Source organism: Myzus persicae, unplaced genomic scaffold (assembly GCF_001856785.1).
Source record: "Myzus persicae strain clone G006 unplaced genomic scaffold, MPER_G0061.0, whole genome shotgun sequence".
In the NCBI taxonomy this organism is placed as follows: Eukaryota; Metazoa; Arthropoda; class Insecta; order Hemiptera; family Aphididae; genus Myzus; species Myzus persicae.
The window spans coordinates 699,078-756,375 of NW_019102723.1; the positions used below are offsets into that span (position 1 = coordinate 699,078).

Consider the following 57,298-nt stretch of genomic DNA (forward strand, 5'->3'; position numbering starts at 1 on the left):
AGCACTTGTTCTCCGGTCACCGCGACTTGTCCGGAGAAAAATGCCGCCCGGTAGCCGAGGATCGAACCGCGACGATTTTGTTTATTATATTGTCATTAAAGCATTTTATAAAACATACATTTTTTGAGATTTGAAAGGTTCGGAACCTTTTAGTGTTAATGTGTTATGTACCAACATATAATATATATTTTATATTATTATTATTTTCTATACACAATTTGCAGCTTCCATAATATGTAGACTAATTTAATTCTATGTATACCACTATAACCAGTTCACACCATTTTCAGTACATGGATTTGACTTATAAGTGAATAACAATGGATGATATACGAGTAAAATAGTATTAGAATAATTATTTATAATAAAATATACCTAACTAGTAACTACCTAAGTGATGTTTTTGTAAAAAATGAGTTCAAAATACATAATACGGTACTTTATTATAGGAAAATACATTACTTATAGAACCTACTTAATATAAATTAATTATAAAATATCCTCAGAAATATAAGCTAATATACCGTATCCTCTGAAAATCGTTTTTCATAATATTATATTATTATGCAATGATTTACCTTTTAATTCACATTTAACACATCAATTAAGTGACTTACTCAATAACAACGTAAGTGTACTTGAAACCTACTGTACAACAGTCAGCGGAGCGACTTCTCCAGTTTTTTATATTCTATAATAGTATGTTTTTTGTACCTTCATAAATAAATTACAGGCTTTCCAGTGTTACTTCACACTAATGAACGTGGAGCAAATTATTTAAATTTACACTACTTTAACGAATACTATTGTTTTAATTCTATTGTACACGTTTAAACATCATAGAACTCAATTCCGTTGCCATACAAAATATATGTGATCATGGAGGAGGTGATTATCCAAAATTTCCTACTGAAAATACCAAGTTTAAACCGTCGAAAATGACTATTTTAATTATTCAATTTGTATGGTTTTATCCATAGTGCGATTTTATAAGAAGAAATTGAGAAAGAGAAAGTATCTGATAGTTAGAAATTATTGTACTATAAACTATTTACTATTATAATGTATGGTTTAATTTTTTGTGGCGTTACTATCCATATTTTATAGTTAAACAACTATAAATATACCTAAATTCTAGGTACCCATGTGGTATAATATTTAATATTTTAATGTTATTTTATTTGCATTCAATTGAATGAACGCCAGTCGGCTTTTTACAAAGGTAACGTATTAAAATATAACATAGGTATACAAGTAAAAAATATTGAGTGAAATAATGTTGGTATGCATTGAACAATGAACATAAAAACATTTTTTAAAAAACAGGTGATCCAATAATAACATAATATCACCCAACAAAAAAATAATAATATGTACATTGTTATGAAAGTATTAGAGTATTAAAACACGTCATATTGTAATCGCACATAATGTGTGGAAGTGGTGCATTCATGAAAAAGCCAGTATTAGTAACTACTAACAAGTGGGTAAAAATCCTAATACCTAGTATTTCTAGAAACTCGGATGCTAACTCATTCAATTATTCTTGTAGCATCAACTTGACCCGCGATCAACCATCAAATAAACCTTTTTTCACCTATCGTCAAGCAAATCAAATTTAAGAACCTGACTAGAGAGCTATGAAGACATTTTAGACAATGACAGGCGAAATTAGGAAAAAAAAGTTTTAACATCCGATCGATCCGCCGTACATCGATATCTGTATATATTAAGAGGGGACCAGACACTCAAGAATCACATCAACACCAAGGCTTGTTTACTGAAACCTCTATAACTCCGGAAAAATTACCAAATTAAAATTGAATTACCACTTGGGCGATTTTGCATAGAATACAAGTAATTTCCATAAAGACACTGGTGACACTACAATGTACACTAAGTAAATAGAATCAATAGTATAATGATCATCTCCTCCTTGTATTATAACAAGTTAGTTTTGAGATTGTTTCTTTATAGTCTAATAGACTAAAGGTGGTTTGTACTCAGCACTGACGAAAGAAAAGTGGAATTACAAAAGGTGTGTACTGTGTACTGTGACTCGTGACACTCATTGATGAATAGTGAATATAATGACTACGTCATACCGCATATAAGACATTTTGAATATTTTTATGAATTTTCGTCATTTCTCATTATAGCTGGTATATATTTGTGTAACAATTTAGAAAACAAATGAAACGTATGTAAATTGAGAAGTTAAGGAATTCAAAAAATTTCAGTTATTCAGGTATACTCAATTAAATAAAGTAATAATCGATCAATCGGATTTCAATTTGTAATATCTTAATATTATTTAATTATTGATAAAAAAATTATTTTTAAAGTATAATATACATATTTGTATGTTATAAACGTATTATATTTCATTCGTGCCGATTCGACTATAATAATTAATAATATATGCTCAAATGAAATATTTGTGGTCATCTAGAAATGTAATTATGTACCTAATAAATTATGTCTCTTGGGCAGTGATGAAACTGAAAAAAATAATATCTTTGTAAAAAAAATACTGTAGTCAGAGACTGTGACTTCTTCTAACGGGGAAAGTGGGGGAGTAAATCATTTCGGATTTCCAATAAACCACAAAACGTTAAAATAAAAACAACAACGTGTATTGATGGTGACTGAGGAGGAATATAAGAATATGATTTCACTCTCGTATCGCGTTGCCGGTGATTTTGTTTTCGAGACTTTTTCAGATTCTGAGTTATACCTACATAATATTATTATTTATGTATGTAGGTGCAGTCAACTCCGCCGGTATATACACGCTGATTGCGGCTCACGACGACCGACACGTATCCTCGCGGAGATAACTCTTGTCTATGGCCGTGATTTATATACATACGTCATACACATACAATATTCAAACATATATATATATATATAGAACACCCGATACCGCGGATTGTCAATACGTAGGTACCTGTATGTATGTTATGTGCAAGTACGTTTTTAAAAATAAAAATAAATCCAAAGGCAGAGGTGACTCTCTGAACAAACAGAGTCGGGCGAAATGTCACGGTGGAAAAAAAACAACGAATGTAAATAATAATAATATAAAAATAAAATAAAAAAAGTGCATGCTGAAGCCAATAAAATGGGCACGCGGTCCTCCCCCCCCCCCCCCAACGCCGAATTCCAGGCGACCGCGGCGCATATGTCTCTATTTCGGTACACAATAACATCATTAGTCATTCGCCGGGGAAATAGAATCGGATCCCGTTGAACGACTGGAATTCAAATGCCTCGCTGGACGTATATTATACAGAGTGATGCAAAACATAATATTTGCCGTTGGGAAACCAAGACGAACTACTGCAATGATAATGGTAATAATATTGCTCGGCGCTCGCCATGTGTACATAATTTGTGTAGGTATTATTATGGGAAATCACATCGTTTCAGCCGAAGAGTGATGGAGGTGGAGACGGTACTGTTCGCGCGTTTGTAATGATTCTTATTAAAATAATGTATGCCACATCTACGATTCTCGCGGGTAAATAAATAACGATACGAAAAAATATGAGTTTCTCTCCTATTTCCTTAAACACATGTCGACGCTGTAGGTGTTGGATGATTCCTGTAGTTGTCGAATAATACATATTTTCGTACGTACGCCTACACAACAAAAAACGAATAAAAATGTTTGTTACACATTGTAAAAAGTAAAATGTATTTTCTTTAACAAACACGATACATTATTATTATGATATTGTATTCGACTATGGAATGCTTACAACTTACAGAGTTATAAGTTATAGGTAAAACGTGTAAATAAAAATTCCAGTGTAAGCTATTCGTTGATATACTGAAGTGCATAACACTCGGAATTTTCTTTTTACCTGTTTTCCTATTTTCTAACCCTGTTCTTAATAGTTTTCTTCGAAATCTTATTTTGTCTATCATTAAAATAACTGTATTAGATAGGGTCACATATTATGTTTCAATAATTCTTAAATCTTTTAAATAGTCATCTGGAGAGGATTTTTCTGAAAATTGAAAATTAAATTAGTAATTTCTTTAAAGTATTTATAGATTTGTAAAATTCAAACTATAATTTTTAAATAAGTATTCAAATCAGATTTCAAAACTTCACCAACAACTTTATCCAAAACAATAGAAAGAAAAAAGTTATTGAAAAGTAGATAAACCGGCTCATCGGTTAGACCCACATAACAAATTTTGTAAGTTATATGGTTGTACATAAATACTTTAGAACGCATACAAATGTGAATTAATTATGAAAAAAAGGAGAGACCAATAATGTTAAGAACAAACATTACATAATTATCATATTGAATAGGCAATTAAAAAATACAAATTTGACTAAATTACAAATGTAACTTTTTAAATCAGTTTTTCATTGTTAATACTTTCATTTTTTTTTTTAATGCCCACTTATTTTATTATTTCTTAATTATTATATTCGCCAAAATTTACAAAATGTCATAATACATAAAATATTTTCATCTATAGACCGTAATAATAATAATAATTTACAATCATTACTTATTATTTATATACTGAAATTATTAAAGCGAGTGTAATACTTCAATAATTTAGAGAATTATAAAAAATACGGAAGCTTTTTGTCACTATATTATACTTAGTATTCAAATAGTCGTTGTCAAAAATAAAATAAAATCCATAGAAAATATTGATAATATTTCAAATGTGGTCTATTTTAAGTGAATTTCGTTGATTTTTGTAATATTATATATACAATATACATGTACCTACTTTTACTTTCATATTATTCTTATATTGTAAGTATATTATAAATAAAATATTGTATATTAGTTTTTTTTATTTAAGATTTTTGCTAAGAAATGAACTACATGTGTTACAGTTAAGGATGCATGTTTTTTTTTGTATGTCCATTAAAATATTTGTATTGGTAACAATGATACATCAAAAGTTTCAAGTTATCAGATTAAAATTACAAGTATACAAGTTTGGTTATTCAGAAGAAGAATTTTCAATATTAAAAAAAAAATGTAAAACAACTGAATCCCAATTTAAATGCTAAGCACAAGTGATTGGTTCTATCATAAGATCGACAAAAAATTTGCTAAAAGTTATTACAACTTTTAACAATTTAACAGTGTTTTAAAACTTCATTATCCATATTTTTACCATAATTTATATTGAAAGTGCGTGTCAAAATATTTTGACTCTTTTAAGGTTTTAGCTCTATACATTTTCTTATATAGGTATTTATGTTTACTATAAAATGTTAATAATTTCTAAAACCAAGTTGTCATAAGAGTTCTAGTGGATTGATGTATGCATTGTTTTTAAATAATGTTTGCCTTTATTTTGTCTTCAAATTGTATCTAATTAGGAAGTCTGGGCATAAACAAGTTAAAAAGTTAAAGTTAAGTTAAAAGTTAGGTTCATTTTAACTTTTTAACTTAACATATTAAAATTAAATTTTCACTATCTTAATTTTTAACTTAATTGATTTTTATTAATATAAACTTAATAAATGACGAGTTACTTTTAATCAAATCCAATTTTGTTCATTTATAAATAATTAAATAATAAATATAATACAATTATTCATGAAGATATATATTGCATAAACATCTATTTTTCACTATTTTAAACCATAGAACTAGCTGCTTATATATTAAAAATAAAAATAACTTGAATTAAGAGTTAATAAGTTAATTATAAGTTTTCAAATAAATTTTAACTTATCTGAGCTTAAAAAAAAATTAGGATAACTATAACTTCAAACTTTTTAAAATGTTTTGTATCAACTTAACTTAACTCAGTTAAAATTATCATAAACTTTCCCAGGCTTACTAATTAGATTATCGATATTTTTTAAAACAATCAAGAGAAACAAAAAAAAATGAAATTTTATATTAGACATTTTGAACGTTAAATAACAATTTTAGTTTGAAACCAAAAAATATTATTTGTACTTTGTAGAGAATTAAAACTTTTTAGTTTTTACCATTGTGTAAAAATATTATTTTTTATACACAATGCCATTTAAAAAATATTTAAACCACAAACATATAATCATACCGTCTTACAGTATTGACTTATAAATTAATAACAGTAATAAATCGTATATGAAATAATATTATACTAATAATTGTGATATAATACATGCATTTTGGTATTTTAAAAGTTAGTCCAACCTACCTTATTAGTTATTACATTAGTAAAATAAATTACTAATACTAATATAAATATAAAATAAATTATATACCTATTTATTAATTTAGTCTCATTGACTGCAGAATCCTTTTTCATCATATGTTTGTATCATAAATGTATTATTTATTCAATTCATATGTCTACACACTCATTATTATAATTTACAGCGACCTACTCAATGACGAAATACCCTCGTCATCCAATATATACCATACAGCTGAGTATCCTCAATATTTTTTAATTGTATTTTATACATTAATTCACAATCTTAATATATTGTTGATGACCTGGAATTAATATAGTTAATAGTTATATTCTGTCTACTTCTAATATTTAAAGATCAAAAGTTTAGTTTCGACAATATATTATATTCATATAAAAGTTAAACGTTTGATTATTATATCGTAAACTTACAACTAACAATTTCTCAAAATCGATTATTTATCATTGCTTTCAGACATATTATGTGGTATAGGTACTGATATAATAAAGTGCCTATAACAAAACAAAACTTTCGTAAACCATTATGTACATGATGTGACACATAAGTTTGGTATTCGAATTATTATTATTATTATTATTATTATTGTTTATTATTATTATTATTATTAGAAATTTAAAAGTTAATACAGGTAATTTATTTATTATGTTCAATTTATTTAATCTTTTTGGAAAACATTTTTATAAATTTGTATTATATTGCATTTAAAATATATAAAATTGATTATTAAAATTTACTAAACAAATGTATTTTGTATGAATGTAAAAATTAAAGACAAACATTTCAAATTCAAATCAAACAAGATTGACATCATTATAATTAGCAATTCAAGCTCTGTCAACTGTCATTATAGCTACTAATTATTCAAATATATGATCTAAATGAAAGTAACGAAGTAAAAGAAGGTATTTTCATTTCTCAAACACCTGTTGTATAATATGAATTAAATTTAAAACCCGACTTAAACAGTGTGAAAAAATTGTTATCTGCGTTCGACATTGATGGATTTAAACAATAAACAGTATTATAAATTTCATTCAGTTATAATTTTGTATTTCATATATTGTAATTTCAAGGGATATTTATTGACAAAACTTTATTATTTTATTTAAATATGCGTCTAAATATATTTATACATGAAGTTATGGGACGAGTAAATAAAATATAAATATCAACTACCAACAACATAACTTTATCTTTAAATTTTTTCAATATTAACTATTTAAGATAGTCAGGGTTATGAATCTTGAATATATCTATTTAAAGTGTTATAATAATGAAATACTCATTAAAATATTTAAATATACCTATTACTTAAATCAGCATTTCTCAACCTGTGGTACTTTCAACTGCGAAACGCTAGTAAGTGGTACGAGAAGAGAATCGCCCTTTATAAAAAGAAAATAATTGTCAATGGATCATAGATTATGGTATTATTATCATTATTATATTATTTATCAAAGATCATATCATTATTCATAATAAATACTATTTGGTTTATTTAATATTAATAATAATATGAAGAGTAACAGTTACTGTACTCTGTATTTCATTTTCTTTTTGTGCATTAAATGCCTATAATGTCATAACTTTGTAGTTATGTAATAAAATTCCATACATGAAAAGATAACATATACATTTTTGATTAGTAAAAAAAAAAAAGGTTATTTGGTTGAGAGGTAAATATGAACATTTTTAAACTATGTAGGTGGTACTCGGATATGAACAAGTTGAGAACATTAATGTGTATGTAAAATAACTTAATTTATAAATACTTTAAAATTTGAACTATATATTCTAGTTAAAATTTATAAATGTCTTAGTTTATAATAACATATCACTATGATATAGGTAATCGATATTTTGAAAAATATATTTTATAAAGCTTCCATTAGCAATAATTAATTGAATACTCTATATCGTAGTATTATATACTTCCAGAGTTACAAATTCAACATCATAATTCATGGTTGAATAATTAGTTATAAAATATGTAATAATCAGTCCAGTACATGATTATTGAAAATCATTTGATCAACATTTAGATATTGGTGTACATACTTGAAATGCTTCTTGAGTAATGACTAATGAGTACCTATAATAATATTATGATGGTTAGGATATAACAATACAATTATAAAAATAGTCTGGAACTGTAACACAACCATAACCAAAAGTCCAAAACTAAATACAAGAAATTACTAATATATACAAAATACAACTAAATACGTAACAAGTAACAACACTAGAACGGTATAGAACCTTAAAACATATTGTTTTAAAGTTTAAAGCAAAATCTGTACAGGAGTTTGTGTGCCTAAGTATGACTCAGACATGTACTTCGATAATATACATCCGGCTAGTCTACTCAACTCGAATTGAGTTGACACAGAAAGCATGTCGTCTGTTTACTAAGATTTAAGTCATTTTTAAAATATTTAATTTATATTAATATTGTCGACTATAAATGAAAAATCAAAATTAGTTAGGTAAAATAGTACAATTAATATAAAATATTATTATGAAAAAATCGACAGTAATCCCTAGGTATGTGCTTAAAATGCCTGGCAAAAAATCAAACGAAAATGTCTCGATCTATCATACTTGCAGGTTTACTTCCTTATTATACTGTATACCCATATTCATTGTAGTTCAATGTTCCGTAAAAATGTTTAAGGAAAAAAAAATTGATGAAAATTAAGCCCGAACGAAATGAATCGACTAATCAATAACAAAAGGAGTACATTGTGTATGCGTAACCACATCTATGTACTTTTAAATTATTTTCATTCTACGTGCATACAACCGTAATGTAATAAAAAAAAAAAATGAGAAAAGTACTATTGGCCACCGTCGCACGAAATCGAATAATGCAAAAACATAAAAAATATTACTTTATGCGGTACTCGGTAGAAGAGTTTATTTGGGTTAACGTTTTTATCAGACAAATAGTATATACGTTCTTGTATTATGGAAAACTACAATTGCTATTTATTAAGGGGCCAAATTCTGCAATGTACATACACAAGTACGAATGAAATTGCACTGCAATGTGCATTTATGCATGTACTCATATGATATATAACCATCGCTGTGTATTGGTGCTATTGTTCATACAGAATGTCCGACTACGACAGGCCTGATTACTGTACTCACTACTCATGAACATAAAATTGTTATCTAAAACTCTAAGAAAACATCTTGAACAAATATTTCACATACGAGTAGGAGGTACATAACACGTGTATTTTTAAAAAATTGCTTTACGAGGACATATCAATTGGATAGATCATAGATACTATAAATTATATTTTTTCTATAAATGATAATAAAATTACATTTTTAACATACCTATATGGCTGTATGGCTGTATGTTTTTGGACTGAATACATAATGTTTCAAACCAATTTTTTTCTGACCGTTACAACTGCCATGACTACCACATAACAACAAAGATTAAATGTATGTTATAACATTATCATTTAGCGTTATAGGTAGGTAGTAAATAGTCACCTGGGTTGCCCATTGCAGCCTATGCACAATATAATTTCTATATTATTTAATTCATTATTATTATATTATTACACTTGTCTAAAACTACCCTCCTTAAAGCGGCACTATTCTTAAGGAAATTGCAATTTTTAGATAATTTAAAAGGTTATTTTACTTTTATTATGATATAAAAACAAAACTTAAAAAAATAGTGTCAAGTTAGAGTACCAAAACTTAAACTCCAAAAATATTGTCTCCAACCTTGGATATATAGCTGCTACGACGCTTGGGCGTCATACTTTGCCATATCACCCGTATTGGGTGACACGCGCTAAACCTATGATTGCATAATTATCCTCGTACGATCTGAGCCAATGACTTTCCTAAATTAATTGGATTAGCGATGTTACGTTTAATGAGATACGATGGCATACGCTTGTGTGTTTTACCTTCGTTCCTTCCATATAAAGCAGACGCTTGAGATTTCAGATACCGCAGAGCAATTATTTAGTTTAAATAAACCTTCTCAACTCAAAGTACTGACGTATATACTGGAATATCCAGCAATGCTCCATAAAAAACGCAAGAACGTCAGACCTTTACAATACAATTCAACACTTTTATTATTGGTACAAAACAAACATGAAATAAAAACTTAGGCCATATTACAGTCATCACTCAGTAGCATACCTATGACCGTCGCACTAAAGCTTTTGTCGAGTTTCACGATTACAGCAACACTGTCTGTTTTTGAGTGTGAAACGGTGACACGGTGATAAATAGTAAAAATATATTGTTGCCTCAGCTCATTTTACTTATTAATGGACCGACGTGTAGTATGGTATAATTATCAGTTATTCTTTAATCGCTAAAATATATTTCTGCATCTATAATACATAACATTATAGTATGTACATTAAAATAAAACTGACAACTGTCAACAGTATAAAACACTTTAATTACATTAAATTTCCAAATTTCTATCAAATTCCACGTTTCTACCTATACGGAAATTGTCTTATAATTTCGATAATGAGCTAGTGAGTCAGTAACAAAAATGTAAGGTTTGAAAGACTCCTAAGTTGAAACGACTTGGGGGGGGGGTAAATGTTTTACCCCCCGCCCCCCTAAAAAATAAAATAAAAAGTATTTATTATAAGCACCTTTCAGTGCAATATATAATAGTTATGATGATTTCAAAAAAAAAAAAAAGAAGTACATAGGAAAATGTAGTTAACTAGTCTTAAAGAAAAGGTCGTCATGGGGGGGATACGACACCTAAATCCCCCCCCCCCCCGTAATTACGCCACTGGTCCTGAGATATTTCGGTTTGATCAATGTTTCAAATTAAACTAAGGAAGACAGGAAGCAAAGATATAAAGTTGAGGAATCCCGAATGAATTGGTTAATGTAAAAATACACAAGCATACTGCTTGAACATGCCTGTGAGCTCAGATTTTTTTTGTTTTTAATATTAAGTTGAACTTACCAATATCGTTTAGGTGCTTCTAAATTATGACTCAGTAAACTGAAATCATGATTTATTCTTGAAATATTCTTGATAGATTTATTTGTTTACTACCGATTCTTATAATACATATTAGTATATTATTCATAAAATATTATATTTTATATCATATATTATATTTTTTAACAATACATATCTAAATGATATACATTTATTTGACATTATATACATTTATAATTGTTTTATATTAATTTATCTTTAAAAACATCTAGGTACACATCGAAAAGCTCTATGAATTAACTTACTATGATTAGATTATTAAAAATAAAAAAACAAATGTTTCAGAGATTGTGATTCTATAACACAATATCACTTTATACGGATATAAATTATCACAACTCATGTTTAATAAAATGTATAATTAAAAAAAACATAAGTACCTACACTGTAAGACGGATGTGTCTTATAAGTTATACATTATAGTATATAAGTAAGATATTATTTAAAATCTCATCATAAAATTAGATTGCAGTTTTGTATTTCTAAATTTATAATATATTTTAAATAAAATTAAGTTATAGGTAGTATAATTTACTATTAAATAAGAGTACTTCATGCCAATACATTTTTAGTTGTACATGTTTTATTGTGGAAGTGTCAATGTTGTTATTTTTTCTTGTAATTCAAATGTTTTTACTGTTTTATTGCCAAAAAAATGTTTTATTATTATTATTATTATTATTATTATCATATGTATGTTTACTAGCAGTTGTTCATACTAAAATATTATGTTATTTTGATTCTAGAAATAGTTGCTAATAATGTGTGAAGTTAGGTTAAATAATGAATGATCTAACCTTAATTAATTGTATTGTATAATTAATTATAGATTAATAATTTTTAAAAAAAATGTTCAACATTTATAATAGTATTTTGATATTACAAGTGATATCTGACATCTAACAAATGAAAATATATCACTCTTAAGGATTTAAGTTAACGTAATCAACTAATACTATATACCTTCATTAGAATCTCATACACTCTAATAGCCATAATATTTAACAGTTAAACTATACGAAATATACTATATGCATTCTAATATAAATACGTCGGTGTCTTCATTAACATATTTCATGAGAGTATGTCGATTTTCTCAGAAAAAAACACTTGCATTCTCGTCGTATGAGGAACATACTGGGTACCCTACATTTCACTTCATAGAGTATTACCTGCACGACAATGGTGACATAAAAAAAATATTTGCATAATGCATGATTTAAAATTTTTTTACAATTGCTAAGAGGTGTAGCTACTGTTAATGCATTTGTTTTGAAGTTAGATGGTTTTGATAACACTGATTAGGAACTAGAAAACATTGTAGCATGTTTTAGTTTTTTAGTTATAACTTAATTTTTACATAATTATAATTCATAATTAATAATAATGATCATTCCATTGAAATATATTATAATAGTAAATTACAGTAATATGTATCTTGAAAACAATTATGATAAAAATAAAATATTATACCTACATGATGGTGTTTACTGCTTAAGAAAAACTTAGAAGAGAAAAACAAATTTAATGCTTTCAGTACCATTTTTGAACTGGTTGATCTGTAAGCCAGATGTTATTTTTCCTGAGGGCATTCAATGAACAGATGAAAAATGCACCTGGCTCGTAGAACGCATTGGTACCCAAAATTGCATAAAACAGCTGCGCAGCAGTTTTAATATATAAGCACAGTTTATACTATACGCACAACATTTTATTTCAGCTACCAGAGGTTTTTATTAAAGACGGAGGTTAACAAAATCAAGAAGTAAATGGGATTTTCTACTAAGAGATTATACATCCGGGATTATTTCAGGATGTTGTTGTTACTCCAATTTGATCTTTTCTATAGCATAATCGAAAATACTAATTTTATTTAAAAAATCAACAATAATAAAATGGCCGCTGCCCAAAATGATGTTTGCAAGGATTTAATTAAGTCAGACACATCGATAAAAATATAAAAACAAATAAATACATTGAAAACGAAAATTTTGATAAAACAAACAACAGGTATATAGAATTTTAAAATATATTATATAATAAAACAACTTTCAAATGTGAACTAAGTTCTGCACAGTCTTCTTACACTTTATAATATTTTAATAAAAAATCAGGCATTAAAATATTCAACCAATAACCTACAAAAATCATATAGACGTTATTTTAACTACAAAGCGTTTGATTAAAGTATTGTATTGATGGTATATTATTTATAAGCTTAATTTTGTAATTAACTGTTATATCAGCTTTATTTTAACGGAAATACTGTATTATAGTTGATCTGAAAACAAATTACTTAATCGCATTTCAAGTACATTAAGTAATACGTCCATCTAATCAATCAAGCTCTTAAATAAATATGTATAAGATTAGTGCCGTACAATTTTAAAGCAAATACGTCATTATTATAGTTTTATATAGCTCATATTGGTTGAAAACATGTCAAGAACTATAGAAAAAATCAAATCAAAATGTAAACAATTGAACTCAGTTTAAAATACATAAAATCGGCGCAATATGAGTGTGTAAAAAAATAATAAATCAAATGACATAATCCTAGACCATACAACTAAAATTGTTTGAATGTACATAATACGGAATGTACCGATATTCGGTTATACCAAATCTGGTAATCAGTCTGTCAATCTATTAATCTACGTTATCAAAATTATTTATTAACATGGAATAAAACCCCATGATCCTTTGAAAAAATCTCTCAACTTTACCTGTAATCTGTATGCATATTGTTATGACAACGGATTTCACTCAGTAAAACATCGGTTTGCTACACTATTAAGTGAAATTTATGTTTTTGAAACAAACATAATTATAATATGATTAAGCGAGGACGAATTTTATGGATGCAATGGAAGGGGGTGCCTCCGAATGAACACTTTTCATGTTTAATGGTTATATTGTTTAAATATTGAGAGAAGCTTATTTCTAAAACAAATGCTGATAGTTTAATTCATATGCCTTTTTATAAAATTAAAATTCTCTTTATCAAAATATTTTATGTCCTTACTTTAATATTAATTTCCTTTTTCTAAATCATTTAAAATTTTAAAAAATATGAATAATGTCTCTGCATTATGATATTATGTACGTATTTATAGTCACATGTATTCAAGAGAAGTCGATTTATCGATTGTAGCCTGTAAGTAAGTATTACGATTGCGTCACATTGTTTTAACTATAACATTCTTTAACATTCTGAGAGTATTTTAAGAGCTAAGCAAGAGCCTCTGATTATAATTGGGTGATAGTTGTTTTTGCATTCCACGAACATTTCAGAAATAAGCCCTGCTTGTTGCCTATATTAAAAATTAGGAAACAAAGTCGCTTTTAAACAGAATATATCTCAATGGATTTAGATATTTTAATCTTTATTTCCTTTATAAGAATACATGTATAATTTTGTTTTATTTTATTATAAATTATATAACTTACTGTCTTACTATAGAACAAAACTCGGAAGATCAATGAGATACAATAATGATAAGCTGAAACAACTAAATTCCATGCCTTATACTCGTATCCTCCTAAAAAAAATATATTACATGTTAAAGTAAATAATATACTGATTGTTCAAAAAATTTGGAAACCCTTTAATTTCTGTTATACGTTTTGTACCAGCACATTTCAATAACATATACCACTGCATGCACATTTATTTGATATAATATTTAATAACTTTATAAATTATATCAACAAACTTTTTGAACAACCTGTGTATATTATATTTACATATTAACCTAGCAATAAATACCTATGAACATTTATCAATAATTGATGTAAGTAAACTTTTTATTAGTTATTGTCTATACAGACAAACAGACAATATATACAATATACATATATTTAATATGTGAATTACAAAGTTATTTATTATTTTTCAATGAACATATTATGTTTAATATATATTATAATATTATAATATTCATCCAAGTACAGGCGTAATATTTAAAATTAAATTTGTATATAATGTTAATTAAACCCATATGTCTCAAAACCTAATAATCATTTGTGTGTAACAGTATTATGTATAAATATTTAGAACTTGAGAAATCAAAAAGAACAGGGTTTTATTATGTGTAATATACTCGTATAAAAGTTATACCTATTACTTATCAGTTATCTGCAGTTATCCGTAATTTTTGTGTAGTAACTATTAAGTAATAAGTATAGTTTATCAGTTTATACTTACATAGTTACATGAACTTTGTGGAAAAATAAGTTTGTTAAATAATTCGAAAGCGTTAGTTTCATTTTAGACTTTACCAACTGAATTGTCACTGCAACTGATGGAAGAACTCTTGTTATAAAGTTTTTCGAAAATACAAACTTATCAGTTTGTCATTTATTACAATCAAATTAATGAAAACTGTATGACATGGTTTAACTATATAATTTTGCAAAACACCTTTAAATACCAACTATAATAAGTAATAATTTGTTAATTTTAAATTAAACCCAATTTTATGTTATTTTTAATTTTGAAAATAAACATATATTTACTTTATTCTACACACATTGAATATTAATATATATATATATACAACAAACAAATGTTTCAATAACTTTCATCGCCATTTAAAACCACAACATACTAATAAAAAAAAATAAATATGGGTTATTTAGTTTAGAAGTATGATGTTCAATAAAATATACGTACACGTAATAAAAATAATAAAACCCATTGTGTTGTGGTTTTATTTATTACGTTTTTAGCAATAATTTTTCGGTAAAATAAAGCTAAAAGGGAAACAATGTTGGTAATAAAACAGAAGAGATCAATAAATTATAATGTATTTTTTTATATAATTTTACAAATAATTAGAACTATAAGGCTTTTAAAAATTTAATTAAAATCTGAATATAGTTTTTATTGTCTTAAAATTTATATTTTCTTTAAATTATTTATGAGTATTATTATTCTTATCGTGTACAAATTCACTGATTAAATTTGATTCAATATTTTCTTTTTCTTTTTTATTAGCCTAGTTTTCTATTTTAATTAATGATTTTATGATTATGTAATCATTCGTACTAAATCATAAATATTTTGATAGTGTTGTGCATTATATAGAAAAAAATATCTAACTTATCTTATTTAGATAAAAATAATTTAAAGTAAATATTTTGATCTATCTGTTTTAATAAAATTTTCACCCGAGATAAATTATCTAGATCATTTGTTGTGACAATATTTTCAATTTTTTTCTTCTTCATCTTATTTTTTATAGTTGTCTACCTTAAAGACCATATTGACAAATATTTGGTATGCCATCTTTCCCTATCCATTGTAAAGACTCTCCAATCTAAATTCAGTTTATCCTTCTTCGCGTTTTTTGTAGCCTGGTCTTTTCATATTACTCTGGACATCCTATATTTCTATCGGTTTTTTACCTTCCGAAATACCACATTTTTGTTTCAATTTTATTTTTGTAAAACATTTTTTTTTTTTGTGGGGGTTTGTAATTGTTTACACTGTTGTTACTGTAGTTATTTTAAAATAAATGATTGTTCATTATCTGATGGATAATCTTATTAACATTTTTAACATTTAAACTTACATTTATTTATATATTATAATGTTTATAGTAAAAATTCAATTTTATTCTTATTCAAGTTGTAAATTAGGTATCTGTTTTTATCTAGATAAATTTGGTCATATTTTATCTATTATCTAGATAAATATCATTATTAAGAGTTACATAGATAACTTTCAATGAATCATCTATTAATTTATGTAGGATATTTTTTAGTTATCTTTTACAACACGTCATTTTGAATGGGTTACATGAACCTTAGTACTATCACAAAGCTAGACTCGATATTTTGTAGACTTCAAATTGGATAATTCTTAGTTCTGATAATGGGTTTTATAATATGATATACTATTAATTATTTTTCAGTGCACTAGGTTTTCGGTAAGCGTACACGCTATTCAATTCAATTTTAACTTTATTGTAAATTAAAATACGAATTTCCTAATCAAAAATCGTTCTTTTGTTGTATTAAACATAAACCTCTCGAATTTGTCGAATACGGTTGGCCAAATGCATGCAAATCAAGTGTTAAATATTGGAGTGGAAACATTTTTAAAATTTGAAATGGGTAGGTAAATGTACGCGAATTGGTCGAATTTGTTGAGTTTAGGTTGAGTATATATGCACACATTCAGTATGGCTTTTAGGTTTATATTTTTATTTGATATACATTCATAGCAATTACGTATAACTACGTTTAGCTTGTACTATGTATTTTAAGGTTTACGAGAAACTAATTTATCTATATACTATGATGGAGATTATGATTTGGTATTATATATGAATATATTATTTATTATTATAGGTTCTGTTGTCCAATGATGCAGATGGGATGAAAAGCTGCAATAAATTGCGTGTAATTAGACTAGAATTTTGTCGTTCCCTACTAAATATAAGTATATAACTAACATCGACTATCCTTTTAATAAAATAGTTTTGAACCTACATTCAATAAAACACGTGCAAGATTATGGTGGTTGCGCATGTTATGTGTGGTGTTGGGGTAACGTTGTATCAAGCGTAATTATATTGGGACCCTGATAGTCTCTAGGCAATTTTCATTTAAACGAAACGTCCTTTGTTCGCGCTGTTTGAAAGGAACGAATTTAAAACTATTTTTTATTTTAAGTAAACGTCTGTGCTCTGGAATAATTATATAGATACAATTAAATCGAATACCTTTTTTTTTCCAGGGTAGGTATATATTATTTTTGTGAACTTACAATGAAAGGGGTTCTTCAGCAGTGATCGTGTGATGTACGAAAACAAAACAGTAATAAAGTGATTATTTTTTAGTTTTGTGTGTTTTGATTTATTAGTTTACGGGCAGTATAAATTACACAGTAATTATAATAGGTATACTGTTGAACTAAATAAGCAATAATGTTAATTTTTGTTGTATGTGTTCTTGGTCATTATAACAAGAAAATTGCAAATATTTATAAAAGTTAAGACAATATTAGAAACTTAATATTGCAGTTGATAAAATAAAATTATGAACATTGTACCAATCAGTTTATTTTCAAATATTTTCGGATCCATGATAAAATATATATTATGTATTTAAATATAATTAATAGTAAATAATTCTTATTATTTTATAATTGTATCAAGTAAAGGTACGTAGATGTATTCTATGATTTGGTGCAAAAGGACTAATATTTCAATATTTGGTAAAATTAAGATTGTTTGATAAACATTATTTTTATAAATAGTTTTTAATATTTGTCAGTTGGCATATGGGTTAACACATCTGAATCAATGTGACTAACTTAAGTATTAAGATTAACTACTTAGATTTAAATAAAGTTATTGTTGTCATGTAAAAATTATATATAAAATCAAAAAAAATATTTAACAAAATATCCAACAAAATGCCACAGATTTATAAATGAAAACATTAGTTAAATATTTGAAGATTTAATAAATAACAAGGATATTATTGAAGATATTTTGCAAAATCATTTTGATACAAAAGTATTTTAAGAAGCTTTAATGGTATCCAATTATTATAAGCATTTAGGTTAAGTTTGGTAACCTTTGTGTTATTGTGAATGATGGGTATTGAAAGGTACATTATACATACAATCATAATTCATAACAAATAACAAATTTAAAAATTCAGAAGAATATTTCAAGGGTACTTTTATAGAAGTAGTAAAGTATAAATATACAAGTATATTATAGTAAAGTACGAAATGTTTAGATAAAATTTAATTTTTAATAATAATTCTACTCACCTCATCTAATTATGAATAGTTCACCTAAATACATATTATACAGGTAGTTTTGTAAAAAATAAATAAGTATTTACTATATGAAATATATATGCATAGTTCATTAAAATTTAAAGGACATAAATATTATTATTTCTTGTTTAAAATTTGAAAACTAAAATACAGCTTACAGTTATATTTGATGACGTAATATAATTATATTAATATCTGTGGTAGAAAATAATGACTCATATAAATAGCCAACGAAAAAATGTACTTTTTAATGTTTTAAGAAATCAATAAATTTAGGTGTTGTTGTGTTTAAAAAAAGTTTACAATTTAAAATTTAAAATTGAATATTTGACAAAAACGTGTTATTTAGGACCATATCTGGATACATTTTTTACAGGCAAACGATATAAGTAGGTACTACCAAATTATTATGATTATTTGAACATTATGATTTGTCATCAAACATACCTTTTCACAATAATAATAATTTGGCAACACAAAATAAATCAAGATAGAGTAAAATAAATATATATAGTGAGCATTGACAATTTGTAATGATATAGAAATACTAAAAGTGAAAAATCTTATCACCGCAAATCGCAATAATACTTTTACTCCAGTGGCTAGTATAGTTTTTTACCTTTATCTATGTCTGCTAATTTATTTTCCATTGCGTACTGCATAATATATATAATATATAGTCGCTAACATTACTTAAACGTCAATTAAAATCACACTATATACATGTTATATCGAAGTTTTCTTTAGCTATTAAAAAATGCTGTTAATGTCTTAAGTAAATTTATATAGTTTTGATACAGATTAAAGTTATAATAATGAATAGATTTCTACGATACGATTGTAAATAAACGACTTAAGTTGACTCCGATATTACAAAACGTGATAAATGTCTTAGGTTCTTATAATGGTGTTTGCGTGTTGCATGAAATCTCGATGTCATAATAAAATGTACAAATGTTAGAGTTTTCAAGAAGTCCTGTCGAACACACATAAGTGCAGTGTAAAATGTAAGATATTGCCACATGGGTCATCGTATAAACGCGTCAAAGTAAACATACCATACTGTCTAAACTTTAATGTGATATGATCTCTTAATATTCTTTAAATCAAATATTTGGGAAACACAATTCACATAAAATTTAAAATAATAAAAACAAAGTTTTATACATTTAATCATATAAACTCTGAAATGTTTAATATAAAATTTATTTTTTAAAAAATTTAATTGTCTTTCTTAGATCTATAGATCACCGGTTGTTTTTATTGCAGAGAAATGTTAGGAGTGGAATACGACATCATATAAGTATATATATACTAGATATAATAAGTATACTACAGAACACGCGACTTCATAATTCAAAACTATTTACGTATATATCACAATATTATACTACTAATATAGTAATATCACACGATTAAAAAAGAAAAAAAAGCAGCCTAATACATTACCCATATGAACTACAAGAGATAGAACAGGATACAGCGCTCAACACATGCACTAAAAATATTTTCTTTACTCAGTGACATACATTTTTCATTATATATTTTTATACATTTTAATAAAATTCATAAAAATTGTCATTTGATTAAACGTCATATTAACAACCCATAAAATATTTATTATAATAACTACAATATACGAATAAACCGTAAAGTAACAAATTATTATTATTTTATATTCAATATACATTTTGCGCATAATATTATACTAATTGAAAGTTTGTTTTAGTTATGTTGTTTTGTTAGAATGATATAAACATTGAGTATATTAAACATTTTAAAGTTCATATAATATGCGTAGTATATCGTACGTGTAATACTGTAATGAATATAATTTATTACCTACCTATAATAGTAGGCATATGGAAGTAGATCTAAGATTAGTATTTTTGTGTATCTGACACTACTTTTTGGGGCAGTAAAAATGTTTCGATTTTCAACTTTGAAGATGGTGTATCATTTATGGTAGCTGATAACTTAAAATATTTCATAGTTTTTTACACTGGTATCATTTTCTATAGGTACTCAATGCAACTGACTTGAGGGGACTTGAAAGTTTTACATAGGTATATTATTATATTTTATACACACAATGATATTTTCAAAAAATTGAGATTCATTTTAAGTTATTGCTTATTTATACCACACACCTAATCACTAATCAGTAATCACTAATCACGGTATCTCACCGTTATACGGTAAGTTGGTATTGACTCAACTATTAATAACAATGATGTATGATATAAATATATATTATTAAAATAATAAAATAAATACAAAGTTTTCAGAAAAAATTAATTCAATCTACCGTACTGCAAATAGTAAAATAAATTACAATAATAGCAATATAAATATATACCTATCAAAGAATTTACTCAATAATATAGGCTGATGATGATTTATCATTGAATTCAAATTTAACACTTTCATTACAGCGACTCACTCAATGACGATGTACACTCCACATTTAGCTTACCATAAAACAGATACCTACTGGCTCACTTTTAAAAAAAAATCTAATTTAAAAAAAAATGTAGTACAGTTCCAACCTATACTATAATATGTAGGTAGTAGGTACCTACATAATATAGAATATAGATATATGGTAGATTATTGGTATGTACGGTATATTATAAAAGTTAATGTCAATTTCATTTGGGAATTGCAATTTGATGGCGGATTGAAATAGAATATTTATTTATTTTGTACTTTTGAATCAATAAACTACCTACATATTCGTTCTTTTTATTAGATTTACTTTATGGCTTTATGTAATATCCTTTTCGAAACCAGGTAAACAACATTCTCAAAAAATTTGCTTATGTTTTTTACTATACATATTTTATACCTATACGAGTATTAATATAGATATTAAAAAATCTTTATAACAAGCTAAACTATACAGTTATATTATTAAATAGCATAAACGATAATATGGTGTACATATAACAAACCTTTATCACAATCATCTCGTTATTTCCCGATTATTAGAAACTCATTTTTACTACCTAGATATTATACTTAAATATCTAATGAATGTAGAATTTTAATTATATTCAATTAATTTTACAGTTTCTTCTTTGTATACGTGTTGCTTATTTATATTACATAAATGACTGTTTATTAAATAATTGTTAGGAAAAATTATATAAAAGCTACTCCCCCCTTCCCACCCAAAAATTATGTGTATAAAATTCAACTATTGCACTTCATCCCTGGGCCTATTTTTGGAAAGATTTCCACTTCTATTAATACTTAAAAATTACCTACATTAATCATTTATTTTTTAGTTTTTACTTACTGTATAATAAGTGACACTTTACCACTCACGGGTAGTTCTATAACACAAACGTAACACCTAATATAAATGGTCAGAACGACTTGTTCTTGAAATAATTCTAACCGTAACTATACGTGGATACAATGCATCAACTTTTTTGTACATCATAAATCAAATATCCCGTATGGGAACATTTCACTTTTTTATTGGACCGCATGTATGGAAAATACCTTAACCTTTAACGACAATTATTATTACTTTACAAATGTGTATAAATTATACCTTATGCGTTCAATAATAATTCTACTATGTAGGTACAAACGTGAAACGTTTATTGAAAACGTTACGAAACACCTAAAACAAGTGTTAAAAACACAAAGTATAAAAAAATAATACTTTTCATTGAAAATAAAATAAAAGTGTATTAATTGCGTACTTAGTTAAGAGAACAGAAATGATGAGAAATCGTTATAGCACTACGAATAAAAACGTTTATTTTTTATTGCCAGTATTTATTTTCACGGAGCAAGTTAATGCGATTTCTATTTTGGGGAAACGAAATAAATCGACGTTGCTTGCTTGTTAGCCGATATCGAAGTATTATACTAGTCACGGAACAAAGCGGCATAGCTATTATAAGTACCGTCGTCAAATAGTTACTCGCGTACTTAATAATAATATATCGAGTACGCGCTCGGTATTTTTACACTTTTATCTATTCATCTCTCTCTCACGGAGAGACTCGACAGGCACGCTTTCGGGGGTTCCTCTGTCCTCTAGGGGTCCGGGTGAACAAGCATAGTATTGTAATGCAGGACCCGACGAGCTGCGAGTTAACGAGCATGTAGTCACGAGAATGTTTGACGAAAGGGCGGTCACTCAAATACGGCGGGAAATGCAAAGCTCGTTGTATATTTTTTGGGGGAAATAAATTATTATGGTCGTCCGGACCTAGTGCACGAGCGCCCAAAGCGCTTAGGTCCAACACGCCTTTGAGTCGACGTACCTTAGCGTTCGGTCCGTCACTCCGTCGCCGTAGTGCCGTACAACGCTGCGGCGATATTGTACACTAGTAGAACACAATACGGAGAACACACACACGAGCGCGCGCGAGAACGTAGTCAACACCGGTCACTTCACCGCACCGACCCCCCTTCCCGGCAAACATAATAATAATAATACGTACTACGAATTATACGTCTGCCTTCGGCCGCCGCCGATTCGTCACGGCCGCCCGAACGGCGTCGGCGAACTGGAGGAGGAAACGGCGGCGGCCGCGTGTTGATACCCGGCGAGGCCTCTGCCCGACGGCCGACGCAGTCTGTGCGTAACCATCGGGTCGGCAGTGTTACGAACGTGACGATATTGGATTAAGTGCCGCCGCCGCCGGTTTGTGTTCGACGCGCGCGCGCTTCACATTGTAGCGCATCAATAATATTGTTTACGACTTACGTGGACGCAGCACGAAAACTCGGTCGTCACAAAGGTCAGTACTTAATACACAATAAACCAACGTGCTCGGGGTGAAAATAACGGTTGTTTGATCTCGGTAAACGCCCGCCGGACCGGTTTGGAAAACGGAGGGAAAAAGCGTTACCGTTCGGTAGGTGACACAATAACAGAGAGAATATTAGGAAAACCCGCGTGTCCGACCGGCAGATGCGGCTTCGAGTGTACGACTTTTACGCCTCGCCGTCGGCCAGGCAAACGATAAGCGCTCAGTTGGGTGATAACTGATAGATAACTAACCGTCGTCACCCAATGGATATTTATTCATTATAATATTTTCTAACGATACAACGGTGTAGCTTCGGGGAAAACACGACGGCCTTTTTATTTCCGGACGTGCGTGTCGTCTGGTGCACATGTTGCACGATTGCCGTCGGCATGCTGGCTGCAGACCGATCCGCGCAGAAACCGTTGTGATCGTCTCCGTTCCGCGGTAGTTGTGCGCCCAATAAAGACGACAACAACAATAATACAGATAACTACCTGATAATATTGTGGTTGTTGTCGTACTTAATAGTTATTGTTTTTATTATTATTATTATTATTATTATTGTCATAATTATTTTCGTTATTATTATTGTTATTATCATCGGACACCACGTTCACCAACCCCTCTTACCCGCCACCGCCGCAGCGACAATCTCGAGAAAACATCTCGCTGACGTGTTTTACGTCCATTCAACGCGCGCCGGCGACCCTTATCAAATGGCATTTTTCATTCTGCCGAGTATTGTGCGGGGTGCGTACTATATCGCAGGGGATGTTGTTGTACAATGGGTCTCCGGGTGCGGGGAGTTCGTACCTATTATTGTATTACACGATAACCGCGTGCAACGTGCGTCCGATATGTCGCACAGCCGCTGTAGTGTAAAATAACAATGCGGTCGCAATCGTATTTTTTTGCTACCTGCCGACGGAATCCCACGAATAATATTCCCGAAGTAAATCGAAAACACATTTTACGGTCCAACTGGCCGGTCCCGACCGCTGATTTAAAACTACCACTGCGAACGGTCCATGTAAAATACTATACGATTGTTCGTGTCTTAAGCGAATACAATTCTATGTTATAAATCTCATCATCATCATCATCATCATCATTAACTGTGCCTACTCTGAACAATCATAAATTAAAATACGAATTACGATTCTTCAATCTGAACACTGTTGTATTATACGTTTGTGTCCGACTGCCCGGGCGCCGAGAATACGCGTAATAAATATTTACACACTTCGTCTGTTGCGTGTAGCCAATGACCTCTGTCGGTGGCAGTCTTCTGTTTTATTCCAAACACCAGTTCCCAATATAAAACCCTACACAACTACCGGGAACGCTAATTAATCTATATCAGACATCAGTATATTTTATCGTTTTCCGTCCAAATATTTTGTATACCGTATCTAATTATTCCGAAAACTTCAAAGTGTATAATAATATAATAACGTTATTTATGTATTGTGTAGTTTAGGTAACAGATTCAAATGAGAAAATAATATTATTGTATATATTAATATTTTATCAGTTGTTCTACGTTCGATTTAGGTACTGGTAATCATGTATTATTATTGAAAATAACAGGAAATTCTAATTTGTATATTGATAAGATTGTGAAATATCATACCGCGCTTCAATAATTCAAGGGAAAAAAGTTAAGATAAATTATTTGTAAATTTCACTGTAGAAATAAATTCTTTTTAGCAAAAATAAATTAAACATATTAAATCCATTAAAAACAAAAATAGATTTGTAATTTCATTCATGTGGATATTTCAGATTTCAAACATTAAACGAAAACTAATCTTAAATATATAATCGATTGTCTTGATGTAATTTTGTCATCCCCCTTGGTTAGATTGCTTTGTCTTAATTATTGAAGCTGTGTCAATTTTTTTTATCAGACCAGTTCAGTTCTTCATATTTTCACCTTAGGTTAAAAAACGTAAAAAATTAGCAGATTAGATATTATATGCATGTATTATTATAGCAAACAACTTCGAGTAAAAGGCTGTAGCTTAGAAATATTCATCATTATTTGTTTGGAAACAATAATACAGTTACCCACATTACCTACATACGTAATAGTAATTGACAAACTAAGATTTAGGATTATAAAAATATAATAATCGATCTACTATCAATACTGCATAGGTACATTACATTAAAAAAAAGTATCTTAAAATTGTCAACTATAAGGATTAAATTCTGAGCCTAGTGATGAATGCAGAAATGAATGTATTAGTCTTGCGATGTTACGAAATTATAATTTAATAAATATTAATCGTGTATACCTTGAACTTTGAAATATTCTACTCTTATTTATATTACTTATTAGTTATTACTTTCTGTTCACATTGAGATATAAAAATAATGAGACAAGTTTTAAGCTATTTGTACGCATTTAACATAAGAATTTCAATTTTATACCTAAGTGATGATACAATTATAATGTTTGGTCAAAAAGATTGAAATTATAATATAAGATCCCTCATAGGTTGTTCTTATAGTAATGGGAAAATGTAGAAAATATATATAGAACAGTTTTTTATGGATACTTAAGTTAAAATATTGTTGAAATTGGATATTAAAACAAAAATTATCGATGTGATAGTTATTTTACAGTAGATTGTAATTCAAAAAAGTTAAGGTTATTTGGTATTATTAACTGCCTATATAGAATTATATTTTCAAAATATTTGGTCTATTTTTTAGTTATTTGTCTGTATTATAAGTACCACCCTATTTCATACCATTCGAATCGAGATTAAACTGTATTGTCAAGAATTCTTATCGGCGTAAAAGTGATATTTTAATAACGTTAAAATCTTAGGTAGTTATTAATCCCGTTACCTATTAATTCTGCATATAAACATATAATCTAAGATATCAATATTATTTTTCCACTATCACTGATAATTTAAAGATAAATAACGATGACTATCATAATATGGTATCTAGCAAAGTTCTTATGATTTGAGAGTACTTACCTTTTTTTTGGAAATTACAATGACCTACTGTATGACGAGGAACACTAGAAACCGACTATACAGCTAAGCGATTTCTGTGTTTTTTTATTTTATGAAATTTATATATTTTCTAATGGATTTAACGTTATTTAAAATAAAATTGTTCTTTCATTTGAAAACCATAAATACATATTACACATTGCATATAGAATAAAAAAATTGTAAAAGAAACATGAATGGTTTTCACGTTAACTAAAAAAAAAAGAATAATTAAATTATAATTTGAAAGAACCACAGTAGTACTTGGATTTCGGAGCAGGTACCAACGACCTAGTATACCTACTGTTTAATTCCTCTACATCCTAATTTTGTATTGGATATAATAATGCTGTCAACCCGAACCTTAAACATTTCAAATAACATTTAAAACATTTTGATAGACAACATAATCATAAGTAAGCATTTGAATTTTAAATTATTATGAGTTGTATTCTGTAGTACTCCTCTTGAGTTTGTTATCCAATTTCGAAGGACTTTCAAATTATTTTATATATGATGTGCAATGGGATTGTGGGAACCGTCTGTTTAAAATTATTTAAACGTAATTATATATGTATAATAATTGAAGGACGATCTGTGGGGCTAAAAACTAACATGTTAATATAGGTTAAGGACGGACTAAATTTATCTTTTTTTGATATTCGTAATACCAATATTATCAATAATCGTTTTTATTTACACCAAATTACCTTGTCGATATTTAAACATCACTGAGTAAATTAAAATCATAATGTTTAAAACACTGTATTTAAAAAAATATATACATGTTGTTTCATTCAGATAATAATTAATAAAGTACTTTATTATTATTGACCATTAAATAAGTGAAGACAATTCTGTAGTATAATTATTTAAATATTAAAACTTCAAAGGGTTTTTATACAATCAATATCACTAAAGTATCATTTATTGTGTGAAAATATTTAAATATGTTCAATAAGTGTTTAAACACGTCGGTTAACGATTGTTGAGGTTACACGACCTATCTAATTTATAATTGACGTATACATATAATAGCTAGTAACGTATAAGTAATACTATATGACGTAAGTAATAGTATACTCATAGTCTAAATAGTGGTACACTGTGTCATTTAAAACATAAACAATCGCATTAATTTAATACATTTATCTCAAAGCAAATATCAAATGATCGAAGTTATAAATTCAATATAATTTTGTCATTATTATAAATTTATAAAATAAATATTACCTAACGTAGAACGCTTAGTATTATGAACTATTAATATTAGGTAATTATAATATTTAATCATTGAACAATTAGTTAACAGCGGAGTGCCTATGATTTATGGATGTCTGGTTATTTTGCAAGTTATACTTACTTATACATTTTTCATTCGTAAATAGTTATAACTCATAATTATCATGTCAACTGTTAACAAATGTTATTAATTTATTTTTATACAGACGAAATAGCAATTTATAAATATATTAAAAACTTGATTCACTCTTATAACAGCGGATATTGTCAATTATCCTTTTCGAATTTCCCTACCAGCAATGACCTACCGAATACAAAGTTAGGCAATTGCACATTTCCCCCCTCTTATAATCGTTGTATCCAAATCGAATATCTACTATCTTTTTTTTCGTTATGCAACGTATTATAAAATGAATTTCAAAAATCAAGTAAAACAGACGTTAGACAACAGTCCTCCATAAAATGTCATCAACAAAAAAGGTTTATTTCCTGCTATTAAACAAAAATTACAATAATTATTTGAAGCCATTTTAACAACTTTTCATGGCCAAAATATTTGGAAATTTTGAATAATTGTGATTAGTGTTTGCTTCTTGTTATTGTCAATTGCGTTTCATTAGGCGTATGTTAGTAAGAATAAGTAGTTAAAATTCATAATTAGTAGTAGATATCTACCTATTTGTACTTAGTTGTTGACAATAAGTTCCTATATTTTTGTATATTGTTGTTTACTGTTAGCGATTTGTACTTTTATATTTTATAAACATTTTCAAAATAACTTCTGACAAACTGTCTTACATTAACACCACTTTAGGTTATACATTATAATAAATAATTAAATAAGCTGTTAAAAGAGACATTAAAAAATTATTTAGTTTAATTATCACTCACTCTGGGTTTATTATTTCGTTATTGTCCATACTATGTTTCCCATACGACCAATGTTTTTCTCCTGTCTGTCACGCAAGTCGAAATTTCCTAATTTATAATGTACTGTTATTAATTAATATTTTATTTTATTATTGCCTGATAGGTTTACAGGCGCGTACACACGGTGGTTAATTATCCATAAAGCCCCAAGGACGGTCAGAATAATTGACTGTTTCCTCTTCGTGATACGTGTCTGGCAACAGTTTTTCATATACCTATGTTTATTATGGGTAGGGAACGTACACTGAAGTTACCTGTTAAATTGTTGATAAGCTTACATTATTTTATTTATTTATTTATTGTTTGCAACCGTGTATAAAATATTCAAACTTTATTTTTAAATCACCCCTGTTTAAATGACACATTTGTTTTTAGACATTTTAAGTAAAAAGTAACAAACCAGGGAATTTTTTAATTTTTTTAACTTCAATCTCTGCAGCAGTTAGGTAGAAAGTTCAATAACAACTTTTAAAAGTTCATAAAATATTTACTATCATTAAACGTATTCCCCGTTGAATTTTGAATTCTTCACAAATCTATATGTAATTGCGTACGATTGACGCTTTCCCACTTTTTCGTGAAACGTGTTCCGTGTTCGTCTGACATTTATTAACAGTGCGGAATTGATTTTTCATTGAAGGTTCAATGGCAAATATCTTGTCCAAATTTTGAAATGAAATTCAAACAGTATATATCAGTGTTCAATAACTCATAAGTGATCACTGCAACATTGATTGTAACAACATCGTACATAAAGCGCAGCTAGATAATGATGTATTCGTTTCTAATATACGTTCTCGGTTTTTATTTTTGGTTGTAATAATATCTGGTGTGTGTGTGTGTGTGTGTGTGTATGTGTGCACAAAATGCAACGTCGCAAGGGGTACCCCCTAGTCTGTAATAAATTCTGATGTCGACGGTGAATAGCAATTTATATTTTTTCATTATTATTATTTGCCGTTGATCTGCGGGCGTCAGTAGCACAGGAAATACGGTCCAGTGATGCCAACCCCTGAACCGGTTCCGAACAGTTTCCCTGCACAACATTAATGAAATTCGTTTGTTTACTTTTTGATGGGCACATATTCTAGAACAATAATTATATTATTATTGTATGGAATATGGATGTAATAATATTATAATGGTCCGACTGTCCGAGAAACTTTGAATATAAATCATCGAAATCTAATGTATATTTTTTTCAAATATTTAATATATTTTACTTTCGGTAAACCTATATGTTAATATTATGTTTGTTTATACAACATTGTCTGGTTTTAAATAATGTATACCTACAATTTAACACTCAATCGATTTAAAATTTACAAATCTTGATTTATTGCTTTTTTTACTTATTTCAGCAAGGATTACATTTTACGCTTAATAATTCTCATTCATAATTGATAATGATTAATGACCAACCATAAAATAAACATATTTTCAACATGTACAGAGGTCTTCTTGTTTTTTATAACGCTTGTAGTTTTAAAATTTCATTTTAAGTGTCTGTTTATGGTACTTTTGTAAAACTGATTGATTTTAAGTGTGTCTTTTATATGAACGTTCAACCAAACTTATAATCTCTACATTTACCAGAAAAACTTATGACCGTTTATGAAAAAAGGGTTTTGTAGACACTAGACGTAATGAACAGAGATTACAGGATTATTTAAAATGCGGATAATCGAAAACCCGTTTCAAAATAAATGACGTGTTACAGAAACGATAATACAAATGCCTAAACATTTATTTCTGTCATTAAAGTAAGATTTATTCATTTATTTTCTTTCAATTCATTTACCTATAAACTGAATAAAATGTAAATATGAATAATAATATATAATAAAATATTAGAAATACATGCCTGTATAATTTATCTGTTACAGGAAAAAAAACTTTGTATAGGTATAATAATTTAATGACGATTTTATTTTGCTAATACTTTTATACGCCAAATTACATTAATATATTACATAAAAATAATAAAATATCTAAGTAGATATGTAAATTATATATTGGTTATAATGTACATTTATTGTAATGTATAACTTAATGTTTTGTTTAATGCCTAAGTGTGTATTTAGTGAAATAAAGTATCTTTTGTTGTATTTGATATTTGTCTAGTTTTTGTGTTGGCATATGCCGCCTAAGTTTCTCTCGTGAGTGTTTTTTTATGATATAAATAGCTATTATTTAAATAGTTATCTAAACGACAAGGAAATTAGCAGAGGGCTTAGCTTTACCTCCTGACTTTCTACCGTTGTCGAAGGGAGTCAATTTAATTTTTCTAATGTTCGTTGGGTTTTTTCCTTCGAGTACATCATCCTCATATTCAGGTGCTAGCGATGTATGTAAATGAACAAATATAACATATTGTCTGGTTGCTTATATTTTGAATATAGTATAAAGTAGGTACTATAAGGTAATATGATTTATTACCAACTATAGTGCCCTTTTCATGACATTTTCTTGAAAACTTCAAATAAAGACGACCCTAATGTTCATGGCATTCAAGTTCAAATGTCTGACGGTTACTTTTTCCATAATATTAAATTTGTAACCTTGATGATATAAGTATATAACTGCTGTTCGTCAACTTTTCAAGAAACTTTATACTGCATGTATTTGTAAAGAATAAATAAAATTGTATGTTTATATACCTAGGTACTATTAATATAATATTATAGATAGTTAATTCGAGGTATGCGTTTCCAATAACTTTTTTTTATTAATAAATACATAATATTTATTTGAAAAATATTTTAAAACCAATTTAAAATAACAATGCGAGAGATTTATATGCAGCACGATTCTACTCACTGTTAATACTTTGAGTAGTTTGCGTTACACGATATAATATTAAACTTACTTCGTGATAATACATTGGTAATTTCATAGCTTATACATTATGTAACGTTACAACTTATAACTTATAGTAATAAGATTAATAATAGTTTTTGAAGTCGTATCTCGTTCATACTCGTTTAGACTTATTAAAATATTATAATTAATAACCCTAATGATGTTTAAACGTTGTAAGGTTTGTTTGATAATTTATCTCACATATTATAATATATCAAGTAATGTAAAATCATGTATTTTGTTCTTAGTTTAGAAACAATATCACGTACTTATGATAATAGTTATTAGGTTTTATATTTCACTTTTTTTTAAGTTTGCAATTGTCACCACTATATGGGTTAAGTTATTTATATATATATATATTATATATATATTTATTAACAATCACATACTTATTATATCAAAGGGGTACAGATTGTAAAATAAAAAACCGTAAAAAACAATGCACCTAGTTGTAATTTAATTAATATCTTATTGTTTTCAATCTTCATTAACTTTTGTTACAATACCTACTATTTATAGATTATAAAAATCCTGTTATAGTCAAATGTTTTGCCATAAATACTAAATATAGATGAATGAATAGGTAAAATTTGTAAATTTGTAATTCATTCAAACGAATATAATGTAGCGAAAAAAAACTATAAGTTGTTTTTTTCATTTTACTTTATTTCCTTCCGCTGTGCTTTACCTCACGTTACCTTTCTATTTTCGGAAAACGCTGTGTAGCATTATTTGCTTCTTTTATTTAATTTAAAATACTAAAGACTCATAACGCATAATACTATTGTGTAATATCAATATGTGTAGGTACCTATTTTTTTATAACAAATTTGTACTCGACAAATGCTTTTTGATTTGTATCTACGTAATTTATCGTGCATTATTGAATGCATTCATAAAATAATAATAATAAATTGTCGCACGTGAACTGTATAAATTTGTTTTTATTGCAGAACAGTTCTTATCTTTACACTCAAAGAGGTTTTTTTGTGTGAACTTACTTATAATTAGTTTTATTATATAATGTAAATTTTATACCTGTTTCTTACAAGCAAACTACGTTTTTTGAATTTAATTTTAAATACATAATTAATAAAATATGTGTTAATACACAGGAATATATTAACGAGATAAATGTTGTATTAGTACAATTTGCTAATGGTCCGCGGATAACAATAAACAAAATTATATGCTCCATTAGCTATAATTTCACTGTGCATCGTTAGGTTGATGGTTCCGTGCAAATATTATATGTATCATCAGTCGGCACTGGTATGCAAGAATAGTTGCATTGTACACTGCTATTTTCACCGGTACCCCAATTAACTTGGCGTTTTGTATAATATTTAAATAAAGTACCTATTTTACAATACTCACGGTTATGTTGTACATATGTGTTTAATGTTTATATCATTTGAAATAATAATTTATATCCCAGATCCCGAACATTTTTAAATAACATTGACATTTTTTTAACCACTGTGCCTGACATAATTTCTTGTTTTATTAAGAACTTAAGTGAACAACGGTTTTAACATTACAGTATTTGTATATAGTAACTCACTTTAGGTACCTATCTACTTATCTTTAGAAACAAGCTTTAATAGTTACCTAAATAATATTTGCGTATTACCAAACAGCTTAGTTTGTTGCCATCTCGTATAAATAATGTAATATATATTATACCATTAAATATATTTTAGCAAGAGTATTGTGTTGTGTAAAGGTAATCCTATAAAAATATAAACGTGCTCAAGTTCGACTTCCAACAATATTATACTCACAATTCACATTGCCACGTACAGTACATTTTGATATTGAATTTATTTAGAAAGTATTCCTACGTAAATCGAAACACTGTTAAATATGTTATTTATCAGCAGGGTAATTTTATACTTGGTGTCATATAATTATATATAAAAAAAAAGAGAAGAGCTCACTTTTGTCGTTATATCGGCCCAACTAAAAGACACGATCACGACGGTAATTAGTCCACCGTCGCGGAAAGAACAGCTCATCAAGTTTAGTCATTTTTTTACCTCCATCACGGTATTTGGGGATATTCCAAAAAATCATTTTCTTTCCTACTCTGCCTGGCAAACTGTAAAACTGCAGTCGTAATCCAACGGAACGAAACGGAATCATGGACCAGAGGAACACGATTTAACGTTGAATATACATCAATATCGGGTACGTGTTGTCGACATATTTGATGATTGTTGTGTTGCTTTGAGATGGACTTTGTATTCCAAATTGTTCGGTGGAAGAATATTGCTCTCGTTTCGACAATTTTAAATTAAAGAAGTAGATTTTAGAAGTAGAAAATTTTCGTGGCCAAGCCAGATATTAGGTATATTATGCTTGTAAAACAAAAATCGGATATTCAAAAAAAAACGGTGAACAAAACAAATCACATTATTCTATGGGTACACCTGTGACCTGGAAACATACGGTTTTCTAGAAAGATACGTTTTTTTCGAATGCTTACAATACTAAAGTCTTGTAAAATGTATATTATAGGTTGCCTAGTAAAATACAATATGTAGACCCCTCCCCCAAGTATAAAAAATGTATCGAAGTAATAACCACTAACTAATTATTAATTTAAAAATAGAATAATTAAGTATTATTAATCTGTCCATTTACATTAACGTCCATAACTTATTTGTTTAAACTTACTTATACAAATATTGTACTTAAATAAAATGTTGCTTTTCTTATTTAATTTATGTATAATTCATATTAAATCCTGGTTTGATTATTTTAAATGACTACTAATAAAGACTGTTTTTGTGTTAAGAGTATAGGTATACAATACAATTGGACGAATTCTACCCCTTTCTTAGTTATATTGATTCGCTAGTACCTATAATCAATTTTAAATCTTAATTACTACTATTTTGAAGCATTCATTGCAGAATTCTTTATTATTGTGTCCTCTCTCTGTATTTAAAACAGTTTATAATGTTAGTGAAAATCGTAAAAAACCTATTATAAAATAATAACAGTTTTTTATTTAAATCATTAACGCTTTATACGTAGGTTGGTACTTTTTTTGTACTTATACTTTATAGGCTACAAGAAAATAATAATTTATGAGAAAACATTATTCATTATATTCCATACAATATATTGTAAACTATATAATTGCATTCATTATTAATTGGCCTTCTCTTTTCAGAACAAGGTTTTTAAAATGCATATCTTCAAAACTAAATTAGTTTTGTTGTCTATTAAAGTTGTTTAGCATTTCCAACCTTAATAGGCTATAATATGTTTAACAATACAGGACGTTGTGTTGTACAGTTATGTTTTGTTGGTCACTCACAATAATGTTATGTGAAATTTTTATCATAGTATACCATACTACCATGCCATCACAATGATCTACATTTTATCTATACACAATTATAGGCATCACTAATAATTACTAACATTTCATCCGTCGTTTTGAAAACCACCCACCTATGCATTAAGTATATAGGCATATAGCATAACATCATAATAATAGTTATTATCATTGACCTTTGGACACAGCGAAAAAACAAATATCATTGATAAGGTATTATAGAGTTTTCTTATGATTTTATCACAGATTATATAAACGTTTTATATTATATGTGATTCTACGGGTTTTCTCGGGAACGTAAGTAACATGAACAAACACGATTATAATTAGTTTTTATATTTTTAATTATAAATCAAATATAAAATTACTAATATTTTGAACGTTGTGGAAAATGCAAATTGCAAATGCAATCATATTTAATAGTCGTCCGGCGGTAGATTCTAAGTGGGGATTGGGTGACGGTATTCGTAGCCTGAGTAGACCTTATACTATGGCATAGACACATTACGCATTGCTTGACCATCGTCGTTGTCGGGAAATCATGTTCACTGAAACTATATTGTTGCTAGACGACTGCGTCCGCCCTGTTGTAGTAGTGACCTTTTAATTATAGCCGCAGCGCGGGATCGCCACAACGAATAAGGAGACGTTTTGTTGCCGGACACGGAAGTTGTCTACGCACAGTAAGATGCTAAACCAACAAACTATACGAATGCCAAATTATAAAAATGACTTCTATGAAAAGAATATTTTTTCGAATTTCTGGTGATTCGTAACACGTACGTGTAGCAGTATCCGTTTTAAAGACGCGGAAAAATAACGCAATTCGATTGCCGTGAACGACAAAAAATTACGTAATAGGATACGGCGATATAACTTCCTATTTATTACACATAATATTATTTAGGTACTCGGCGTAGACAGTCGTGTTGTTGATAATTTACTTCCGATAACCAGTTTCTGAGATAATGCGATACACTGTCTATTCGGGAAAATGTTGGTGCGTGCTCCTTTGGTGTTTGTTATTGCAATACGCAGCTATACATATATATGGCGGAACATCGTCGCATTCGCGGGCCACAATTATAATCTAAAGCAAGTCTTCCTCCCAAGGAAAACTGGCTAATAAACCAGTTACACCGTTTAGATAATACACCGTCCGTGCATATTCTATACCGTCCGCCGCCACCACCATTATAATCACGCTTTGTGGTGATCTGTAAGCGCCGCCGTCCTTTTGTCTTGCCGGGTACAGTTTATCCTGCGAAAACGGCGTATACACAAATATCATAATATATTAACTGTATATACAGTGTGTCCCACGAGAATTCAGGATGTCGGAGATTTTACAATATGTAAACACTATTATCCGACAACAGTAAATCTTCGCGGGAAAACACCCTGTATATATGCTATTACGTCGAGACGTGAATACTGTATGATAATATTATTATTATAAGGAAAAAAAATCTTCCGCCGTGAGGAGATAACAATATTACAATTTTGGATACGGACGCCGTTGCGAGCGCGAGTGTCGGCGACTGGCAGAACGTCGGTTCTCCACTCCCTCACCCTCTCTCACTCGCGTACATATTATACAATCACGCCTAAATCTCTGGAATTTTTTCATTCGCTTTATACAATATAATATACGTATATGTGTATATAGTATAACAGTCGTTGTGGATTTACGCGGGGCGTACGTCACGGATAGAAAAAGCGCTTTGATGTTGGTACTTTGCCGGTTAAGCCTTTGACTAACAGGGTCACATTATTGCAACAGTATTATATTATTATATATATTACGTTTACCGGCGTTATGAGTCGGGTAACCGACCTTGAAATTACTACAAAAAAAAAGCAAAACCGAAAATATCTGTTACCCGGGACTACGGCGACGACGACGAGATGATGATGACAACGACGACTGTCACGAGTTTTTGTCGACGATGCTTCTTCACCCCGCGTGAGCCCCTTCGTCGTCCACCAAACGACCTTTTGGACCCGTCTCTGTCTCAGTGTCTCTCTTTCTCCCCCGAAAACTTTCGTACCGTCTTACGCCGAGGCCATTTTACTTACTCGCCTAGGGGTCGAAATAAATTCGATTACTACCACCGCAAAGACACACGCAAACCAGTAGTGGATTATTTTGTAATTTGATATAGTGGTAAATTGTAACAGAGTTGCGACATCAAGTAACCGCCGGGCATCTAATAATTTTCGGTCAGTTTCATACACAGATTATAATAATAATGATATTTCGTAAACGTTGTTATAATAATAATAATAATAATAATATCAACCGGTAGCGTTAACAAAATATTTTACTGTCAGTTGCAGCCACGACCGTCAGCCGTTATCTCACCACTACTCAATACCGCATAATAATATAATACAATAATACGTATACTATATTATATTTTATTATATTTATATAATGTCATAGGTGGTGGTCATAATATTATGACACAAAGTTTATACTTCCAGTGGGCCCGTGTATGGCAAATAATACGTATCGAAACAATATTATCATAACTGAATATCCTAGTTAACCTTTGTATTGCTCGTATTTAGATGGTTATTTAAATCGTAAAATTTATCAGAGATACGCTCTGTACAGTAATAAAATATATTTTTAATAATTTTCTCGATGACTGTATACGCATCTCTCCGGGCTTTCGTCGATATCTTATCATGCATTCAGCAAGTGGCCTTCGTCACGCGATGCTTATACATTATACAGTATTATTTATATACGACGCATGGTCGTGTTATACTCGTGAGCGTCATTCACGCGGTGGGCAGTGGAGATTAGTCACGAGGCGTTATAATATTCACGCCGAGTACAATATAATACACGTAGGTACAACGTAATACATGTCGCGATACGCGTTCACCCGTATTCGTGAGTGTAACAACTATCGCATGGCATCGCGTTTTGTATTGAAAAATGCCACCGTGTCTTCTGTGGCATACAGGAAATTAACTACGGTCAGCGTTGGTGATGTGATTTTCGCTCTGTATAGTCCGATCGAGTCTTTCACTGGACATGCATTCAGTTCTCGGTGTGTGTGTGTGTCAGTGTGCGTGTGACAGTATACGTTTAATGAAATTATGTGCACAGTTAGACTAGTTAGAGCCAGATCGTTTCATAAGATTCGTGATTTTTTTTTTATACCGCCCCTTTTAAGGAGACGCACGCCAGAGTTCCGGCTGGTTTCTATGCGACTATACGTACGTAACAATAATGTATACTGATCTGCTGTGTGTATAATATATTAGCTACGACCAATCGTATATTATATTAATGGAAATAATATGTTGTTGACTTTACTAATAAAACGGACGTATATACTATATTATCTCAACAACCCGTGATGAATACTGAATAGTGCGTGTATAGGTGCACAACAGAAATTTTATATAATGCTGATGCCTGATTATATAAAATAGCAATCGCCAATAATGAGTGTTTATGAAGTAACGAAAGTTTTTTAATGTCGACAAAACAATATACTACGACCCTGCTGTTTTACTCCAAAATCTACATTCATTCGTTCAGTATATTATAGGCAAACAAAATATTAAACAGTTACTGTAGTAGTATACTGTATAAATATAATGTGTATTAACATAGTACCTATAGTGCCCATGGCGGTGGTGCGAGAAGGTGGACATAACGGGCATAATAATAATAATAATAGTAGTATAAGGTATATATATATTCTAATCGTGTTGTATAGAGGCATCTATACAAAAGCCTAAATTTACACACTCACATATCATATATTATGTATTTGTGTCCATACGATAAACATAGTTGTTACGAATAAAAATCCTGTTTATTTTAATTAAAAACATGTATTAAACATACCACGTCCCTGTGGTGCACTGTACCCGAGTATACTATGTAATTTTAATAAAACTTTGTCTATACACATCACTTGTGTAATTCGGTCCCTTCAATCGACTATATTATAATATTATAGAGTGTATATCGTTGATGCGAACGACGGCGTGTGCGTTTTTTTTTCATTACACATGACGCACGCAGCTGTTTGCTGCAGCAGGGGATATAAATTATAAATTATAATAATTTTTATAACGACCAAAAACAAAATAAATAACGATTTCAATAGTTTTTCTTCTTTATGCTTCGCATTTGTCACGTATTTTTTACGTCTACGATAAAAAAAACAATCAAAATTAACTTTGCCAATATAATATATATTTAACATTGTCGACCTGGTAAAAAGGATCTATATTAAAAAAAAAGTAAATAGGTCGAATTTCAAATCGCATATACTTTCTTTGATTCGCTATTAATTTCCATTTTCTGCGGTGGTGTATATTATAATAGTATGGTCTTGGTTTTTAATTAATGGCAAAAAAAGTCATTACGGCCTTGCAAATTCGGTGGTTGTTTTAAAAATGCACGACCAAAATTTAAATTATTGATAACATTAAAAGACGCTGAGGCCTTTAGCAATCAACCTCCTCCGTGTGCTCTGTACAACCGTAGAATGTATTATGTATATATATTCGCGATTATTATTTTTCGTGTCGGATTCTCTTAACACAGTGGGGCGGCATGAAATTGTATATATACACTGAAGAAAAAACGTATACAGTTCGTTTTAATTTAAATTACTGCGTTTATCGTCTTTTTCCATGCTTTTATAGGTATATACTATACTATGACTTGCGTCGGTGTTTATTTTCTTTTTATCGCGATTGCTATCAGAAAACTCCAGACGTTTTCAAAAAAAAAAAATCAACTTACATAAACCCATGCAATGATCTGCCCTGCCCCCACGTTACTAACAGTTTTGTTGATAATATGTACACTGTAATATATGTCAAAAGAAATGACATGGCGTGTGTACGGTCCCAGATGAATTTCAGTCATGTGTATATTATGTATGTATGTATAGTAGTTTATCCGATTCCGTTTTAGTATTTTTTTTTTATATAATATACACTTAGAGCCCCCACGAGAGTCATTGGTCAAACTTTTGAATGTCAAAGCGAGGAGAGTCATGGACTTAATGAAATATTTTTGGCATTTCATTTGCAGCCAACAACAAAAAAAAAACTATAATCGTATAGTAATATTATGATCCTACCCGGATTCCTACCTATGTTGATATTTATTTTATCGTTGGTTTTGCATGCAGAACATTAAACAACTAATTCGTAGGTAGGTATATGAAATTAAAAAAAGGAATTTAGTTTCATATTTTTACGCACCGTTGTATACCATGAGTTAAATACAATATTATACAAAATAGATGTATGTATTATTTGATGTTTATCGGTGATTTAATTTAAATTTTTCAATTTTGACTATAACAAATTTTGCTATCGGCGGTGAAAAATATTGCGAAAGCCACTGGAAGATACTTGCGTACTGTGCGCTACATCATGGAAATAATATTATGAATAATAATATAATTATATGCTCTGCCCACCAGACAAACTGTCGTCTACCGTCTACCCTGTTGAAAACCATAAACCATTCATCGATGACGTCCCGTAGGTACATATAAACTGTTGTACATATAGCCCACGGAGCATCGTATACATTGGCACATTGCTCACACGTTCTAAATCCAAATGAAAAACCGTAGGCGGATCTGGTTCATGGATATTAGGTCATTACCCCCGTCTATACTATATCTATGGCGTTGTGACGTTATAAGTGAATGCTCGATTAAAAAGCGAGTTAGAAGCTCCGATGTTCTGAAAAACGGAAAAAAATATCTATGATACAACGATAAATAATGTTAAAATAATAATATATTATTGTGCTGTATAACGACGACGGACGAGAGACAAACGATAGATTCGTGCAGTTTCCGTTTAAAATTATAATGGATCGCGGGAAAAATTCTAACGCGTACTTTCACGCCGTGGGCCGCAGTGGTAAAGAGGGGGGAGGCAGATTACAATAATATTATTTTTACAGCTCTTAATAGGGCGACCCCCCTTCAACGCCTCACATTGACTAACATCTTACATTTTTTTCTAATTAGTAACTATACCTACTGGACAATTACCATAAGTGTGCAAGTATACTATATTGAAAAAATTGTATTCATATTTGAGGTGAGGGGGTCCAATTATTGTGAAATATGTAAAATTAAGTGTGGAATGGCCGGCAGTAAGATTAATTTTTAAATTCACAGTACAAAAAATTTGTACGTATTGACTATATTAGCATACGAACCCTTTTTACAATACCAATATTTATTTTTTATTTCATTTAATGCTAATTAGACAAATTTATTATTATATGTACAATCATGAATACGGGAAAACACCAAAGCCCTGCAACTTTTAAGGCGAGGGGGGATACACCTATTGCCCCCTCAAATACGCCACTACAGGTGGAAGGGGGGATATGTATAGCAGTTTTAAACGCATAATGTATATTATTGATTTTTGAAAGTTTACTTTTTCCGGTCTAGTTACTCCGTTTATATGTAGGTATAGTTACGACACGTAACTGCAATAATGCCGCGGCGTTTAACTGTTGTAAACGGCCGACGCATATCGGTACGCATTATATAGACGCGTTTTCTTTTCTGCCTTATAAACTCACCAAAACGGTTGTTTAACTCGCCAATTTATCGAGACGTTCGTTCTCATTGTTCACTGCAATAACTTAATAATACCTACAGTAAAGTCCGTTTTCGCGATATTATATAATGATAGGTACTATCCTACCTAGGTATTATTATACCGCTTCAATCGTCCAAATAACAGGGTCGAGTTGGACGAACTGCTACGTGTGTCGACGAGAAAACTTTTATACTCTATTTTATACCGTGCAAAAAAAAAAAAAATACGACGTGTAGTGGTTGTGTGTGTGTGTGTGTGTGTTTGTTTGTGTGTGTACAGTACACCTATATAATATCGCCTACCTACTCCTTACGGTTTGTTTACGGTTCATTAGCGTTATTGGCGGACGCGATAAATGCGCGTCAGCCGATTGGTGGGTGGCGCTCGCGGGGGATACCGAGTGTTTACGGCGACTGACAATCACATGACAAATTGCAATATAATGTCTGTTCGGTAACGATGATGATGATCAATGTGTGGATGTGTGGTCACTTCTAATGTTTGTACACGAGGTGTTTTTATGACGTGCAGTACACTACATAATGTACCTAAATTCATCCAAGTACGACGACGTGTTTCTGTGATATCTTCTACACCTCTATAATATTATCTTTGTAATTTGAGCCACAAAGTAACAGATTTTCTCGCCTCACGCTCTCAGTAGATCTACATTTTTTTTCACACAGAGGACGTAAACTTTATAATATAATTTATACAGACTGCAGTATCACCGTATATAGTTGTACTCGCATGTGCATACTTTATATTATAATTGACTGCTATATCCATATTTACGAGTCCTACCAAAACTCGTATAGGTACTTATGAGTTTTAGTATTAGGATGTGGTAGCATTTTGCATATTTTTTTGGGGAGTCCTAAATATTTCCAAATGAGATAGAAATCAGTTTCATTTAATGGAAATTAAAAATTTTGCTTTTTTTATTTTGCATAGTTTTGCATATTTTGGAGATTTTGAAGATAAATACACACCTATTTTAATATTTCGAAATTGTTTAGACCATATTATTGAGTTTATTTGTAAAATTTCCTTATACCTGTACGTAAATTTATTTTATGTTTTTATTTTATTATTCGTTTAACGAATGTTTGATTGTGTCTAATATTTATCTTTTATCGACTATATCACGGTCGTATTTTATATGTGCTTATTTTATTTTATAATTGTATATTTAAATTTTTTATGTATATCAAAATAACTTTTAGAGTTTATTTTTGAGCATATTTTAACATTTTTGCAGTATATCTGCATGTTTTGTAATTTTGACAACTACTTTGATCATATATGAATCTTAAACTTAGTAATAATTATATATATTATAATATATACGTTTAGAGCCAACATTTTAGTAAGTACTAAGTTCGGTTATGTTTTTATTACAGCTTCATTTTACAAGTTTTGTTTTATAATGTCCTATTGTAAGTCACCTTATCTAGTGATACAAAATAATATGATCTATTTTACATTTTCCATATTATTGCATTATTTGTAATTAAGAACGGAAAATTCATGTTTTGTGGTATTTTTAAATGAAAGTAAGTCATGATCCACTTTATAATTTATATTACGCTAATTATTTCAATTCTTCATAATCAATAATTTTGACTTTGACATATCAAAATATGAATATATCATGAATAATATTAAAATCCATTAAAGATTGTATTGATTTATTTGAGATTATTGATTTTATGATATATATTATAAAATTAATGGTAAAACTAACAAAAATATTAAGCTTACATAAAAAGGAACATCGGTTTTCTCACTCAATATATTTTTTAATAAAAAGATGCTTCACTTTCACTTACCTAGTTAATGATAGCTTGGATATTATTATTGCTAAATTAAATTCAGTACACCTATTTACTATAGTTTTTTTGCATACCAATCTATTTCATATTATTTATTGTGCCCCTTATTTATATAATACATAATTTGGTATACTAAATTTCTCAAAATCGTATTTCAAAAATATTTATTATGTAATGAAAAATTATCATCAGGGACACGGTGAGACAGACATGCTGTATAGGAAAATACGAAGACTAAACCAAAACCTGTGCGTGTTTAATATAATGTAATATTTTATTGATATTCGAGAAAGAGAGAGAAACTCTCCTGCAGCAGACGCATCATCCCTGAAGCACCCTATATTATATTATTTCTTATTCATTTATTTATGTTTCAATCATATGTATATAAAATATATATATATGTAGGTAACTTTCGGCTGTAATTTCAGTTGAAAATAGCGATAATATAACTCCGTCTATTTGTCGTCCGCTTTGGCTCAAACGGTTTATTTTTTACATTTGTACCGGAAACGAAACAATCATAATATTATTATATACCATCGTGACAATGCATGTGCGGACCATCACCTCCACCGTCGCGGTGTCGAGATTAGCATCGGACACGCGACTCTAGCCTGCTGTAGAGGCATATATCAATTCCGTTGTATTGGCAGAGATTGGATATTCACGTGCCAAATTTATTTATATATACCGTGCAACGCGTACCGCGGATATATAAGTAAATTTATGATAAATGTATATTATATATACCAGCTATATACAAGCGTTTCGTCGAGACCCGTTTTCGGATGCCGGAAAACAACATAATATATGTATACACGTAGATACACGTAGTATATATATTATAAACAACATGTTTCTATATTTTTATCGTCATTGCGGTGTGTTTGGGGGTGTGCAATCATATAGTACAATACGGCCAACGATGTTAAACTTTAATGCAGTGTGCTTACTGCTTATATAGGTACATATAGGTATATTGAGCACGACCCAATAAATCACGCGGTTTATGTTATGCGTATTTTACAGTTAGCGATTACTATAATACTATATACTATAGCGATTTTGCGATTTATCGACTGTTTAAGCATCAATATTGTAACGCCATTATAACGGCGATGGGTACATTCTTTTCTCGTGACAAGAAAAAAAAAATCAAAATTAATTCCGCTCATATAGGTTCATGTCTCTCCCGTTATAATATCGCGACTCTGTCACTGGAAATTGTAAATCACTGTACAGTACATTATACCACCTAGTTTATCCTAACAACACTGTCACTTTATAATATCATATTATGCGCAGAAGGAAACCGATATCTCGAGTTTGTGATGCCCATTGGGTTGCTTTGTGTGATTTATATATAGAAGCCAGACAAATAAATGAAATACTACGACAAACGTGTGTGTTGTAGCGTGCATCGATGCTCCGTTTTTATATTGTATTTAAAAAAAAAATAGCGTAGGTGTGTGCAGTATTATATAGAACGAACGCACAACGCGTTCGTACAGTTTCCAAAGCGGTGTTGGTAAACCTCGTTTCTCGGTATTAATGTATAATAACAATAATAATAATATATGGTTTTAACCGATATACATCATATTATATATGCTCAGACGGATGTCTCACATTTCACTGTCGTATAACATTTCTCCATGTGACAGAATCACATTCGGAGCCAAAGTTTATTTTATTATTATTGTTTTATACACTAGCTGTATACTAATGACCTACCTACCTACAGGCTACCTGTATACCCGACTACTTGATGTTATTTTATTTTCAATACATTATTTAAAATCGGTAATTGTTCAACGAATCGCCAAAATTTCTTAGATTTGTTAGGTAGCAGTACTTTGTATTCGACCAAATACAATTTTTTTTGCATCGATTTTATCTAAATAAAATTAGAAATAGTCATATTATTGTAGATGAGTTCTTTCATATATTATATACGTTATGGTAGTCGAAAGTTATATGTATAATTTACATAGGTATTAATATTCATTTTATTGGTTATCGACCTTTTTTCATATTATGTCTTTTGTATTAACACTGCTGTCAAGTACTGAAATCGAAATATTTTTTTTTAATTCACGATAAAATCATTTATTTTAGTATACAAAAGTAAAGAAATTGAATACGCATAATAATATTATAATATATCTCGTCAAGCAAAACTACTATTTAAAAACTCGTTTAATTTATTTAAATCGGTTTTACATCGCATCCGACTTGACCTCGTACAGCAGGTAGATGTGTTTTTCAAACCTTTTATAGTGTTTGTAAAACAATCGTTGAACTCTCTCTTTCCATAGACGATTATAACAATCGGCCCGTTCGCGAATAAACGCGAGCACGCAATTTAATAAACAACAACAATGATAATGTACGAATTGCTGGAGCCGCGGCAGCAGACAACCTCTTACCGGCGTGTCCATGGAGTAAAATAATGATGAAATTTATTTTAATATATACAACCCTCTCGTTCTTCGGAACCCGTTGAAATTGAAAGCAAAACGACTTACAAAATATAAATGTACACTCGCGTGGAAGCCGCTCGAGGGACGCATGTTATATTATATTGTCCAACGACGTTTGTCCAACGCGATTTCTCGAGACAATATTTGTATTTCTGTAAAAATACGCACAAAACGCGCCGCTGTGTCTGCAGCAGCTAGCCTTCTGTAGCGCCGCTATACCACCCTCCCTCGAGGGGTGTTTGTGGGTTTCCCGCCAAACTCGTCGCGCCTTCATAATAGAACGCTGCACAGTACACCCCTGTGACGTATGCGTACTTACATTCACATATACCCTATACACATTGATACATGTATATTATTATGGTCTAGCCACCGCGTGACTATACGAACGTGAAATATCACGTTGTCGAGCAATGCCCAAGGGCACGAAGACGAGTTGCCGTGGCAACTCCCCTATTCAACAGGGTGGCGGCGGCGGTGGTGATATCGCTCCTCTCCGCCACCGCGGCCTACTCGTCAGCTGTTCGACGCAATCGTACACACACGACTAGTAAATTACTGAACGCATTTTCTATATGATAATGTAATATTGTAAAGCAATAGTATACCACTGCGACGCGTGGCGGACGCGTGCCAGAAACGTCATCCGAAATGGACGTTCGCGTCTTCCCCGCGTGGATATGAACATCATCATAATATTAACCGTACTACTGATTTACGATCGCACGTCGTCTCTGCCTCTGTAATAATAACCATAATAATCATGAATAATATTAATAATACATTTTTTATACTTTCCGTATTTAGAACTTCCGATTCCAATCATGGACGGCGAGATCACTACCTCTGCCGCCGCGGACGATGAAATACCCGCCAAGATCCCGTTGAACTTGAACGTCGAGGAAACAGCAGGCGGTAGCGACAGCGGCGTAGATGTGACGCCGGCCGTGTCATGTGACTCAAGCCTGGCGTCGGGCTGTTACGATCCGTGCAAGAGCCCGCTGGGACCGTTCAGTCCGACCGAAACCGGTGGACCATCCTCGTTGCCCTGTTACCCTACAGCCATTAGCTACAGCAGGCCATCCACGCCGACTTGGCGCAGATCTGCCGACCGGCAGCCGTGCAAGCTCCCGGGAAGCATGTCGTCGTCGTTTCACTTTGAGACAGCCAGAAACAGCCCTCCCAGAGCCGAGCCGCCGAAGAAAACCGACCTAAATGCAGCAGCCAAACAGTCCAAGGTGTCAACGGTCAAGAAGTTAGTCAGCACGTACGACATGGTCAAATCGCTGGACAAGTATGCCACGTTACCCAGACGAAGGAGAAAGTCCAAGGAAAATCTAGCGGTCACCCCTACAACTCCGGCTGGTACCCCGGTCGTCTCTACAACGCCCAGGGAACCCAGTCTGAATCGGGCTGCCAGTCTCAGGAGAAAGCACATCGAACAGGGTGCCCTCGCCCACCTTAACGGTGTTGGAGGTGGTGGTAGAGGTGATAGTGGTACAATTGCTGGTACCACATCGCCGGTGAAACCAGCTCTTCCGAAATCCACCAGGCCGCCACCAGTTGCCAACAGGACGAAGATATACCATGAGGTGTGCTCGCAGACCTGCCTGACTAGCGAAGACATCACCAAAGTGTTATCGGGCTGTATATTGCCTCCGGTCGAAAACAGGGTTGAAACTAATGACGCCGAAGTACAGGTTGGTTATTCTTTTCGTAATTTCTTATTCTTATTCTCTTGCAAGTTCATTCTCAATAATTGTATCCTACTCTGTATGCATTTTCTAATTGATTTTACGTGTTCATCAATGTTTAGGTCGATTTAGTGGAGAAAAGGATCAATGCACTTGAGACTGAGCTAAAGGAAAAGACTGAACAATTAGACTGTAAAACAAAACAATTCAATGAACAACAAGAGTGCCTTAAAAATTTACAAGAACGGCTGAATCATGATGATTTGGACACATGTAGACAAATCGATGATTATAGTCTGCGGCTATGCAACATTTTTCAAATAAATAGTAATATTTTTATATTTTTATATCTTGAAAATCAAATGTTAAGCTTTTGTGTATTTGCACAGACTGTTTGGACCCATCACCCTCAAATATCTTAGAAATATTGGAGAATCAAGTGACTACCACTTCCTCGGTGATAAATGAACAGCAAAAAGAACTCAATCACCTTAAGACTCTTTGTACTTCTTTGCATAGAGTGAGTTACAATATACATTAAAGTATGTATCATATATATTAATTTTGGTGTTTATTTCTATTATAGGATCTAGAAAAAAGTTATGCAGCTCAAAAATCACTTTTACAAGCTAATCAAGCCTCTGAGATGGAATCCTCAGAAATTCAAGACTTTTTGCAAGCTGAGAAGGCTATGCTTTCAGACACAATTAAGGAACTAGAAAAAGAAGTATGTTATTTATGATTTGTTGTGATTTATTTCTTTAAACAAGTACCAATCAGTAGTGGCGCCAAAGTATTTAAAATATACTGTGACATTGTACATAGAGGGACCCCCCCTTTATCCTCCCTCTTTTTATAATTTAACAATCAGATTCAAATCAAAAGCACTTACATAATACAAAGTTTAATCATTTATTTTACATTTTAACGAAATTCTGGATCCACAGCAGGATCCCTGCAGTATCCGACCGCTGGCGTGTCATCTAAAAAATCTACTTTGACAATATATGTCATGGATAAATTAGGTGATCGGTGCCACTGCCAATCAATTATATATGCTTAATGAAAACATGTAAATGTAAAATAGTCATAGTTTTTAAGATTTTAATATTATAGATGGTTTTTATTACAGGTCAAGGATTATAAAGAACAACTGGCTGTAAAAGGAAAAGAAGCTTCTAAAACTATGGAGCAATGTACACATTTAGTACGGATATCTGAACAACGGAGACAAGAGAATTTGTCACTTCAAGCGAAAATGCGTGTGATGGAAAACAAAAGTCGTGAATTATTACAACAACAAGATGCGACTGTGTCAAGTGCTGTTGTGGGTCTGTCTGGATTAGGCAATCGCCTTGATGCACTGTTGGATAAACTTGTCAAATCCTATTCAATTTCAGAAGTTGATATCGAAGTATGTACTTATTAAATTCATTGGGAGTCTACTATTTGTCATTTAACTAATTATTTTTATTCACAGGATGAAGTATACTTCAATGAAGCATACACAAATGGAGACAGCAGCAGTGATTCTGAACAAATGAATGGTTCATCCAATAAGTCTGACTCCAAAAGTCTTATGTCTGCCATTGTTTCAGCTATTAAATCAGCACCAACTAACTGGCATAAAGGAAAAACCGATAAAAACCTTACAGGTGAATATTGTTTAGGTATAATCATTTACGTTAATAAGTTTTTAATTTTATTATATCTAATTTTACCTAATTTATAAAATTTATTTTTCAGCTAACACAAATTCCCAAGAATCTCCATATTCTCCTAAGCCGCCACGTTCTCCTATAAAACGTCTACAAACGTCAGAATCTATGAAAGAATTACAAAGATCATATCATTCTCCCATTTGTAAACGAAATGGATCAACTGGTGACCTATTATCACAAACTGATTCCTTAGACGGTATGTGTTTTATTAATTATTTTGTAAAATTAACTAATTCAAAAATATTGTATTCATATTTTTAACAAGTTCATATATTATAATAATTTTTGATTAATCTTAAATGATTGTTCATTCTTTGATTTTAGATTGTAGTGATTTACAATCAGTTGAAAGTGAATCCTTGAATAATCTGTCAGAGGCCATAGTTGCTAGACAACAATTGGAGTTGAGCATGAACAATACTAGCACTGGAAACTTTGACTTTGAATTTTTGGAGGACTTCCGAGCACCAGATGCTGATCTCTTAGACCAAGTGATAGACTTAGACAATACGGTCACCAAGTTATTAAAAGTCATCACTCTTGTTCAGACAAATAGCAAAGAACAACCTCTACATACAGAAAGGTTAATATTAAATTGTATATTTCAGAAAAATTTCATTTGATTAACTTTCAATATTATTATTTTTAGACATGAAATCAAATACACAAATGGTGTCAATGGTAAAAGCAGGCAGTATTCCTCGCAATCCCCATTGATACAAGACAGTGAGGAGTCGAATTATAAACGACCACCGATAGTGCCTATGCAGGAACTCAACTCAAGCTCACCAAAAGCTTTAAACGGAATTATGTGATGACTAATTTTAATTTTTGCACTATAAATGTGTGTTTTTATTTTTTTCTATGTATAAATATTAAATTAATATTATTTTAACCATCTATTATTATATAATAGAATATTATATTTGTTTAAATCTGTGTTGGAAAAGTTATTACTGTAACCTCACGCATTATGTGTTATTCCTAATTGCATTATCAAGTCAAAGTCACCTTTGTGGTTCTGACAGTATAGCACGTCAATTTGATTCCAAAATATTTTATTGGTAAATTTAATAAAACATAGTAGCGTGGCAATACATGATAATGTGTTATTTTGCCAATTCAAGGACAGAAAAATAAAATTACATTCACACGCTTTTATGGGGTATTTGTATAGGTACACATCATCTACTTAGTGAGATTTGAAACTGATGAAATCCGTCGTTTTAGGGGGCAGGGATCAAAAAATAACATTCCTAAAACCAAATCGGAGAAATTAAAAAATATCTTAAGTGTTTCCCGAAAGTGGGATTACGGTGTTTCATGTTAACGTCCGAACAAACTACTATATCGACTAGTCTCTAACAGCGTTTTTTCTTTCAAGGAGTTCAACAGATTTTTGTTTTTATTTTTTTTGATCACACCAATAATATTATGTTTGCACTTGACAAGACGTGTTCGATCGTATAATGTACGTGATATGCTGTAATGACGCAACGAATTCCATTTAATCGTCTAACAACTATTATTTTAACAATGACGATATTTTAATACGACGTTGAGGCGTTGAGCCCCAAGGTAGGCACAACAATGTCGTCGTTCATAGTACTGTAGTCTGTACTCTGTAGTATAATTGGGTGGACAAATGAACACCGGGAGCGCTGTCGTCGTACTGATGGTTAGGCAGGTTTCCCCCTACTTGAAGTCAGGATACTATTATCAACTTGTATGTATTTTCCCGACATTTCGTATACGCTTAGCTGTAAGTGCAGTGTATATACCTATTTCATAATATTTGTAGAAATTGTACTTGCCAGCGTATACAGTTATACTAGCATAAACAATTTCAATATCAAAATTAATTTATTAGAAAAAGTAAAATAACTAATATAAAACTATATTGTCAATATATTGCGAATCGGATGGCGCTAATTGTTTCCAACTGAGTGCGTTTTGTTAATTTGCTTCCCCAATAGTCGGACGGGTTTCTGAACGACCGGGAAGAAAACTGACCGCTCCTCGAGAAGCGGTTCAACGTACCTAGGTATATAACAGTTACCGCTATTATTATACCACTCTATATTTTACACATCGTTACTGCGTCTGTATAAAGCTACGTGCATCCGACGGATGAAGCTCCATCGCTCGTAGATCTCGAGAAACATACTTCTGTCGTATTCTGCAAGAAGCCGGCAGATTATTGCGGGTGCATTTTCCGATGAGCGTGTCGAAAACAAATTTACCTTTTCGGGTGATAAGCATTAGGTATAATGTACATCCCGGCACAGGTTAGTAAAATATTATTATAATATGGGTATTCGAGTTTCCTTAATTTCCACAGTTTTTCGATATGAATGGTATCCTAGATATTAATAACTTATTTTTTTTTGGATATCGTTCACACACGATCAACTGCTCCCAAATACATATTATTAGAATTCGCACTATAGAACCTGCACCATTGTAATTACTAATTAGTACCTATATATGTACTAAATTAGGGGAAATATCGATAGCGCCCTGATGTGGTAATTCAAAAAGGAAAAAAAAGTTATTTTATTTTAATGAGCAACTTTCAATTGTTCTTATAGTGTTCAATGTATGCTTTGTTACATGGTACATAAATACTTATCTTGGATCAGGTTTGAGAATGCATCAAATTAAATTTTTGTACATTGCCTAATAAGGTGGCTGTCGGCTGAGTTACACGTAGGTATAGCCATTCTTCGGCGTGTACACAATATGCTACACCAACCCCGTCTGCATAAGAAATATAAATGCAGGGAAGAATTTTTCCTCGAAAACAATTTCTATATTATATGGTAATATTAGGATACTATATTCCAGTTAGTACTTGCACTGTACAAGTAGGTACATAATTTTGAAGTTTGTAGACATTTAATTCTATTATACTCTACATAATTATAATGTGTACAATATACCTAGGTATACGCCCTAAACTTTAAAGAATGGAACTATGGAAGCCAGACTTTTATCTTTTTAAATTCGGACATATTTATAATATTTATTATGTAGGTAATCTTAAATATAAGACTGAACTACATCTGTGAAGATATTAAAACTGCTACCTTAGTACTAGGTATGCAGACAGTCTGACAGTATTACAGAGTTGAACGTTTATAAATCTATTATATCTCATAAGAATTATTTATAAAATGTACAGTAATACCTACTTATACTATGGTACACACACGGGTCATGAGTTATTATTGACTTATGACACATTATTGTCAAGCTAGAACAGTCATTAGTAGGTTTATTGTCATATCTGTTCCTACTCAAATTTCTTTAAATTATTTTCATTTGCTGTATATTTATCATGACAACAGCGGCAGCTCTTCCTTTCGAATGAAAAGTTTAAGAGATATTCGATTATTATCAATTTCAAATCAAGGGTTATTTTGTTATTTTGAGAGTTACAATAATTTTCATTTTTTTATCGTTTTAATATTTTATATCCATTGGTCCCTATTGATCAATTTTAACTTTTTATATGCACAACAATAACGCGTTAATCACGATTATAAAAAATCGATCATATATCAATATTCAGTAATAGAATTGTATATTTAAACATATACACCGTCAACAACTGCAAATTTAATATATTTATAGGTAATAGGCACCTACCTAACTCGTATCCACATACACATATGGATCTAAAAATTCCCGAACTTTACGAATGATCCGCGTGAAAGATATAATTCATTATCTATTACCTATTATTAAAAATAATTTATTGTACTAAAATAAAATGTAATTTATCACATAAAACAACTCAACTTATCTATTTGTAATTTGTAACTGATAGCAGAGTATAATATCAATGTAAGTAAGACTAGTAAGAGGTACCTACCTAATTATTAACTAATATTAATTTCCAAGATTTATTGTAGTTTATAAACTACCTACTCCTATTTGATTAATTTGCCCGTCCCTGGCTGCACGCAATATAATATAATATATGCAAGTACTCTTGAATAAATCCAGCAAAATATTCAATCAATACTTTACACATATATATACTACACATAAAATGGTCTTATGGAAATCTCTCGTTATTTATAGATTATCTGCTGCACCTGTATAATATTATAATACCTACCGTACCTATTGCCATCATAAGTTTTTTAGAGGTTAGGTTGAATATATAATTATAATTAATTGTATTATTTAACGTTTTTGTCAGCCGAATCTACAAGTGTGCTTTGGAATTGACTCAAAATCTTTGGCAATATAATATAATATTAATTATTGAGGGCATCGTTTTCGCATCACTAGTGCCAAAAACACAAAAAAACTGAACGCAACTCGACAATCGGGATAGTGGTATAAATATGGGATATATAAGATATTATAGTAGTATTGGGTATTTGGGTGTAGCTATATTGGATAACAATATCAGATACTTACCTTACAGTTTACATTCAACATCTTAACGTGATCCTTATAATAACGTCATAATAGTATAATACATGTTCTAATAATATGTGTATTTTGTATTTTTGTATGCTCACCTTTGACGTTAAAATGATGTACCTATTCTATTTATTATTTCTATAGGTGGTATAATATGTTTTGTTCTTCGACTTTCAATAACTATACTGTCTAGACCAAGGGTGTCCAACCTTTTGTGAAGACTGAGCCACATCATATAGGTAGAAGTTGTTGTGGGCCACATACTTTTTTTAAATAATAATACATTTAAATTTAATGATTAAATTATATTCTATGATACAACAATACGTTTTTTTTATAACTTTACAATAGCGAATAATAAACAGAAATATTTTGAAGTATTAATATTTAATTATAAGTGCATGAAATAATATAATGACACAGAATATTGGTATCGGAGCCAATAAAGATAAAACACTAATTATAAAGTTTATCTTTAGGCCCGATGCACACGTCCGTATGTAATATAAGATAAGATGCCGCAACAGTAAAAACATGGACGTGTGCATCTGCCCTTACAGTTTATTTGATGTTTTATATTCTTAAAATAAATTTGTTCTCGTAATATTAATGTATTATTTACAATTAATTCATGGTATTTAAATTGAAGCGAGGGCCGCATTAAAATCTACCGTGGGCCGCGGGTTGGACATCCCTGGTCTAAACAATTATATCTAATTTTGAATTTCAAACATCTCATTTCTCAAAATAATCTTCTGAACGAACTTTTACTTATAAATGTCGAATTCCAGACAAATAGTTTACTGTTTAAATAAATATGCAATACATTACACGTCTAGGGCAGGTGCAATAAAAAATGTAATTCTCTACTACCTACATCTCTTTCACAACTCGCCTGCATTATATCCAAACTTTAAACATATTTCATAACTTGTCCAACATATTTCGACATTTATATTATACGTACCTAAACATTTTTAGAAAATTATTCTGCGTAAGAGTTTGAAATCGAAAATAAAGGTTACCATATTTTTAAAATCAAAAGTATAGGTTTACTTTTACAATTACTAAAAAGTTTTAAGAAGAAACATTCAGAATGTGTTAAACATAACGAAAATAATAATAATAATAATAATAATAATAACAACGTAATATGATAAATGGATCACTCGGTACATACATATACATAAAATAGCCGTCAAAATTTATCACTTTTAACGCTGTGGTGGCAGAGAAAGTTTTCCCCGCGTGTTAAACGCTGCATGTTATAATAATAATAATTGAACCACTTTCCGGTTCGGTGCTTGCCCCAAAAATTATGGCAAACCTACCTATATATGCACAATGTACGTATTATGTATGTAAATAAACTATAAAGATACGGAGTATTACATTGTACAAGTATTTCTTGTATAAGCTTTAAGCCTTTAAATGCCTAAATAGGTGGTTTGCGTCTATGTATAATATATTAAACAGAAGCAGTACAAATATCCAAAAATAAAATTTTAATTTAACTCCAATACTTTTAGATATACTTCTAGTATTTTATACTCATCGATATACCGTCAAATTTTCTACACCTCGTATATAAACGCGCGTTGCACTTAATAATAATATGATTCGTACATTATATAGGTAGGTACGCACCGGTCGCACGAAAGATCGAACCTATCATCATTGTCCCTATATAAAAATAACTCCAACACCCCAAATTCCAGAATTATATATTTCTTATTATTTATTAATTATAAACTTAGGCAAATGGAATTTTATAAAAAATTTGTTTTAAAAAGCGTGTTATTGTGACTTGAAATTTTGTGCGACCTACTACAGTATCTACTGTAAAATAAGATGAGGGGGGAAACTTCACGCAGCCCCCCAATATGTGGTTAGCGGTTTCAAGATATACTACCATAATTTGCAAATATTTGCAAATAAATTACCTATACAAGGTATGAAAAATATAAGATGGAGGGAAACTTCACGCTACACCCCCTTTTGAGCCACGAATTGAAATATGCTGCTAACATTTTGCAAATAGCCGTTAACTTATTTATAATTTCGAGTCCAAAAATCATACCAATCATTGGTGTTTATACGTAGGTATAGCTTATAGTATAATTTAAAATTATACTATGTAATACACAATTGAAATATACTACTTACAAAAGTATTTTACAGAATATATCGGGTTACTATTTATAGAAAGTTTAATATAGAATAATTGTTTCTTACCCTTATAGTCTTAATACATGGTAATATTACAATAAACATAAATAAATTATTTATTTATTAATTATTTTTACTCTATATTTGTAGGAACATAACATGGGTTATTGAATTTTATAGAAAGTTTAATATAGAATAATTGTTTCTTACCCTTATAGTCTTAATACATGGTAATATTACAATAAACATAAATAAATAATTTATTTATTAATTATTTTTACTCTATATTTGTAGGAACATAACATGGGTTATTGAATATTATAAGCTCATGGCCATCATATAAGAGCTCACATTAATTAATAACAATTTTTATTTTGTTTTGCTAATAAATAGATTATGTTTTTCAGGTCTTCAAATTTTATTCATATTAAATTTACTTTATTAATTTTTAATTATTAAAGTTAGAAATCGTGGTTCATGGTTTTCGTCAATTTATTATAAAACGTCAGGTCGATACATCAAAAACATTTTTCGCCACCAGACTGTTTCAATCCTTTGCGGACTTTTTCTCATTTTGGTCCCGGATCCTGGAGTCATGTCACTATAATAGAATTATTGGTAAAAGGAAAATTGAAAAAAATATAATTGATTTAATTAATTATTGATTCTTATTACTTTTATTTGTCTTGTAACAAACGCTTAAAATAAATTTAAAAATAATAAAATATAAAATTTTTGTTTAATTAAAAAAAAGACATCTCTTATTGCTATAGTTGACTTTTGTACCAATGTACATGTCTCTTTTTTTTACTCTTGCACTTCCCATCTATTTACACGGCGCACATACGCTATATAATGATCATGTTCATAAAAAACTGCTCCGGATAATATATATCTAACAATTATTTAAAACAATTTATTAAATAATATATTATTTTGAAATAATTATATACAATGCCTGTTATTGACAATTGCTCGACTACACTGCAAGTCAGTCAATGAGTACTCTTGATATTCAGTAATTTAATCTGTTTCAATAAATAAATGATTTACTAAAATTCTCGTTACATTTAAAAATCCCAAACAGTTTAGTTCTGTGTATTTAGTTTTTTTACTTCACTGTATTAT

The 57,298-nt window shown here is 30.0% G+C and overlaps 1 protein-coding gene across 3 annotated transcripts; it reads left to right on the forward strand.

The window, feature by feature from the left end:
• Positions 1 to 23,609: 23,609 nt before the first annotated feature.
• Positions 23,610 to 50,450, forward strand: LOC111033006. Of its 3 annotated transcripts, none has more exons than XM_022313537.1 (10): positions 23,610 to 23,789; positions 46,954 to 47,846; positions 47,963 to 48,167; positions 48,230 to 48,360; positions 48,427 to 48,567; positions 48,973 to 49,254; positions 49,321 to 49,510; positions 49,587 to 49,757; positions 49,886 to 50,144; positions 50,211 to 50,450. In XM_022313537.1, the coding sequence occupies exons 2-10, from the start codon at positions 46,971 to 46,973 to the stop codon at positions 50,374 to 50,376; spliced, it is 2,421 nt and encodes an 806-aa protein (XP_022169229.1). In that variant the 5' UTR covers positions 23,610 to 23,789; positions 46,954 to 46,970; the 3' UTR covers positions 50,377 to 50,450. The 3 variants fall into 3 exon arrangements, with proteins under 3 accessions (XP_022169229.1, XP_022169231.1, XP_022169230.1); XM_022313539.1 differs by having other exon boundaries at positions 49,321 to 49,495; XM_022313538.1 differs by lacking the exon at positions 23,610 to 23,789 and adding an exon at positions 46,769 to 46,888.
• Positions 50,451 to 57,298: the final 6,848 nt, after the last annotated feature.

Bases quoted from the DNA above. Each gene is read 5' to 3' on its own strand.
- LOC111033006 (XM_022313537.1), top strand. From the start codon at position 46,971: ATGGACGGCGAGATCACTACCTCTGCCGCCGCGGACGATGAAATACCC. The intron at 47,847-47,962 runs GTTGGTTATTCT...ATCAATGTTTAG, and splicing joins CTAATGACGCCGAAGTACAG to GTCGATTTAGTGGAGAAAAG. The intron at 50,145-50,210 runs GTTAATATTAAA...TATTATTTTTAG, and splicing joins CAACCTCTACATACAGAAAG to ACATGAAATCAAATACACAA.